The sequence below is a fragment of the Hibiscus syriacus genome, unplaced genomic scaffold, assembly GCF_006381635.1.
Source record: "Hibiscus syriacus cultivar Baekdansim isolate YM2019G1 unplaced genomic scaffold, ASM638163v2 tig00013808_pilon, whole genome shotgun sequence".
NCBI classification, from domain to species: Eukaryota; Viridiplantae; Streptophyta; class Magnoliopsida; order Malvales; family Malvaceae; genus Hibiscus; species Hibiscus syriacus.
This window is the reverse complement of record NW_024062310.1, coordinates 406123-478211: the sequence shown is the minus strand read 5'-3', so window position 1 is coordinate 478211 and position 72089 is coordinate 406123. Positions and strand designations below refer to the sequence as shown.

At 34.5% G+C, this 72089-nt stretch overlaps 4 protein-coding genes and 1 pseudogene across 5 annotated transcripts; 2 read left to right on the top strand and 3 right to left on the bottom strand.

The window, feature by feature from the left end:
• LOC120206468 overlaps window positions 1-8328 on the bottom strand; it is a 13629-nt pseudogene extending 5301 nt beyond the window's left edge.
• An 11548-nt stretch (window positions 8329-19876) lies between these two features.
• Window positions 19877-23078, top strand: LOC120206498 (TORTIFOLIA1-like protein 4). The gene is made up of 5 exons (XM_039206133.1): window positions 19877-20860; window positions 20982-21090; window positions 21386-21834; window positions 22131-22615; window positions 22734-23078. The coding sequence occupies exons 1-5, from the start codon at window positions 20048-20050 to the stop codon at window positions 22747-22749; spliced, it is 1872 nt and encodes a 623-aa protein (XP_039062064.1). The 5' UTR covers window positions 19877-20047; the 3' UTR covers window positions 22750-23078.
• A 15942-nt stretch (window positions 23079-39020) lies between these two features.
• LOC120206496 (transcription factor KUA1-like) lies at window positions 39021-39925 on the top strand. Its single transcript, XM_039206130.1, has 3 exons — window positions 39021-39363; window positions 39437-39645; window positions 39730-39925. The coding sequence occupies exons 1-3, from the start codon at window positions 39108-39110 to the stop codon at window positions 39922-39924; spliced, it is 660 nt and encodes a 219-aa protein (XP_039062061.1). The 5' UTR covers window positions 39021-39107; the 3' UTR covers window position 39925.
• Window positions 39926-41777: 1852 nt separating this feature from the next.
• On the bottom strand, window positions 41778-42994 carry LOC120206497. The gene is made up of 2 exons (XM_039206132.1): window positions 42546-42994; window positions 41778-42000 (listed from the first exon to the last, which is right to left on the bottom strand). The coding sequence occupies exons 1-2, from the start codon at window positions 42818-42820 to the stop codon at window positions 41961-41963; spliced, it is 315 nt and encodes a 104-aa protein (XP_039062063.1). The 5' UTR covers window positions 42821-42994; the 3' UTR covers window positions 41778-41960.
• Window positions 42995-63112: 20118 nt separating this feature from the next.
• On the bottom strand, window positions 63113-65452 carry LOC120206495 (transcription factor BHLH089-like). 2 transcript variants are annotated; one of them, XM_039206129.1, is made up of 7 exons: window positions 65357-65452; window positions 64710-64939; window positions 64425-64625; window positions 64185-64250; window positions 64026-64094; window positions 63865-63936; window positions 63113-63559 (listed from the first exon to the last, which is right to left on the bottom strand). In XM_039206129.1, exons 2-7 carry the CDS (start codon window positions 64932-64934, stop codon window positions 63437-63439), a joined length of 756 nt encoding a protein of 251 aa, XP_039062060.1. In that variant the 5' UTR covers window positions 64935-64939; window positions 65357-65452; the 3' UTR covers window positions 63113-63436. The 2 variants fall into 2 exon arrangements, with proteins under 2 accessions (XP_039062060.1, XP_039062059.1); XM_039206128.1 differs by lacking the exon at window positions 65357-65452 and having other exon boundaries at window positions 64710-65204.
• Between the last annotated feature and the right edge of the window lie 6637 nt (window positions 65453-72089).

The following is a 72089-nucleotide window of genomic DNA, read 5'->3' as shown; positions in this document are numbered from 1 at the left end:
ATACAGTTGAAGAAGTTTATTGTCCATTTCATCACTTGCAATGGCTTGAAGCTGAGTTAAGCACCACAAAGATGGCAAAGATAAGGTCCAGAACACAGAGAAAGAAAGGGAGAAAGTTGGGGGAAATTAGCATTACCTGTTTGACAATTTTAAATATCAGCTTATCAAGCATGAATAGAACGTATGACTGAGTTCCAATGATAGCTCGACAATTATCTTCAAATTTTGTATTATCAAAAGAGCCATCGAGTAAATTGTAAAGTGCGCTCATAAACATGTATCATAAAAGAGTTTAAATGGAACAAGTAATGATCACTGTTTAAATATTTGCCTTCACCAACATAATTTAAACTATTTTACCTGGCATAGAGTTCAGTAGGATTTGGATCTCTAGAGGCCCTCCATTTCTTATAACAAATGATGAATTAACCTTTGCTGATTGTATTCTTTCATACAATGTCTGTTGAAATTGTAAAGGGATTACCGAGTTGATGAACAAACTATACAAATATCCATTAGGATCAGTTAAATTATTAGTATTTCAACAAAATGATACTTACTTGGAAGCCTAAAAAGCACATAAAATGAGTCATTTCCATAAAAAAAACACGTGAATCCTACTTGTTCTCTTGTAATGTTGAAGGGACATACTTTGCAAGGGGCTTTACCGTCAGTAGCAAACATTCAGAAAATGGTAACAATGTTCTATCTCCTTCCACATCATTGGCATCAGCCATCCCTTAAGCCTCACATTCACTCCCTACTTTATTATCATGTTCATCATGGTCCATATCATCCTCATGCTCTCCCCTTGATTCACCTTCGCCAAAATCACTTCTAAAGACCTCACCATTCTCAGAAGCATTTTCACTATCCTCTGACGTCATCTGGGCACTTTCATCACCTTCGTCATCAGCACTATTTTCTCCCCCAGCCTCTCTATGGGACAATTCTTCCTCACGATGTCTCTGGTATTGTATGTTAGTTGCACCATCCTTCACCTTTTGGGCATTCTCCAAACCAGCTTCCGCATAATTAGTGAAATTGTCTTCCTCGAAATCTCCATTAGGGGATAATTCACCTTCTTCCCTTTCAACTTTATATTGTCCAGAAGATTTTTCGTTATACCTGTGACTTTTAGTGCCTTCAGTCATAATCCCATTTCCAGATAAGATTGGCCTAGAACAACTGACACCCTGCAGTATATGTAAATTTCAGCAAAATTTCAGGTAAATTTCAGCAAAATTTGACAGATAATAACTAGCAAAATCCAAAACCTAAAATTTTCTTTTCATTGACTATAACTTAATCCGAACTATGCAGTCACAGAAAACATGTAGGCTAATGCTTTACTTTTATATACATCGTCTACTAACAGTAATATATGATTATAAAATTATACCATCAAAAAGTCACATGTCTGACAATTCATTAAATCCCAAAAAAAGAATGTCAGTAGATGAGTAATTAGGCATACATCTAAAAGGATAAGCCATATAAAAAGATCATCAACCATTGGAGACATTACAAAAGGTAATAGCAAAGCAACATAATTAGTTCCTCATCTCAGGGATAATTTTGAACTGATAGCGAAATGAGCATTGTCCACACCTCTGATGAAGGTAAATTCTCATTACTTGACTTTAATTGAACTCCATCTTCAACAGCAGCATTAACAGGTCTGGACGGAGTATCAATATGACCTTGCAACAAAATACTTCTCAGCTTTCTCGCTAACATTATAGGAAAACCAAAAATTCAATTGCACAACTAGCTTGATATAAAAAATGAACGGCTTTAGAAGAATAGGAAAACATGAAGTATTCTCTAGGCTAGTTCTTCCATTGCTTTGATCCACTCTTGCAATAATAGATACATTTGAAGAAAACACTTGTTCACTGGACCTAGCTTGTTTACTGATCCATGCTACTTCATTGTCGTTAGATGGACTAACCTGCATTTTATCTTGTTGAGGAGCATCACATGAAGAAACATTCTTATGACCAACACAATCCATATCGGCATAACCATCTTGCTTAATGCCATTATCCCTATTCGGTAACCAAGACCTACAAGAACTTGATTGCTCTAGCGGAATACTTTCATCTTTATTTCTAGAAGGATTTGAATGTTTGGAATTCATAGCACCACCACCACCAGGGATCCCTTCACTCTCACCAACACTGGTACTACCACTTTTGACATTGTTGTTCTTAGCCTTCACAACATCTTCAGTGTCCTCTGCTCCCTGATTACGGGAAGGAACACCAAGCATGGATTCCAAGAAGGTAGTCTATATTTTAATTACTTTATCCAATTGCTCAGTTAAACACATTTCTCCACCGGAATACTTGATAAGCTGATAGACATCTTCATGAATTTTAATATCAGTGTACTCAAAGTTCAAATTGGCAATAATAGGCCGTTTATTTCTAGTAGCAATAACAAGAAGCACATCATCCTCTTTGCGTTTCTTCTCATCGTTTTCTTTGATCTCAGCTAATAGAGATGTACCGACTATGAAAAAGGGGCAATGAAAACAGATGATACTCAAGATAAATGTTATACACTTATTCAGTTAAAAGAACAAGTCTTATAATAATTCAAAGAGTCAAAAATATAAACCAATTTACAATTAGTAAATTTCCAGTGTAACAGTATTTTAAAAGTACAATTTTATCCTAAATAATCAAAACACTTTGAAAAAGGAAAATTCAAAAAGAGATGCTAGGCCTCAGTTCCAAAATAAAATCAATCAAACATCGCCGACACTTGAAGAACAATAGGGAACATGATATCCATTTTTCTCATCAAAAGGAAAAAACTGAATATACCTTTAGTGCTCAAGCTCTTCGAGTCTTGTTGCTTAAAATAAAAGCTACGGTGATCAAGCGATTTATGATAATTCTTGGCATAAATTTCAGACCAAACTTTATTAAAGTCAGAACGACATCTAGCCCATTCTTCTTGTTTCTGCTTCAAGAGTGTTAAGATAACGGACAAAGCAAGATGGGCACTCTTCCTTAAAACATCCATCACATCAAGTCCATGGTCACTATATAAGCGTTCAATGCACTTAAGGTTCAGAGCTGCAGTGACGACCATTAGAGAATAGCCATCAGGAATAATAGGAAAGGGTGTGTTATACTATGCACATGCATATATTTTATTCATAGTTTGTAACCTGTTAAGTGCTCCTCAATGCGAATTGGGTTGTCTATTTTGGTTGAATTACTATTAATCTTTTCTAATAGTTCTTCTACTCGCTTGGTTGTTGCATTCACGGACTCTAACAACATATCCAGTTCAAATCTGACAACATAAATAAAGGTATTAGAAATTCACAAATTAACTTCAAGTAAATATAGTATGATTGTATTTCAAGAGATTAATTGATGTAATAGTTCCAATAAAGAATGTAAAACAAGGCTCACGATCACACAAATTAGTTTCAAACGGTTAACGAAGGCATAAAAGGTTGTGAAGTTAAGTGCATGCACTGTGGACTACATGAATGGTAAAGTTACAACAGTTTTGGTGATGCCAAGAAACAATTGCAAAAGGCCCCAATATAGCTGAAGTGAAATAAAAACACGTGAAAAAATGCAATCAAAAGTGGAGGAATGTCCAACTTGTTATCTTTACATCGAAATAGGCTTTCTTTATAATGGTTTTTGCGCATGTGTTTAAAAGAGCAGTCCTCACTCCTAGATGTGACAGAAACCCAGTTATCATTGAGAACTTCAGAACCTAGCTCTGTTCTCTGGCTTGCAGAAGGTGTTGGATACTGCAAGGTATTAGATAACTAAAGTATGTAATAATAGAACCACCACGTCATTACAATCAAAATAACAATATTGAGGGTGAAGCAAAAACATCATACATTCTTTGGAAGAAGCCGATAGCTAGGAGTGCACAGTTCACAATTAGAGAGGTCAAGTTCATTAAATGGTTTTCCAAAGTATTTATCATTGCTGAAAAATATAGAAACCCTGTGACCATCTGCGTCTTTATTGCTGAAGGAACTTTTGTCAAGTCTATCCCTTTCTCGGGTTTCACGGTCTCTTATTTTGACCCCATTGTCCCTTTCACGATCTCGTTTCTATCTATTTCTTCTGTCTTAACTGGTCTAGGTACCTGCCCTTCATTCCGCAAGTACTCTGCAAGCATAACAACTTTCTAATAATATATTGAAACTCAACCAAAGGCAGAGGGCAGTCCAGTTCAACTATGACGCACCAACAGTTTTGCTTAACATGAATACAACAAATGCAATAAAGACTGTAGCAGTGATTGCTCTGCTTCATATAAACTATGAAGAACTATTAAATAAAGCATAAAAGGGGTAACAAATAGTTGTACTTACTTTCACTAACAAAATCCGCAAGCAATCCCTCTGTATAATGGGACTTGATTAGTCAACAATGACACTGATGATTTCATATAAAACCAACTCCTAACTTTTCTGGAGATACTAACTTCTCACATTGCGCCAGAAACATATTGAAACCATCCATCACATCTGGGTATCTGCAAAGCAAATCATTCACCTAACAAGAAATTTTTCGAGAAGTTACTAGTTTTATCTCAGTCATGTCCCTAATCAAGTAGTCAAATATATACGCGTGTGTATGTATATCTACAAATATATCTAACAGAGATGTTAAATTAAGATTTTTCAGGGCACTAAATATTATGATGTTGAAATTCTACAAATTGATTAGGTCAATTCAGTTGAAAAACTTAATAAAACTTGGAACCGTTCAACAAAAATATGTAAGATACTACACAAATCCCTACAACAAACTAGAACAAGAAAAATAAACTACACGCATTCCTCGTGTCATATGAAGAAGGGTTTAGTAAATTACAAACTAATGATGTCTGTTAACCGTACCAAAGGTTACAATTCTGTGCTTGAGATTACTTCATTGCTATAGAGATTACTAATGATGTCAATAATAAGTTGGTGTAGTACGACGAAACATCAAATTCTTCAAGTAATGTTAGAGGTTTAAATTATGTGGAGAATAAAATAATCGAATTGATAGAATCATCTTCAAAATGTTTTGAATTTTGTTGTGAATGAAATAATCGAATTGGTAGAATCGTCTCCGTAATGAATCTTTGTAATATCTAATCTATATTAGCAATAGATTAGATACTAGTTTTATTTCCAAAAAAAAATATATCCTTAATATTTAGATGACCTTTCAAATTCTCCATGTGAAAAGGTCAAGTCCATGAACATGCTTGTTCCATGAGTTTTGCCTCTTGGTCAAACAACATCACTCGGTTCATAAACATGGGAGATATGAATGATATAATTTTACATTTTTTTTTTCTAATTTATTATTTAAAGTTGTTTTTTCTTTCCCTCAAAATTCTCAAACTACACACGACGAGTTGTTAAACTTTTCTGTCCTACGTTTGTCAAATCATTGTCATCTCTTTCCAATAAACTTAAATCCCAAACATTTATTGTCCTTCGCCGACCAGAAGAAGGCATATTAAATGTCAGGCATTGAGATTCTTCATAATATTTCCCCTATACTTTTAGATAAAAGAAATTCAATGTGATTTTGCAGAAATTCGTCACCGCCACAATTTACTTATTTGTATTTATTTTATGAATTCGATGCAGTTAACTTCGATTGCAGTGTATTCACAGTGTATATATTACTCACTTAATAGGTTTGATCAGTTTCTTTTGTCTTCTTCTTTTTAAAAGGGTGTTATGTATTGTATATAAAAGAATACATATATAACAGAATATTAACATGAGTCCCATTAAAATATTTTTCTAATTCTAAATGGAGAAATAAGAGTGCACCATGAAAGAATTAACTAAGGAAAAAAACATACACATACACACTATCCAATCCAATACAATACTCACAATAGAAATTTGTAACCACCCAATCAAACTAAACAATGAAAAAATATGGTCACCCGAATCGCATATTATCCCATGAACAACCAATAAAATGAACCTTAAACTCCACAATAAATCACCGAAAAGCATACTGCCTATATCAATGAAAATTCAGCCAGCTACAATGCTGGGGAACCAACTTCTCAAATCAAATCCAGAGACAGGTCCATAAAACACTAACTAAAAATGGTTCTACCACATGCAAACCGTAGAAGACGGAAGCTTAACTCATTCTATCAAGCCTTCTCAAAGCTATTGTGCTTAAACATATGAAATTATCAAGCAACGAAGGATACGAATCCAGTCACAAACACTTCACCCAGAACCAAATTCTGGACATAGTTGAAATATACAGTTGCTTTTCACAACAAACTTTCTGATTAAACAAAACCTCATTTCTAAACAACCAGATAGACCAACAAATTCCGAAGAACGCTTAAGTGCCAAATTTGCTTACTCAAGTTGCTCAATCCACGAACGAAGTCTTTAAAGTTACCAGGACAAATGAATACAACACCAATTCAACACCCATCTTTGCCATAACCTTCAAGAGACCATACAATGTCAAAATAAATGATTGATCGACTCAGGTTCCTTACGACATAAAACACACAAAGTGGCACCGACTTCGACCACACCCCACCTCTCTAGCTCAACGAGAGTATGGACTCTTTGCAAGACAATTTTCCAAATAAAAGCTTCAACATTAAAAGGGCGCTAAATTAGGCTAAACAAGCTGCCAGAACTTATCTAATGACTCCCCATCGCTAGTAACAACTCTACAGAAACCCATCAGACTCACCCAACCACTTGACTTTGTCGACCTCGCTACCCCTTGAACAACTCTATTAATCGTGGCCATGAATTCATCCCATATACATAATTCCCAATCGAAAAGAATCCTTCTAACTTCTATTTTCCACACCTATACACCATCAATCCTTTCACCAAACTCGGAAATTTTACCAGATTTCTTGATCACCACACTAAAAATCCTTGGAAAAACTACCTTTAGGGATGGAACGTCTGTCAAAAAATCATCTAAAAAATTAATACGTCTACCATCACCACAAGAAAACTGAAAATTCTTTGTAAAAATATCCTCCCTTTTACTAAGAGGGCTTATTATATTCCTCCAAATCCACGAAGAATTTTTTGATGGAACCAGACTTGGACACAAATCTTGATGATCCAACACGTACTTCTCATCCACCACATTCCTTCAAAGACAGCCAGATTCTCGCTCGAAACGTCAAATTCATTTATTTAAAAGTGCCCGATTCTTAACCCGTAAATATGATATTCCAAGTCCCTCTTGAAGCCTGGGTTTACAAATGATTTCCCACTTAACCCAATGGATGAGTCTTCTAGCTCCGAAGCTCCAAAAGAAATTTGCGATGATCTTATTCAGCTTATCTGAAACAGCTACAAGAATACGGAAAAGAGATAAATAATAAAAAGTAAATTAACAAGAACATACTTTACCAGAGATAACCTTCTCCCTAAAGATAATAGCTTTCCTTTCCATCCGACAAACCTAGCGTAAAACTTCTCAATAATAGGGACCCAAATTTCCTTGGAGTTTCGAGAATAACCGAGGGGTGGTCCTAAATACGATGTTGGGAGCTTATCACACCCACACTTCATAATATCCGCCCAAAATTCTAGAATTCGGTGCATTTTTTGTTGTTGTTGTTGAAAATAGTATTGGTATAATTACATTTTAGTTCATGTATATTTTAAGGTATTTATAAGATTAGTCTTTAAACTTTAATTATAAATACCCTAACCCATTTAGTTTTAAAATCATCTCAAATCATTTTTTTCTCTCACTACTAAATAGTTTAGAGAGCTTTCTTATGAGTTGTGAGTGTTCTGTAAATACTTGTAAAATTTTATCTCTTTAGTAAAATATATGCAGCAGTCCGAAGACGTAGGCATAATTGGCTGAACTCCGTTATCAATTTCGGGCATTATTTTTCTGCTTTTATTTCGCATTCTCACTAATCTAGTTATAGCGAAATTACTCGGTTATTTCCTAACAACTAGTATCAGAGCTTTTGGTTGTGAATTTTTTCAATTTTTTTGCGAGGTTACTATTCACGTGAATAATGAATTTCGTGAATAGTTAAGTTTGGTCGGCGATACGAATTTGTCGACGGAGGTGTTTTAATACACGGTGGTTCGCGGGAATTGTCAGAGACGATCCAAAAGAAGCCAGATTCGACTGGGAGCGGTGGCTGCAGACGAAGGGTAAGAGTCGATCAAACGAGGGGGCGCAGACTTAAGATGCTAGAAGTGTTGCAAGATTACCCGAGGAGAGCTGAGTCATCCAAGGTGAAGGACGAACCCAATATCGAGGGAGCGTTGAGAGTTGGCTCAATAAGGTTCATTTCTGCCAAGGGGAGTAGAAGCCAAGTGCAGGAGGAGTTGGCCATGTCTGAGGAGTTTGTCGAGCATGTTTGTATAGAGAACATGGCTTCAGAGACCATCATAAGAGAAGGGTCGAAGCAGGGGCTTGCCGAGGATGTTCAAGTGAGGAACAATCCTTCAAAGACTAGTAGACAAGAGTCGAAGGGGGCCAAGACGTTGAGGGATAAGGCAACCATGAAGAAACTGCCCATTTGAAAGGTGGGAAGTAAGCTCCAACCTTCGTCTTAGAAGGGAGGAGGCAAGAAGGGGCATCGGACTTTGCCGTGAGAAAGTGTCGATGTATGGTGGCGTAACGAACTCCAATGACAAGGGTTCAATACGAGGAGTATCATACTTCATGGAGTAAGAAGGGATGACGCAATTTTGAGTAAATGCTAACGAAATCAGAGGGGAAGGTACATCTCAACACTATTCTAGTGTTCTTTTGAGTTTGATTTGCTGTTTTAAGTGAGTGTAGGTCGAGAAAGATCTAACCTTTAACGCGGAGGAAACAATGTAACGACCTCAATACCAGGTTAGTGACTAAATTGTAAAACTTCAGAATTTGGTGACTAAAACAGAATAATTGAATAGTATTGTAATTTGGTATAGAGTTAATTTGCAAGGAAGAAGAAATAGAAGGACAAAATGGTCATTTATAAGGAAAATAATTAATTTGGTTAGATATATATGGAGGCCACGTGTATGAGAGGAAACAAATATCCAAGCTTCCAGACAACTCTTCTCCTCCTTTTTTCTTTGTGCGTATGAGCCAAGGCAAAGGTAAGAATTCTTATTAGTTGTTTATTAGTTGAGATTTATGTTTGGTTTTGCTCATTAGATGCTAATTAAGCTTAAGGAAAGCTTAATTTGCTTTAAAACAACAAGATGAAGGGAGTAGGAAGAATTAAAGATTTGGAGTTCTTGAATGAAATTTCGAAATAAAGTTCATAATGAGAATTGGAAGTTGAATTTGACTTGTCACCAACTTGATTAAGGGATATGAAGGATTAGAATCAGATTTAGAACATGTGGGAATTTGAGTGAGATTCTTAAATTCTATGTGGAGGAATGGATTTTGAAGTTTAAGAGATATTGAATGGGTATTAACTAGTTTAAATAGGTGTATAAGAGTTAAGAATATAAAAAGGGGTGAAATATGAAGAGTTGAGAGGATTAGGAAGGGATTTTCGTGCTCAAAGTATCATTTATGGGCTATGTGCATCGATGCACATTCAATATGTACCGATGCACTCTCAAATAAGTGAACATCGAATGCCATTAGTGCATCGATGCACCCCCTTAAAATACAAACATCGAATGGGATTTGTGTACCGATGCACAGGTAGTGCATCAATGCACAAGTTAAGGAATACATCGATACACTGTAGAGTGCATCGATGCATACCTTCATTAAAAGATAAAAATAACTTTATTTTTAGCCTAAGGAGTGATAGTTTAGAATATATCAATTAGTATACTGATATGTATTAATGTATTACTATGTAGATATAGAATGTAATCTTGTTCCGGAATAATCGAAGGATTAGAATCGAGTCAAAGCAAGACTAAGGTGAGTGCCTATCTTAGATAGAATTGTATTGAGACAAGACTTGTGATAAGTCTATCTCTTATAATTGAATTTATGATTACATATTCATGCATATGCATACATATATATGTGTATTAATGTTATAGTGATTCCATGTATAATTCATTCATGATTTAACACGATATTATGTGACTGAACGCCCTTATCAGATAATTCTTCCAGGTATGTGAAATAATGGAAATAATCATATGAAGTGATTTATGTATTTACATGGATAGTGATGAAAGAGATATGCAATGAGAATGGATTTATAATTAAGACCATGTTATTTAATATGAGAGTTGTAGGTATAATTGGCATGCCAAGAGTCGAGGGATTACCAGTGGTCCTTCGGGACATAGTGGTCATTCGGGACATAGTGGTCATTCGTACCATAGTGGTTATTCGGGACAAATATTCAGTGCCCCTAGTGGGATTTTATTCGAGCTGTGGTGACAGCATTGTGCACAACCTCAGTGTACTCGCGTACCTTCTGTTCTCAATAATGTACATGGGCAATCCAAAAATAAACTAAAGGAAATTCTTATGAAATATAATTGTTTATTCATGCATATCCTACTCATATGTCATAATGTGGTATTTATATGTGCATCGCAATGTCCTAGTGGATTGATAGAAATGTATGTTCGTGATATTATTGTTATATGTTTATTTATGCCTCATTAAGTTTGTGACTTAGCGTGTAAGTGATTTACACATAGGTACCAAGAATCAGGAAGAGCGGAAATAGGGTGGCAAAAACAGCAGCACTGCTAGAAGATCGGATCAGAAGTAACGAATAAAGTATGCATTTTGTCGTGTATAGTGTTGGCATGTAAGAAAAATGTCAGTTATGAATGCTCTGATCAATTTTGGGTTGTTTTAGTCAATTCATGTAAATAAATCACTTTTATTTTAATGAATGTTTTAAATTTTCCTTGAATTTTGTCAAGAGTCAAAGTTTGAAAAGTCAATGTGACACCTCAGACTCATATTCGGGTCAAATACGGGTTGGGGGTGATACAAACAAAGTTTGGAGGGGATCCAAGACTTTGTCGTAGGGTCGGGAGGGTCCAAACCGAGGCAAATCAAGACTTGTAGGAAAAAGTTCCTACATTAGAGATGCATTTGTGGGCGTATTAGCCTATTTCATTACTTGGCGGCAAGAGCCGAAGCAAGCACAACCATTATGGGGTGCGCTCAAGACCTTCTTGGAAGGACTTAGACCAGAGGTGATGCTCGGGGGAGAGCAAGGTGATGCCCAGAGATTTTCGGAGGCCATAGTTGTAGCCGAAAAGCTGACTGAGCTTGCAAATGACAAGCCAAGTAGCGATGTGTCATCCAGGCCCATGCCCAATGATAGTGGCAATAGTGGGGGAGACTGGGAAAAGGTGCAGCAAAGAGATGGTAGAGAAAGCTCTTCGAGTGGCCAATGTGAGCCATCGACTGTTCGTAGGCAAGGAAAGCCATCGGGAAAGAATGACAAGGCTAAGTCCGGTGTAAAGAAGAAGGGAGCAAGGAAAAATTGAAGTGCAACTTCTGTGATGGTCCTCATTTGATTAGAGGATGTCCCGAGAAGCGTCGCTTTATAAACATAATGAAGAGGATTGGAGAAGGAGAAATATCAGGAAATTGGAGTAGTCATAAGTGTTAAACCTGCCAAGCCAGGGAAAAGACTTGGTCCGATTGAGGGGATCAATTAGACCAAGCAAGGATCAAGACGAGGTAAGGCTATCGATGTGGAGGCAGCCAAACCCATAGGAAAGCTCGATGCGATTGCGAGTGTTCAAGCAATCGACTCAGGAGCAAGACTTGGTGAGGCTACATGTTTCAAAGTAGCCAAAAGTCGAAAGTCGAGAGTAGCAGCAAAAGATTCTGTGATGAATGCAAGTCATAGGATGAGGAATGTTGTTCCTCGAGTGGAAGAGAAAATCCACTCAATGATGAACCAGATGGTGGATCTGGGCGCTGCAAAGCAGATTCTTGGGATGAGGATTAAGAGAGACACAAAGTCGAGGACTTTGATGTTATCACAGGCTGAGTACATCAACAAAGTACTCTCCAGGTTCAACATGCAAGATGTTAAACCAGTAAGTACACCTTTAGGTGTTTATTTTAGACTCTTTAAAGAACAGTCACCAAAGACAGAGGAAGAACGTGCATACATGGTGAATGTGTCGTATGCCTCAGCAATTGGAAGTCTGATGTATGACATGGTTTATACTAGACCAGATATTGCTCATGCAGTGGAAGCTGTTAGCAGGTACATGAATAATCCTGGCAAGGTACACTGGAATGGATCCTTAGATATCTGCGGGGTACCACAAACAAAGCACTTTATTTCAAAAGTGGAGATACGATACTGATAGGCTATGTAGATGCTGACTTAGTCTGAAATGTTGACATCAAAAAAAGCACTACAGGGTATGTATATACTTTAGGAGGTACTGCAGTGAGTTGGGTTTCTCAACTACAGAAGATAGTTGCTCTTTCCACAACTGAAACAGAATATGTCGCTGTTACGGAAGACAACAAGGAGATGGTTTGACTCCAAAGTTTCTTGGAAGAGTTAAGCAAGAAACAAGAAAACAATGTCTTGTATTGCGATAGTTAAAGTGCTATCCATCTAGCAAAGAATCCGTCGTTTCATTCCAAGACAAAGCACATACAATTGTGATATCATTTTATCCGGTCTCTTCTGGAATATGGGATTTTAAAACTTGAAAAGAATAGTGGAGCTCAAAATCCGGCAGACATGTTAACAAAGACGGTGACTACGGACAAAATGAAGTTATGTTCAGCTTCAGTTGGCATGCTAGAGTAACAAGACCAGAAATGTTGATGCATTGATCGATATGTGAAGACAGATTAAAATCAATCTTTAAGTGGGAGATTGTTAGAAAAATCAAAAAGAGGGCTAAGGGGAAGTCAAAAAGAGGGGCTAGGGGGCACTGAATTCGGTGGAATTCGGTGTATTTATTTTTTGTTGAAAATGGTATTGGTATAATTGCATTTTAGTCCTTGCACACTTTATAGTATTTACAATATTAGTCATTAAGCTTTAACTATAAGTACACTAACTCATTTAGCTTTAAAATCATCCTAAATCATTTATTTCTCCCACTACTAAAGAGTTTAGAGAGTTTTTTTGTGAGTTGTGAGTGTTCTATAAACACCTGTAAAATTTTCTTTCTTTAGTAAAAGATCTGCAGCAGTCCAGAGACGTAGGCATAATTGGCTGAACTCCGTTATCAATTTTGGGTATTATTTTTCCGTTTTTATTTCGCATTCTCACTAAACTGGTTACAGGGAAATTACTCGGTTATTTCCCAACATCTTAAGGGTGCGTTTGGTTCACAAAATGTAAGATTATCAGTGGGAATCTGATTACTAGAGGGAATACGATTATTGTGAATGTTATATTTTGTGTTTCGTTCGTTTAGCAGGAATGTAAGATTACAATGTTTGGTTAAAGGAATACAAGATTATTGGAATGTATATTTTACCAAATTGTCCTTATTATATATTTGTTTTTTAACAAGTTGAATTCTACTATGATATTACTATAATTAATTTATATATTTTCTTTAAAAATTTTAAATTAATAAATTTATATAATTTTTTTACAAAATTAAAAAGATAAATAAGTTTAATGAAAGAGTAAAATTTTATTTTAACTCCTGAGCTTCATATAAAATTCTACGTATGGATTTTTTTGTAAATCTAAAATAATATAAGGATAAATTTGTATTTTAACCTTCATAAAAATTTTATTATTCAACGACAGAAGAAATATATTTTTAAAAAAATATTAAGGGCATTTTAGTCCAAAACGCTGGTAATCGAACAATACATAAGGGAAGGGAGTAATCACATTCCCGGTAATATACCCCAAAAATATCACTATTGGAAATAAAAGATTACCGAAGAATATGATTACTGGCCAATCAAACGAGAGAATGACATTCTATTCCCCTAATAATCTCATATTACCTGAACCAAACACTTCTTATTAGTATTTTGACATTTCTCACCGATTCTAAATCACCCTCTGAATATATAATCATATCATTGACAAACTGAATATGGGAAATTGAGAAATCATCCGACCCCGCCCTTACGCCTTTTACTACTCCCAACTCAATTGCTTTCCTCAACAGCCCACTCAAGGCTTCCCTAACGAGAATGAATAAAAAAAGCGAAAGAGGACGGTACCTTGCCTTAACCCTCTATTTATTCTAAAATTGTTTGAAGGCGATCCATTTACCAACACTGAAATTGAAGAAGTTGACAAGCAAAGATTCATCCATTTCTTCCCTCTATTCCCAAAACCCATCTTCTTCATTATAAAGTGAAGAAACTTCCAATCTACACTGTCAGATGCTTTTCTGAAATCCGCTTTCAAATCATTACTTCTCTCCGCCTACGGGTCAGATCGTCAATGACTTCATTAGCTATTAATACACAAACAACAATTTGTTTCCCAGCTAAAAATGCAAACTGCGATTCACCTGCCACCTCCCCTAGACACCTTACTAGCCTCCTAGATAGTAGATAGAACTCTGGCCACTATTTTATACATACTGCTCACTAAAGATATCGGTTTAAAATCATCCACATACTCATCATTTGTAATTAATTAAACCTATCACCATTTTTATCCATTTGTAATTAAATACTAAAGAGACCAGTTCCTTCCTAAAATATATATATATTTCATAACCTGCTCTTAACCTTCAATATTTTTAATTAATTAAAATAAAAATGCAATAATATCGATGTTGAATAATATTTAAACAAACATATAAATATACCGATATATACCAATATAAACTTATAAATAGTTAGGGCTGTTCATTCGGTTAATCCGGTGGCCGAACCGATCGAACTACCATTAACCGAACTTTTTTTCGAAAATATTAATCGAACCGAATAAATTTCGGTTAATTCGATTAATTTTCGAATTAGCCAAAATTTTTTAAAATTTTCTAATTTATATAAAAATTAAATATTTTATAATTCAAAAATACAGTTTATAATTAATTTAAATAATATATAATTATAAAATAAAAATTTTATATAAATTTTTTAATTAATTAATATTGATTTATGTTTAAAAGTTATTGGATTTTAAATTATTAATTGGGTTTTAAATGGTTTGGGCTAAGCCCGTATGTTATATATAATATATTTAATATTTTTTAATTCAGAAAAACAGTTTACAATTAATTTAAATAATATATAATTATAAAATAAAATTTTTTTATAAATTTTTTAATTAATTAATATTGATTTAGGTTTAAAAGTTATTGGATCTTAAATTATTAATTGGGTTTTAAATGGTTTGGGCTAAGCCCGTATGTTATATATAATATATTTAGTATTTTTTAATTTAGAAAACAATTTACAATTAATTTAAATAATATATAATTATAAAATAAAAATTTTATATAATTTTTTTTAATTAATTAATATTGATTTAGGTTTAAAAGTTATTGGATCTTAAATTATTAATTGAGGTTTAAATGGTTTGAACTGAACCCATATGTTATATATAATATATTTAATAATTAAAATTTTATTTCGGTTAATAAACCGATTTCGAACCGAATTAACCGTTAACCGAATATCCAAAAAAACCTTAACTATTTCCCGACCGAAATAATTTGGTGGCCACCGAATTAACCAAATTAATTTGGTTCGGTCGGTTAATTCGGTTAAAACCGAATTTTGAACACCCCTATAAATAGCCATTAACTATGATAAACTAATCTTTTTGGTCATTCAATTTCTAAAAACGTTATAAAATGAGTATTAAATTTTGGATTCCGTTTAAAAAGAAGTGTTAACACTTAACTATTGTTAAAGGCTAATGTGGCGCATGAAATTAATAAAAAAATATCTCATTTGCTCCATAAATTGTGGCTAAAATTTTGTTTTTGATATTTTAAAATTATAAATATATTTTTAAAATTATATTTAAAATTATTAAAAAAAAGTTAAATAATTGAATCACATTGTTTAATAAAAAATTATTTCATTTTTATAACTGAAATTGTTGGATCTAAAAAATTATAAATTATAAATTTTCAAATATAATCACAATTAAATAACATATAATTATAAAAAAAATTGAATTAATGAATTCATATTTTCTAAAAAAAATATAATTTTATTTGTTAAAATATTAATTATAAAGTTATAATTTTTTAAAAAATACTTTTATAACTTTAAAAATGAATCGTGAACTTATATGTATATTTAAAAATTGATTTTTTAGAATTGTTACTTATAAATATTAAAAAAATATCAAAATGAAATTTAGTTTACAATTGAGGATTCAAAGGAGTTTTTTTTATTAATTTAACATGTTATGTATCCTTTAATGATAATTAAAGATGTGATATTCACTTTGTAATACAATTGACAAATTGAATGGGTTATTATGTAACTTTTAAAAGTTCAATATTCAAAAGAATTATTTTAGTTTAGTTTAGTGACCATTTAAAAATTTTACCCTATTAAATTAGTGGTACATTTCAGTGTATGACATGTGTTGTAAAATTTTCTTTTAAATATAACAATATTTGTGCTAGTATTTGATTAATTTGGTTTAAATATTTGAAAAGTTTATTACATGAACGACAACTAGATTTATTTAATTTACATCATTAAAATTCAAAATTTTGATTTTATCTAAAAATTTAACGCCTCGTCATATTAGATTAATCAGTAGTTAATAAAAAATTACTTAATTATATTAATTATCTTTTTTCATGTTCAAAATTATGAAGCTTGGAAATAGAAATTCATAATTCTAGTCTCAGCATTAACGCTGAGAAGGACAAAACTGTTTCTCTATTTATATAAAAAATATATGAATTTTACAGACAAAAAAAAAAAATCACATGGGGTGGATCTAAGCTATATTATTCTTATCTATCCCTTTAAATCAGAGGAACAACCAATGATATAATTACCTGTTATCCAGGTTGTCTCCTTTGTCCTCCACGTGAAATTTTATACTGCGACACTTTTAATATAAGATTAAAAAAAATATTATTAGTTTTGTTATTATTTAAATAATAAAACTGATAAAAAATACCTAAAATATTTTTATTTTTAATTAAAACATCAATATTTTTTAATATTATCTGTAAAATATCCAATAATAATAAAATCAGTAAACAAAATAATAAAATCGGCAGCACTTTATAGATTTTGTTAATAATAATAAAACCAATAGAAATAATAATATTTTCGGTAATTTTTTAACGGTTTTTTTATTTAAATAATAACAAAATTGATAGCTCCTTTTTTTAACTGTATATTAAGATTACCGCACGTGATCATTTCGCTAATAGTTAAGGAGAACAAATCCCCCATTTAACCACTAAAGCTACTTTCAATTTTTTTAGAAACAAAAACTTAAATTCATATGTTATATTAACATTATATTTTACCAACAATTAAATTATAATATATGATACTTGATGATCAGTGCACAATGATAATATCTAGATGTTAAAAATTAAAATAATAAAATTCCAATGTAATACTAATTTTAAAAAAAATTATAAAGTTAGACATTAATATAATAATAAAATTATATTTTAACTCTTCAAATTTTATAAATAAACTTCAAACCTTGAAAATATTAATGAATTCATCACTGGTTAAATGTAGAGAGTAACGCTTAAAGACGAAGCAAGCCCTAGATTTTGGTAGGGTGTCGACAACAACCAAAAATCGGTGGGTCTTTTTTACCTTTGTTTCAAATCCCAAAATTAGTGGGGGTTAAAACTTCCCATAATCCATGGTCATCATAAATCCCATGCGTCTATGTTTTTCACCCATTCTTAACAAACAATTAATCACAAGTGGAGAGAGAGTTGTCATTGTCAATGTAATTAGGGTTCATCAATTAAATTAAAAGAATTGAAACCCTAATTAAAATATAATTAATCATGTTCAGATTTTTCGTTGTTAATATAACAATTTAAACCATCATTAATTACTAACGAATGTTGATTCAAGTGGTAAGCAACTTGATATCGCTTAAGTAAGGTTTCAGGTTCGAGTCATTATGTATGTAGAAAATCACTGCAGAGAGACTCATTCACCAAAATTATGTGTGGGACCTGGGTCAGTCCAGATTAATTAAGATGAAACCTTGAAATTGAATGGCAATCAAAAACCATCATTAATTTTATTGAAATATGTATATATTTAATATTACATTTTGATGTAATAATCGACATTCGTTTTATTGATCGATTAATTTAGATTAAATATTACAAAATTCAAAATGAGGATAATCTTCTAAATCTAGCTTATTCTATTTATAACATCAATTTAATCGTTTGATTTCGAAAACAATCTTTTATTTCATTAGATCAATTGATTCTTGCTTCTTAATTAATAATTTTATTTTATATAAGGTAGATGAAATGTATTTGCCGCCCATCCGCACCGTACTGGGAGTCACGTGATTATCTGTTGAATTCAGAACTTTGAACCCTTCTTGTCCCCATCATTCTTCGCCCCTCACATGCTCTACATTATATATTCTCAGCTAAGCTATCGTGTATATCCTCCTAAGCCTAAGCCTAAGCCTAGATTTACTTTTATTTTTTAACCTAGACCCCAACACATGTTAGTCACGTGGGTCTTATACTCGAATCTCAATCCAGATACCTTAATTAAGTGTTTTTTTATATTAACAACGGGATTTAATTTAATTAGACAAATAATAATGAAATTGGAATGTATAATAAGTCAAAATGGTTACAGTTGGGATATTCATGTTACCACGTGTCCTCTAAGCAAAACCACCCTCGTTTATTTTCCCATCTGTTTTTATTAATTTATCTGTTAAATTATTGAATTAAATAAAACTAAACGAACATGTCTCGTGATTCATAAATGTGTTTTTTAATAACAATAATCATAACCACAATGGCTTTTTTATTCAAATAATAGCAATAATAATAATGTGGTGTTATTCCAATTCCAGGAGTTGTCCACCTTAGAGAATGCATCAATTATGCTGTATTTCCGGTTAGTTTGCTGATATATACTTGTAAAATTATATATATTTTTTACCATTCCAATTTTCAGGATTTATATGTAAGTATATTGTATTATTGGATGTATTTTTAAAAGATATATCACACAGATACATTATGTTATATATATATTTTTGAAAGATATATTACACAAAATATACTTCTACACATACCAAATAACTTTGGTGAATAAAGAGATAATTGTTGTTTATAATCTCAAAAAATTGATATATTTAAGTAAATTAGCTAGAGGATCACTTGTTTTATTTTATTTATTTTGGCAATAATAGTAATATTTGCAGTATCTTTTTTATGCAATAAAGGGATATATTAATTATGGTACTATCCTTTGAAGCAGGTGGCATTTTCTGAACTACCAAAGTTAAAGCTGTTGAAATTTATTTCTCATCTCATTGATGATACTAACAGTCCAATAGTAGTTGATTTTATAAGGCTAAGGACTAGTGTTATTTTTAAAATGTATGGTATAGAAAACTATTTTTCAGAATATTTAAAATAGCTTTTTATCAAGAATTTAAATTACGATCACAATCATGTTTTTAATTATGTTACATGTATCGCGATTGTTGACATAACGTATATTGTTACGGTGCTTACATATATTATGGTCATGCAATAACGATTTTAAACGACATCACAAGCGTATGTTACAAGTGCTATTTTGATAACATCCCTAACTTTTATTTAAAAATTAAAAAGGTAAAATATAAAATTTTAAAATCTAAAATTTATTTTACTCATATAATTATATATTTAATAAAAATTATAATTTTATAAGTATAAAATAAACATACCAAACTAAAAAAAGGTAGTTTGATCGGTCCGGTTCGGATCGATTCAATATGTAGGTACATTTAATATGGGCATCGGCACAATTATTTATAATTGAAACCTTTCTTCCCCTGCCGCAATTTCCTAAAATCCACCATTTTTGACCGCCAATTTCCCACCCACACTATCTATTCCTCGAATGCAATATACAAGGGCGTTGCATAAATCAGTAGTCAGCCATAAACAACAATGTCTTTCAAGAACAGGTCACCGCCGAGTCCTCAAACGCAACTTCACGATCTTAAGCAACGCGTTTTCACTTGTCTCAACAAACTCGCCGACCGCGACACTCTCGCACTCGCTTCAGCTGAGCTCGAGTCAATCGCTCGGAACCTGAACGCCGATTCCATCTCTCCGTTCCTTAACTGCCTTCGCGACATCGACTCTTCGGCCAAGTCTCCGGTTCGGAGGAAATGTGTGATCCTTTTGGCTTCGATGTCTCACTCGCACGGTAACGTCCTATCTCCTCACCTTTCTAAGATGATTTCCACCCTCGTTCATCGCCTCCGCGACCCCGACTCTGCCGTACGATCCGCTTGCGTCGAGGCGACTACCGCAATGTCGTCTCACATCACGAATCCTCCGTTTTCGGTTCTGTTGAAGCCTTTGATCGAAATGCTCGTGGTGGAGCAAGACGTCAACTCGCAGATCGGAGCGGCTATGTGTTTGTCGGCTGCGATCGAGGCGACGCCGGATCCCGAGACGGAGCAGCTTAAGAGGGTGTTGCCGAAGTTGGGGAAATTAGTGAGGAGTGAAAGTTTCAAAGCGAAACCGGCTGTGTTCGGAGTTATTGGAAGCGTTGCCAGCGTTGGTGGCGCCGGAAGTAAAGGAGTCTTGGATTGGCTAGTGCTTTCCGCGGTAGAGTCTTTGAGTAGCGAAGATTGGGGTACGAGAAAGGCGGCGGCTGAGTTGTTAGGGAAAGTGGCCATGGCGGAGAAAGAGCTCGCAGCGGAGTATAAAGTGGCGTGTGTTGCTGCTCTTGAGAACAAGAGGTTTGATAAGGTGCATCCGTGTGTATCTTTACTCCGTGATCATTTAATTATATTTCTCTTCCCGAAAAGGGGGAAAAAAATAAAAAGTAGAAGAAGATTGCTCATCGTTTTGATAAATTTTGTTGCTATAGGTTAAGATTGTCCGAGAAACTATGAATCATAGTCTGGGTTTATGGAAGGATGTCTCTGGAGTTAGTGAAGAGGCCTCAACTCCTCCTCAGTCCGACTCATCTTCAATAGGTACAACAGTGATTTAATTTTGTTTAGCTTGTAATTGTCTGATATTTGGAAATTAATCATGTTGAAACCCTTAAAAGTTAGATATAATATGAACTGCATTTTTTTTTTCTGGGATAAGGTACAAGAATTTGATACTTTCAGTGTGAGCGATCAATTTCAACAAGTTTCACTTTAAAACTTAGAAATTTAAGGGTTGCTATTATTGTGCTGCTGTAGAACATTTATGGTTGGTAACTACTGCTGTAAACTATTAGCTTTCATCATTTATGATTGTGTGCTTTGATAGTGGGAACAGATAATGGTAGCGTTGGATGCTTTCCTTCAGTTGCTAAAAGTATCAATGATGATGGTTTTAAAACCCCACAATCAAATAAAGTAGTCCCAACGAGCAGGTCCCCTCCATCTGATGCTTCCAAGAAGCTGGACCGCTCAAAATCATCTAATTGGAAGACTGGAATACCCGAGCCGAACTCTTTGTTTCCCGAGGCCTCTGGTGATGACAATGTCAAAAAGAATGTACCCTTTGTCAAGGTCCATGATGAAAAAGTAAAGAAGTTTGTTGGTTTGAGATCTGGGTTTCGGGTGCTTCCTCTTCATGATGATGATGAGATCTTGGATGTTGGTGACAAAAATGTTTTTCCAGATGTTGATGAGAATTCCAAAGAAATGGAGGATCTGTCTTTGATCCGTGAACAACTTGCTCAGATTGAAGACCAGCAATCCAATCTATTAAACCTCCTCCAGGTAGTTTACGAAGCTGAATTTCTCTTTCAAAGGGTAATTTCTTTTTTGTTGTTCGTTGGAAGCTACTGGATTTGAACTGTGTTTAAATTTTTCCGGTAAAACCCTTGGTTATGGTATTTGTAGTAATGCTCTACTTTCTGAAGTTCTTTTGAAGCCTGCTTGTGCTTTATATTGTTTCTCCATTCCATGGAGGATAATCCCCAACCCAAAAATCTCCTTTTACATGCAATCTTGTTTCATCCTCTGCTACTTTTAAGTGATTTTAATAACAATGGTGTTTCTCAATTTGATTCTAGAAATTCATTGGAAGCTCTCAAAGTGGGATTAATTCCCTAGAGACACGTGTAAATGGCCTGGAGATGGCTCTGGATGAAATATCACATGATTTGGCTATTTCAAGTGGTAGGATACCAAACACGGATTCTCCAGATAACACATGTTGCAAGCTGCCTGGCACTGAGTTTTTGAATCCCAAGTTCTGGAGGAAAAGCGAAGGTCGATTTTCTAGTTCGGCGCGCAGGCTTTCGCTGAATGCAGTACGTAACACACCTGATAAAGATTATGGCAGTGAAATCTATAATCCATCGTTTAGAGAAAGATATCAGGTTCAAGGTAAGAGTGGGTTTGTTATGAACTCAGAGGCGGATGCTGGCAGTGACACAAGAGAGAATTCAGGGCTCTCAAATAGAGCATCAAAGAACAGCATTCACAATGCTGAGAGTTTCCAGGTTGGCAATGCTAGTGCTCCTGATGGGACTTCACCAACGAACTATAGGAGCAGGTAATGGAATTTCACTTTAGATCGTCTTCTTCTTCCTTAAGGTATAATTATAATTCTCTTCTCAGGTCAACAATCGCTCTTTAAATAGAATTGTTTTTGATATGTTTTGTTTTCTCAGATATTCAGCAGCTTAACTCAAATTGAAGTAGCAGAGAAGCGCCTTGGATAGATGGAGGTTGAAGATGAAATGATACGATGGAATGATTGAAATCGTAGATCTAATAGATGACGAGGTGCACGCGGGATTGTTGGTACTCCTTTTAATTCCATCAGTAAATTTAACTGCAATAACCATTGGCTTTTACCACATATGGTGTTTCAATGGAATCCTTGCCCCCTCACAGTCACCGATTGGTTTTGCAATAGATGGTTCCTATCTATGTATAGAGAGAGAGTATTTATGCATCTGCGTTTATCTTTTCGTTCTTGCCATCAGTTCTTGTGTACTGCACATAGTTTTAAATCTTAGGCCATGAAGTAAAAATTAAATAATATATATATATATTCTGAGACTGCTTGGTTGGTCGAATTATTAGATTTTTGAACTGTTCTTTTTAATTTAGTTTGAATTTTTTTAATAGGCTGGGTAATTTACTTTAGTTTGATTTTTTTATTAGGCTGGGTAAGTACAATTTTGTATCAATTGAAACCTTATGCTCATGATATTCATGAGGTTTAAATCCAAGAACTCAAAAAATAACAACTCCTTTATCAGTTACCACCGAAGTCACTTAGTTCGTTTTAATTTGTTTGGTTGTCGATCTTTCATATTAATTTTTTATTCCGTCTTTTATACTATATATATATATATAAATAATTTAATTTTTCAAATAAATAAAAACAATTAATAGTTTTAAATAATATTTATAATTTCTTAATTGAAATATAGAAATTTTGTTTGTAGTATAAGATAAAAATTAATTACAAATTAAATAAAAATTAAATTCAGCTTCGATTGAGCATAGAGTTTTCATATTTGTATATTATAAATCATCCAAATATTTAAGTTGTTATTGATTTGGTCGATTTTTCTCTCTGATCTTAAATATACTATGACAAATACTCTTAATTATCTTAATCTCTGAATCTCATTAGCACAAAAAATAATTATTGATTAATTTTAAAATAATATATTAATAATATAACGATTTTTTTAAAAAAATTATATCAGTAACAGACTAATAAGCAAACTCAGTAATCGTCAGTGAATCACGAAACGCGTAGAGACTTCTCTTGAGTCAAAGTGACCAAGACTCCCTTAAGTAGTGAACGACCAAAATAAAACATAATAAATAATATCAGTAACAGACTAATAAGCCTTGGCATAACATTCTAGATTAGAGAATGAGTAAGATAATAGCTAGTGAGAGGATAACCTCACTTTAGTGAGTCTAGCTATGCTAGGGTGAAGCTAGGTTACCATAGTTGGCCTAGTAGGGAATTTACAGTGCGTGAGGCACTTCAGGGGCTAACTAGGGCATGAGGCCTAAACACTCGCGAAGAGTGGGTTAACGATGTCAGTGTTGTGTGTGGTCTTCGAACATTAGATATGCATGTTTTATTATGTTAGTTTAGTGCATCATATATGTTAAAGCTTGGCTTGAAGGCTATGTGAGACTGAGCCAATGCTTCAAATAGGCGGGAATTGTACTGATGCTATGTGACACCGGTTACTAGTAAGGGTGCATTCAAATAATGCACATTATGGTCAGGTTTGCATTCAGATAATGAACAGGAGTATCAGTGTCGCATTTAGATAATGTGTAGCAGTTACATTCATTACGGATAGAAACCCTTCAGAGGCGTACTCATGGTTAGGCCTTTAGAAGAAGACTAAGAGAAGTGCGAGACTTCTACTCTAGTCATAGAACAGTAAAGCCTTAAGTAGGTAGCACTTGATCTAGATCATGTATGTACCTATTACTTAGTACAATGTCTTCATCATGCTTGTGTTTATGAAATTCTTATGTTGTTCTATATTAGCAATTATACTGTTAGGCTTTGTAAGCTCAGCCTTCGGATGTTTTCCGTTACCAGGTTAGTAGCTTGGGTAGTTTGTAGGGTACCGTTGCAGCAGATTTCTAGCACCTCTGACAAAGTACTATATTGTAGCTTTATTGGTCGTATGTATTCATAGAATCTTACTCATGTATTCAGTTTATTAAACTCAGAGTTTGTATTATTTTTGTTTTAAATTATGTATCATGGAGCTCTGGTTTTGTAAAATGTTTTTATAATAGTTAATTATGTTTTAATTATGATACCATTTAATATGTTTGAAAGGAAAATGAACATGTTTTGAAAATCAGGGGTTGCCTTGGTAGCCTAGTGTGACACTTTGGGCCCAATCGGGTTCAGGGTGTTACAACACACGTGTGCGAGAGAGTTGTTTCACCACATTTAATAAGGAAGAGAAAGACTATCTTTTTAGATACATTCCCAAGAGTATTTACCTTCTCTATGTGGGTTATATGCACTACAAAATACGAAAAAATTATTTGAAAAGAGAAAAATGTTTTAAATTTTTTAAAAATCGAGAGAAGAACAATTGTGAGATTAGCTGCTTAAGCACTAGTGAACGTATCTAAAACTAGTACATAGTGATAATAAGTAATTCTTCTTTTAGATAAATGATCGAATCTTGAACTTTCTAATATTAGGGTGAACTCATAGCACACAACTAACCTCTTATCCAACAAAGTCCTCAATACGTCTAGAAAGTGTATATATACATATATGTATATAAGTGTAACACTCTTTCCTCAGGATTCTAGTAAGTGTATTAAAAATACAACCCAATGTTTTTCAGAGAATATGATTAATCTTTCTCACTTACGTAGGTTATTTCATCAAATTTATCTCAACATAAAACACCTAAAATTGAGCTATGAAATAATTTAGAGCTTTTACGATAGCTCATCCTCCCGATAAGTAACGTGGATTTCTTCAAGTTCATATTAAATGAACCACCTACACTATGTGTTAAAAATCATTAAGAATAAATATTAAACATTATTAATTGATGAACTCAATATATTCTTCTCACTAGGAACACCCAAACTCTTGTGTTTGAATTCAGTAAAAGTTTTAAGAAAACTCATCCCCTCTAGCGGTAAGTTCACATAGTCCGTCGCGATTAGGACTACCTACTCAACAATGGGTTGTGAACTTATTAAGAATAGATATTCAGCCAAGATCGATAAATTCATCAAGTCTTATTCACTAAGACCATCAAAAGGTTGGGCTATGAATTTATTAAGAGTAATTAAGTCCATCACGTGTATGTACATTATTCTTCATAAGGATATGTAAGAAAATGTACGCTATGAGTCTTTTCATGGCTTCGTTTGACTACATTGAACTTATATAACTAAGTTGGGTATCCACCATGAATTTTTCAACCAATGAGTTTTAGACCCATCCCCCTCGACGAATCCAGAACCAATTTTTGGCTTAACCCTTTGGTAAGCGGATCAACTAGGTTCATCTCCAACTTCACATACTCTAAAAAAGTACTTCATTTTTGTATTAAATGTCTTACTGATTCATGTCTAAAGAGAATGTGTTTCTTCTTACAATTGTAAGCTTGGTTTTGAGCCACACATATCATAGTTTGTGAATCACACAACAAGAACACCAGAGGAGTCGGTTTTCCCCACAAAGGTATTTATGCTAACAAGTTTCTAAGCCACTCAGCTTTTTGCCCAACTAAGTCAAGATCAATGGACTTTGACTCCATGGTAGAACGAGCGATACAAGTTTGCTTAGTAGACTTCCATAAGATCGCTATGCCACCTAAGGTGAAAATATACCCACTCATATAGTTTACTTCATCATTATCAGTAACCCCTTTAACATTACAATATCTTTCTAAAACTGAAAGATAACCAACAAAATCGAGTTTCTAATACATAGTACCTTTAAGATACTTAAGTTAGCATCTTAGTGCAATCTAGTGTTCACCAATAGGATTATGAGTATATCCACTCAACCTACTCACAATATAGGCAACATCTGGCTGAGTATAGTTCATTAAGAACATAAGGCTTATGATGATTTTAGCATGCTATTATTGGGAAACACAATTTCCTTTATTTTTAAGGAGTCGTATACAAGAGCCATAAGGAGTTCTAACATGTGTTACATTAAAATTGTCAAAAAATTTTAACACATTCTTAGTATAGTAAGTTTGATTTAAAGAAAATCACTTATCGGTTTGGTAACCTTAACTCTTAAGAACATATCAATCTTTCCTAAGTCCATCATCTCAAATTTATTGGACAAGAAATTTTTGGTTTTGTTAATGAAATCGATGTTAGTAATGAATAACAACATGTCATCAACATACAAACATGATGACACAATCAGTCCCAAACATTTTCAAATACACACATGCATTCGCTCCATTTACAATGAAACCAATGCATAAAATAGTTTTGTGAAATTTCTTGTACCACTGCTTTGGAGCTTGTTTAAGGTCATAAAGTGATTTTTTAAGTCTACACACTTTACCTTCTGAACTTCAAAACCTAGTGGTTGCTCCATATAAATCTCATCGTCTAGATCTTCATTCAAAAATGCAGTCTTTACATCCATATGATGTACGTGCAATGATACAAGCACCACACACCTTGCCATTAGGACCAATCACAAGAGGACGGGTCAAGCTACTCAAAGATCAACGGTCATCGTCGACCATCGTATCGGTCGCCGTATTCGATGGCCGTTGGGGTCCAAACTATATCTATCGACTCGTGTGAATCGATTAATATTTCCTAACAAAAGGCTGAGAATGTTCCAACTTTCACTTCATTGATCTCCTCCGTTCGTCGTTAGATATTGTTGGTTTTGAAATATGTTGTTCTCGGGGACATACCATGCCTTCTCACCGTTCAGATTAGCCGACAGAGGTCCAATTATCACAAATGTCATTAGCCGAGAGGTAAGGTTCTCTATTTCTCTATTTTTGATTTTTTACTTTATTTGTTTCGAATATGTTTAGGCTCTTTCTTTTCTATTTTTGTTTCGAAAAGAAGAAAAATGAATAAAAAAGAATGAAAGCAAAAGAATTGCTTCTGAATTTTCTGGGTTGCTATTGCTTTTCCCTTCAATCGAGAGAGTTATTTTTTGAACGAGGGAAGCCAACCTCGATTACATATTGTTGTGGGGTCTTTATAAACCCCATATTACAAAAAAATCAATACAAAATTACATCCTCAATTTTTAACTGTTTCCATCAGTCATCTTTTGCTTGCATGGATTTGATGATGGCCATTGAGTTTGTTTGATGGAGCATCTTCGGAGAAATTAGTTACTGGTGGGACCAGCGGGAAGGAGACCAGCGGGAAGGAGACCAGCTGTGGTTGCTTCGTGTTCATAGAAGCTGGTGAAACTTCTGGGAATGGTGAGTTATAGGCGGCTGCTGCTGCACCCTTGATGAGCTAGGTTTCGGTTGGGTTATATTGGTAGTGTTTTGGTGTCATTTGGGCTTTGTTATTTGGTAGAAGCTTGATGAGCTAGCTCCAAACAATCCATTTTCGAAAATGATATCATTTCCTAATCATTCCCATCATCAAACAATATTTACACATCAATCTCTTATTTTTTAAAAAATTGTCGAATTGCCCGTAGTATATCCTTAGATTTTTACCTCAATCAACACTTCAAAACTTTCTAAACACTTAATCTTCATGACAAAGCTCAAAATAAATTTTTATCTCAAACCCTAAACTTTTCCATAATAGCCAAATAAGTTCCTATAGCTCTAACAACTGATTTTCAACTTCAATCAAATATGGAAATGATAAAACAACATCTAAGCTTTCATAACCCATCGTCAATTCAATTGAATCCTTACACCCAGGTGGCATAAGGGCCTCATCTTCGTACTCGCACGAAATCAATGAGCATGAAAATGAAAGAGCAATGGAAGGATTACAAGATAGAGTGAATCTGCTAAAGAGAGTAAGTCTTGTCCATCTTATGCCCTTGCTGATTCAATTGTGATTCCATATATTGCCGATTAATGAATTAAGAGTGTTTTAGCATTTTATATTTAGGAAATTCCATAATATATACTAATCAAAAACCATGAATAAATGGTACCAAATTGCAGAGAATTTAATAGAAAATAAAATTAGATTTCATAACTAAACCTTAAATCCACCTTAAAAATCTTAAAAATGAAATTTGAAAATGTACCTGTTATGTATGGCTCATAAAAAGTCTCGTTGTGGGGTTACGAATTATGTGGGTTGTGGGTGTGGGGGCGCAGCCCCCGCGGTACGGTACAGGGTTGATTTTGTAATTATGTACCAGGGTTTTCTATTATAAATAGAGATGTAACCTAGACCTAAAAGATCATTGAATAAAACTTCTAGCGCCGCCTAGGCACCGAGGACGTAAGCACATTGCCGAACCTCGTAAAATTCTCGTGTTCTTTCGTTTTCTTTACCCGTTTTCGTCAACAATTGGTATCAGATGTCAGGAGCAAAATTCGAAGTCACGAAATTCGATGGTCAGGGTAACTTCGGATTATGGCAAACGAGGGTGAAGGATCTATTGGCGCAGCAAGGGATCTTGAAGGCTTTGCGACCTACAAAGCCGGCGTCGATGGATGAGGAAGATTGGGAAGAATTGCAGCAGCGAGCGGCAGGAACCATACGATTATGCTTGGCGGACGAGGTCATGTATCACGTCATGCATCTATCGTCTCCAGACGAAATTTGGAGGAAGTTGGAAAGTCAGTTTATGTCCAAATCCTTAACGACAAAACTGTATCTGAAGCAGCGGCTGTATGGGCTGAAGATGCAGGACGATCACGATTTGGCGCAACACGTGAATGTCTTCAATCAAATCGTTTCTGATCTGGCTCGGCTTGATGTGAAAATTGAGGATGAAGACAGAGCGATGATTCTGTTGTGTTCGTTGCCTTCCTCTTACGAACACATGGTGACTACTCTTACATATGGGAAAGTGACTATCAACGTTGAGGAGATTACTGCAGCCTTGTTGGCTCACAACCAGCGGAAACAGAATGCAGGGGAAAGCTCTCAAGCCGATAGCTTATATGTCAAGGGTAATCGAGATCGTGGACGGAAGCCAGAGAAGGCAGGGTCCGGGAAGCGGAATTCCAGATCCAAATCCAGGGATAAGAAGACGATTCACTGTTACAAGTGCAAGGAGGCGGGACATATGAAGCGAGACTGTCCGAAGTTAAAAAGCAGACCGATGAGAAGCGTGATGGCTCATCCAAGTCTGTGAACGTGGTCGAGGATGATACTTCTGATTGCAGTGAGGGTGATATGCTTTCTATTTCAACGACACAATTGACGGATGCTTGGATTCTTGATTCTGGATGTTCTTATCACATCACGCCAAATAGGGAATGGTTTTCGACATACAGGCCGGTTAATTCTGGTTCGGTTTATTTGGGTGATGATCGATGTTGCAATATTGTTGGTATTGGTGATGTCAGAATTAAGATGCACGATGGCTCCGTTCGGACGTTGAGTGGTGTTCGACATATCCCAGACTTGAAGAAGAATTTGATTTCCTTGGGCACTTTGCACAAGAATGGTTTTATCCCTAAGGCTGACGAGGATAGGGAAACCATTCGGATTGTTAAAGGAGCATTGACTGTGATGAAAGGCAAGATGACTGCAGGGAATATCTACAGATTGTTAGGGAGTACCGTTGCAGGTGGAGTTCACTCTGTTGAGTCCTGTGATGATACGACAAAATTGTGGCATATGCGCCTTGCTCATCTTAGTGAACGTGGTATGGCAGAATTACACAAGAGAAACTTGTTGCATGGTGTCAAAAGCTGTAAGCTCGATTTTTGCAAGTATTGTGTTCTTGGTAAACAGACTAAAGTCCGTTTCAAGACTGCGAAGCACACAACTCAAGGGATTCTTGATTATGTGCATTCTGATGTATGGGGCCTTCCACGACATCGTCTTTGGGTGGATCTAGGTACTATGTTACTTTTATTGATGATTTTTCACGGAAAGTTTGGGTGTATTTTTTGAAACAGAAATCTGAAGTTTTTGAGAAGTTCAAGCTGTGGAAAGCTGAGGTAGAAAACCAAACAGGACGAAAAATCAAGTGTTTGCGGTCTGATAATGGTACGGAGTACACAGATTCACGGTTCCTACAATTCTGTAAGGAGCATGGGATTCAGAGGCATTTTACAGTGCGCAAGACACCACAACAGAATGGTGTTGCGGAACGAATGAACAGGTCGTTGAATGAAAGAGCCAGATGTTTGCGGTTGAATGCGGGGCTTCCCAAACACTTCTGGGCTGAGGCTGTTAACATGGCGTGTTACCTTATCAACAGATCGCCAAGGGCATCGCTGGCTGGGAAAGTTACAGAAGAGGTATGGACTGGTCATGATGTTAGTTTTGATAACTTACAGATTTTTGGTTGTCCTGCTTATGTGCATGTACCTGCTGATGAGAGATCCAAACTTGATGCAAAATCGAAGGAGTGCATTTTTCTGGGTTACAAGAAAGGTGTCAAAGGATTCAAGTTCTGGGATCCAGTTGCGAAGAAAGTTGTGATTAGTAGAGATGTCGTTTTTGATGAACAGTCTATGTTGCAGCAGAAGCAAGACACGACAGTGGTAGATTTCGAGCAGTTTCCAGTTGAGAAACCAGAAACTTCTCAACCGACTTCTGGTGGTTCCACTACGGATGATTTGCAGGATTATAGTCTCGCCAGAGACAGGGTGAGACGGACGAATATAAAGCCTCCGAACAGATTGGGTTTTGAAGACTTGGTATCTTTTGCACTTACTGTTAGCAGTGATGATCCAGTTACTTTTCATGATACCGTTACTAGTCAGGAAAACGACAAGTGGATGACAGCCATGGTTGAGGAGATGGAGTCTTTGAATCACAATCGCACATGGGAGTTAGTTCCCCTTCCTGAGGGTAAGAAGCCGATTGGTTGCAAATGGGTGTATAAGAAGAAACCAGCAGTAACAGAAAAAGAGGGGGAGAAGTTCAAGGCTCGTTTGGTAGCGAAGGGTTTTTCACAACAGAAAGGAGTTGATTATGATGAAATCTTTTCTCCTGTGGTCAGGCACACTTCAATCCGAGCAGTACTTGCATTGGTGGCTAGTTGGGATTTGCATTTAGAGCAGATGGATGTTAAAACTGCTTTTTTGCATGGTGATTTAGAGGAGCAGATCTACATGCGGCAACCTGAAGGTTTCACTCAACCTGGAAACGAGCATTTAGTTTGCAGATTGAAGAAATCTTTATACGGGTTAAAACAGTCTCCGAGACAGTGGTATAAACGGTTTGACTCCTATATGATCAAGATTGGCTACAACCGATGTGAGTATGATTGTTGTGTCTATGTTAAGAGCCTTGATGATGGTTCTTTTATTTTTCTATTACTGTATGTTGATGATATGTTGATTGCTGCGAAGAACATGGATGATGTTATCGGTTTGAAAACTTTATTGAGTCAGGAATTTGATATGAAAGATTTAGGTGCTGCAAAGAAAATTCTTGGAATGGAAATTTGCAGGGACAGAGACTCAAGGAAACTGCGGCTATCTCAACGGGGTTATGTTGAGAAAATGCTAGAAAGGTTTGCGATGAGCAGCGCGAAACCAGTTAGCACTCCATTGGCGAATCACTTTAAGCTCTCATCAGAACAGTGCCCTAAGACAGATAAGGAAGCTGAAAATATGGCAAAGGTTCCGTATTCTAATGCTGTTGGCTGCTTGATGTATGCGATGGTATGTACTCGTCCTGATTTAGCTCATGCTGTTAGTCAAGTTTGTAAGTACATGTCTAAACCTGGTAAGCAACATTGGGATGCAGTCAAGTGGATCTTTCGGTACTTAAAGGGTACTGTGGGACATGGAATTGTTTTTGGGAGTCAGCGGGATAATCCTTTGGTTGTAGGATATGTGGATTCAGATTATGCAGGTGACTTGGATAATAGAAGATCTACGACAGGGTATGTGTTTACTCTTGGTGGAGGGCCTATTTGCTGGAAGTCTACTGTTCAATCTGTCGTGGCACTATCTACAACTGAAGCTGAATACATGGCAGCGGCTGAAGCTGCAAAAGAAGCTTTATGGCTTACTGGTTTAGTGAAGGAGTTGGGTGTTCAACAAGGTGGAGTTCAGTTGCTTTGTGATAATCAAAGTGCTATTCACTTGGCTAAGAATCAGGTGTATCGTGCTAGAACTAAACATATTGATGTAAGGTTCCACAAGATCAGAGAGTTGGTTGCATCTGGAGAGGTTTTGTTTCAGAAGGTACATACTGATGAGAATGCCGCTGATATGTTCACCAAGCCAGTTACGACAGACAAGTTCAAGCATTGCTTGGACTTGTTGAATGTTTCGAGTTGTTAAAGAAGCAAGGTAACCCAACCCACATTGAAGTTTCCAAGGGGCAGGATATTCGCCAAGGTGGAGATTTGTTATGTATGGCTCATAAAAAGTCTCGTTGTGGGGTTACGAATTATGTGGGTTGGGGGTGTGGGGGCGCAGCCCCCGCGGTACGGTACAGGGTTGATTTTGTAATTATGTACCAGGGTTTTCTATTATAAATAGAGATGTAACCTAGACCTAAAAGATCATTGAATAAAACTTCTAGCGCCGCCTAGGCACCGAGGACGTAAGCACATTGCCGAACCTCGCAAAATTCTCGTGTTCTTTCGTTTTCTTTACCCGTTTTCGTCAACAGTACCTATTTGTTCTTGGGAGTTCACAACAGCAGCAGCAATTTGAAGAACTCTTGAATTTTCTTTCTAGCCATTTGTCATATATAATAACCAAATGAATTTAAAATTTATTTTAATGTCAAATGACCATTTTATCCTTGAAATTCAATGCTCCTAAATGTGCCATATGTCAAATTCTTTACCCAAGGCCTAAGATTAAAACCATGGAGTTAGTAATTACCAACTTTGTCCTTATAAGTTACCAAAATATTAATCTTACCTTTTTAATCTAATGGTAAGATTTAACATGGAAATCATCTTAAATCCAATGGTCTATATTAAATCTTATCCTTTTAAACATTGGAATGACTTCTTTTCCCTTGCTATATTATTTAGCAAAATTTCCTAAATTTTTGATTGGATACGATTATCCGAATTTCTTTTGAACTTTAACATTTTATAGTTTTAACATCAATTTCATACCAAAAATCCGAGTAACACGAAAACATTATTCTTGAGGGATAAACTATTCATTTACGGGAATAAAATACTTATTTTTGAAAATTAACATTTACTCTCTAAATTTTTCTTAAGTTTATACTTTAGCCATCAAACTTTTATTTTATTCATTTTGGTCACTAATCAAAAATTTGGGTATTACACGCTGTCTCAGAGAGAGTGTGGTGCTTTCTCTGACTTGCAATGCACAATAAAATTCTTTCTAATGCGAATCAGTGCAGAAGAGGCATTGATCACAACCCATCTTGCATAACTTTTAGTGCGGTTGAGGAGTCAACGATACACATTTTCCGCGTACCTGAAGTATGTTGTCCCTTGGAATAGCTTGTTTTCACCCCTTACTTGGAATACTTGAAAGAGGCGAAATGAGCGTATATTCAAGATTTAGTGTGTTAATTCGTTCACCCTTCTTCATCAAAGTCTGCTTGTCGCCAAACAAGCCACCACTGTGTCAAAAGCTCCGAGTGCTCATGTTAACTCTGAAAAGCTGGAAATTCAATAGAGACCGACGCCATGTGATTGGATCTGTCATAATACGGATGTGACAGTGAATAGTTTGAGGAAAGCCTCAGCGGGTGGTATCTTTAAAAATCATGACTGTAATTTTCTGTTGGGATTCTACAAGCAACTTGGTTCGACATCAGTCCTCATCGCTGAGGTATAGGGAATTCTTGAAGGATTAAAGATCTGCTGGAGCAATGGGTTTCAGAAACTACAACTTCATATGGATAGCTCGGATGCTTTTAAATTGGTTACAAATGTCTCCCTCAAAAGCCCTCACTCCTTGGTGCGTGAAATTTGTAGACTATTGGATCAAGTTTAGATTGTTAGTTTCATTCCTATTCGGCGTGAAGCAAACCTGGAAACAGATCTCATCTCCAAGATTAACAACAATAGGCCTGGTCAACTATCCTTGTTCACCTCAACACACGACTCTTTCACTAATATACTCAGCACGGGCATTCTAGGTTCGTCCGTTCTGGACATGCCTGATGTATTTCATTAGGTTCCCTTTAATTTGAAAAACAATTAAGAAGATGGATAAAAATTTAAGTAAAAAAACAATAATTATTTAAAAAAAAACATAATATATTTTATATTTTTGTTCAAACTAAGTGATTTGCATAGTTATACATTATTAACTAAAGTTAAGTTATTGTTAATCCCTATAATATATGATGAACAAAAATTATTAATACATTAAGAGTAAATATAAATGACAAATCTAATTAAGGCTCACTATAATAAGCATTTTTAATGCGGATTAAGAAATTGTAATTGATAAATTAAAGAATTATCAAAGAAAAGAATCTAGAGTGGGTTGCACATATATTGGGCATATCAGGAATCTCAGGATTCCTCATGACATCATAGTTTATCTCATGCATTGCAACTGCATGACGATATTGAGGCATCTGAGGGTGCGAACTTTCTGCTTGCATGGATGTTGGTGGATGTGCCCAAACTGGCGGAGAATTCTGCATTACTTGGCCACGACAAACGGTTGCCTCCTATACATCACCCTCTATGTCAGAGGCTTGTCCTTCTTAAGCAGCCTCGACAATATTAGATTCATCGATTATTGGTGTGTCATTGTCCATCGTAAGCGGAACAAAAGTTTCAATGTCCTCGCTAGAATCAGCAAGGATTTCATCGAATCCCCCGACGAGGTTATTTACATCTTCTGATGGTCCTGCTTCTGTAATCACTAGTGCAACAGTTGAGGAAGTAGGAACATCTGCAGTTTCGGCAATAATCTTAATCATCTAATTACCAGAAGATTGATAAAGATCAACCATAACAACTACATCGTCATCGTCATCGAGTACGATTGCTCCATATTTCAACAGAGTCTCTGAAATGATGTTTCGATATCTCAAACTTCAAACAAAAGCTCTGATTTTGTTTTCGATTTTCATCTTCATTTGCCCATGAGTTACATTTTCCGGAAACATCATGTTCACGAGACTCTGTGACATGAACTGAACACCATCTTCAACTTCAACAATTTGGCCGATGGACGACTGCGAAAAACTTGTTTGCCATAGCTTCAGAGAGAGATTGGTTTTTCGCTTGTTCAAAACAATTGCAACAAAATAACAAGGATTGTGAAGATTCATCAGAAGTGAGCCAATTTAAAATAAATAAGACACCTCATTAATTACAATACAATACCTCTCTAGTGAAATGTCATCTCAATTTTCAATCTTTCAGCTACTTTTCAGAGGTCATTTATTACAACAATAATGCACCATTTCAACTACTTTTCAGAGGCCATTTAATGCAGAATTCCAACAACTATTCAGAAAATGGGTGAAAATAGTGTTGCATTATCATCTTCAACTTCTCAATGATATATCACTCAAATCAGAAAACTTTTTAGTGTTGAATTATCACTTCAAGTCATAAAAAACGTGTATTTTAACCAGGCCAAATTATGCACCGTTTTAGCTACATTTCAGAGGTCATTTATTGTAGCAATAATGCACCGTTTCAGCTACTTTTCAGAGGTCATTATTACAACAATAATGCATTGTTTCATCTATTTTTCAGATGTCATTTATTACAGCAATAATGCACTGTTTCATTTACTTTTCAGAGGTCATTTAATGCAAAATTCAAGCAACTGTTCAGAAAACGGGTGAAATAGTGGTGCATTAACATCTTCAACAATTATTAATATATGTGAGTTGAAAGCCATTTAATTCTGATATTGAAGTAAAAAAAAACTATAACACCTTCAATCTTTCACTTCCAAAGCTTTAGTTTTTTTTCAAACATGTCAATTCTTTGTTCAACTATTTTTACGATTGCAAATCTAGAACCATGTGTTTCCCAAAAACTATCCAACCACACAAGTTGAAGTCCAGTATATAAACAATAGTTCTACTCGGAAGTTGTAGAAGAGTATCTTCCACATATTATAAATTTCCAGTATCATATACGATGTTTCATCTAAGCGGTGATGTAGACCTTGTTGGCATGATTGAGACATATTTTCTATCACTATTGATTTGTTTGTAGAGTTCGATGATCTCGACCTTGCTCGTACCATTGAGGATATTGATTCCAGCTCGAATATCCCACCAACTCAGACAAATGACCAAGAAAAAAAAAAACATAGATGATGGAGACCCAGAAGCATGGTTCCAATTTGTATGTGAACGACAACAGTAAAAGAATGGGAAATTGAAGAACTTAATCTTACTTCTGACGAGTCTACTGATTACGAAGATTAAAACTTCTTAATCAATACTACTATGTTAATGATTTTATTTAATATTTATGGTGTTCATAAGATTAGTCCTATTTACGTCCTCATGTTAATGTACTAAGTTTGTAGTTTTTTTCTTTTCAACATAATCTACCATATTTTAGAGAGCAAAAAAAATATTTTTTTTAAAAAAAATTCACTTCATAATCTTGAATTTTTTTTAATGGAATTCGTCACCTCGAGGTGACGAGTTCCAAAAAGGAAATATTAAAATATTAGGCCGGAAATAAAAAAATTATATCCCATGGAACTCGTCACTTATACTATAGAAAATGTCGTATATCCCAAAATAATTTTTGGGGTGCCTTATTGGGCCAAATAATCCGCCCACATACCGTATTGGGCAAAAAAAACATAAGAGTAACAGGTTTTGAGTTGAAGATCCAAAAACCATTCACCAAATGAGCAAAGTAATTTAAAAAATAAAATTTTCCAACGTGTCTTCCTCCTATTCGTCTTGTATATAAGACTTAGAATAGATGAGGCCATGCATCGTTAATGGAATCGGAATCAGCCAACCTGTTATGTTTTTTTAACTCTTAAATATATAATTAGTATTTGAATACTATTTTTCTAAAATAGTATTTAAAATTTTTTTGTTCTTAAATTAATTTATGAATTAGACAATTTCTTGAAGTTGGTATCTAAAGAATTTTCACTCTCAAGTTAATATTCAAACTTTAATTTCATTGATTATTCTCATACTTCTAATAACTTTTATAAATTTAATCAAGGAAGGCTATTTGAATTTAAATCCAACTAGCTTACTTATTTATACACCCTGAGTACGAATATAATGTTTGTTTCAATAAAAAATATTCAAACACCCGTAAATCTTAGTTCTATATTACTCGACTTTCTATTTTTTTTCGATCCATCTAAATATGTTTTTATATCGATGTAGTTTTCGGACATGTTTTCCTCTCCAAATTCCCATAAATCTATTAACTTTTTTCTCATTTCTTTCTCCCTTTTTTTTACGACCGTTAACGATGGTCTTATTTTGCAATGCATGTAACCCCGTTTCTATTTCGCCATTTTCTACTTTTCTTTAGGTGCTTCTCATGTGAGATTATTATATGATTGTTGGGAATAAATCAATGTCATCGAACGTTGGTAATTTATTTATTTTTATTTTGAACAGAGAATTGTAATGAGAGAGAAAAATTTGTTAATAGATGGTTTTATACGAGAGAAATTGATCATAATGAAGGAGATTTAATGTAAATTATAGAATGTTCTGACTCCTTTATTAATCTAGATCAAGAATATTTATAATAACTTTAATTAATGGTGTGAAACAGAATAATTATGACTATTTACGGGTTAGTATACCAGATAGATATGATCATCAAATCTTGAATTTACTATGATAAGTCACTTAAACTTACCATAAGTCTTATTTATGTATCTAGGTTCACTTAAAAATCTATGCTTAGAGAATATGAACTCGTTGAAGACTCTAGCAAGTAAAGAGATCTATTTGGGAATTTATCTTAACAGAAAATCGACCATTTTTTAAGGTTATTTTTTTAAAGATATGACCTTAATTATATTTTATTAAAAACTAATAAGATTAATAACCTCACCAACTAGCTAAAGTGTACGGTCTTTTTATTTGACTTACTTGAGTTCTATTTTTACAAGACATATGATTTAATTTTAAATTATTCATCATTTGTACACATGATAGCTAGATAAATCTAGTTTATCTAAAAAGGCGTCGTAGCTTGATTAGTAATCAATGTAAATGCTTTCAACACTCGATAATCCGCTGTCTTAAAGATTTGATATGAAACTACAAAATAACACTTGGCCATGTGATAGAGGGATTACGCAGGCACATTTGACGGTCCAGATTAATCTAGGAAACGTTTAACATCAACGACAATCCCCACCATGTCTTTGAAACACTCTCTTTTTCCTCTATATTTATTCTCCATTCCCCGTTTCACTTGAAACCGAAAGAAAGGGCGAGTCAGGTTCACGAACACAGGAAAAAAGAAGATGTTTTATAGCTGTTCTCATAGTGGAAACAACGGCCACCACCCCGAAACAAGCGGAAAGGTCGCCGTCGACGGAAACAGCATCATGTTGTTCGGTGTCCGACTGACGGAAGGATCGTTCAGAAAAAGTGTTAGCATGAACAATCTTTCTCAGTTCGACGACGAGGAGCAGCAGCCTCCGGATTGTTCCAACGCCACCGGCTATACTTCCGACGACGTAGTTCACGCCTCCGGAAGAAGTCGTCAACGCAAGAGAGGTACAGTTTCATCACAAACCATGTCATTTGAACTGATTTTGTTTTGCCGGTTGAATCCGATTAATATATGTAGGTGTTCCATGGACTGAGGAGGAGCATGGATTATTCTTAGTGGGGTTGAAGAAAGTAGGTAAAGGAGATTGGAGAGGCATTTCCAGACACTTCGTGAAGACACGTACGCCGACACAGGTCGCAAGTCATGCTCAGAAGTATTTTATCCGGCAAAATAACAAGAATCACAGGCGCCGCCGATCCAGTCTCTTTGATATAACAAATCATTTGGTACGAACAAATATAATCTTCATGTTCTACTTCCCTCAATTATTACCGTCTGTAATAATCACTTCCCTTTCCTCAAATCCCCAGTTCACAAACACAACCATATCGGAAGAAGAAGTAGCAATAATCCGCCAAGAAAACGTTTCGTCGCCACCGCTGCCACTGAGTCACACGCTGAAACTCTCTATACCGTCGTCGACTTCGGAAGCAGAAGCTCGGTTGTCTACTTTTCAGGCCATGTCCAGCGGAGACAGCAACGGCGGCATAATCAGCGTTGCTTGAAAGGAAAAAAGAAAAGAAAAGAATATATTATAGTATTATACAATATAATTGTAGATTAAGTAAACATGATTGCTTTATTAATTGTAGATTAAGAGGATGGGATTAGGTGATTTGATGGAACGTATTTGTGCACGTGTTCTAATTTAGAGGAGATATGGTGGTGGGAGTGTAATCTAAAGCAAGTGGGGTGTCATTGTATTCGAATTTGTGGGTGCTGGTCACCAGCCACTGCCTACACTTTTTAACATCTCTCTTTTATATTTTCGCTTTTGTGGTTTATAATAAGTGATTGCTATGAAATTTAATGCTTTTTCACCCTTTGCATTCTAAATAAAATCTTGTTTGGGTTTGTGCGATGGAACATGAAAACGATATTAAAAATATGTAATTTTTTTAGTTTTTATACTATGTAATTGAATTTTAGTTATATACACACTAATTATGATCTATTGAAATTATACAAATTTTTTAAATTTTATATGTTTTTAAATCATTGAATGAATGAAAATAAATAACCGAGATTAATATTAAAAAAATATGATAATTTTACGAAAAAAATCACATTTATAACTCAATTATTTGGTAACTATACTGATTAAAACAAATCAATCCAAAGCCAAATGCCAATTCCAAACAATATATGTCTCCACTATCAAATTCCACCAAATATTGTTCCTTGATCTTACCTGTTACTTTTTCTATATTTATTTATTTATTATTTGTAAGGGTTTGTATTTTATCAACTAATTAATAAAATAATTAGTCTTTTAACATACAAAAGGGTAGCTTGATGCTTGATATCTTTCTCTGCTAGATGCTTTTGATGAGTATATTTTAGGCATGGTTTTCAGAATCGGATCGGTTAGCGAACCGGTCATGCTATCGGTTCATTGGTTCAACCTGTTGAACCGGTCCGACCGGTCGGAAGAACCGGACGGCGTCATAATTATTTAAAAAATTAAATAAAAATACAAAAAATATTTAATAAAAAATAATTTTTTATATCACAAGTCATATTTAAAGCAAGTCATAACATATATAAGTTAAAAACCATAAAATCAAGTGAAACAAAATGATTCAAATTAACTACAACATAATATTTAAGGTAAAAAATATTAAATAATAAATATAATTATATAACTATAATTAAAAAAATAAATTTTGGGTTAAAAAAAGCATAACAAAATGATATTGTTTGGTTTAATTTTTTTTTTAAAAATAATCCCACATGGCTAAGAAACATAGAAGAGCATCCCAAAAGTCTAAAGAGTAAAAATACGAGAACAAAACAATCTCACATTGCTAAGAAACATAGAAGCGCATCACAACTAACTTCTATAAATAATAGAGGTAATTTGGCATTCAAAATCATGGAGCCTTTTGGTGAGCATTGAGTGAACTATTCTTTCACTTCAATCAAGCTCGAATTTTAGGCTTCAATCGAGCTTCTAATTTTTTTTTGAGTTCAAGGCTTTTTGAGTTCAAGTTTCAATATTATATTTCGAGTTTGAGTTGAACTTGATAATTTTTAGCTTGTGAGTTTGAGTTGAGTTGAGCTTACTTTTAAAGTTTTCAAGTTCGAGTCGAGCTCAGCAATACTCGAGTTCGACTTGGCTCGTTTAACAAACGACGTTGTTTGGTTTAATTTTTTAAAAAAAAACAAAAATCCCGGTTTTTCCCGGTTTTTTTTCGGTTTTCAGCCGGTCTAGTTCGAACGGTTCAACGGTTCTGGCCGGTTCACTAATAGCGGTTCAACCGGTTTAGATTGAACCGGACTAAGCAACGGTTCTCGGTTAAACCGATTGAACCGACCGGTCCGGTTTTCAAAACAGAGATTTTAGGTTAACTCCTCTCTCCCAATAAAGAACTACATGCATGCATGAAGGCTTAATTGGATGGTCAAAACATTTCAAATATTTATTGTCCCACCTCCAAAATATTACAAGCAAGATATATGCCACATATGCTGGCTTTTCTCATCGTCGTCTTCTACCACTTCGGCTGATTCGGAGCTTCCGGCGGCCATACTTTGATGCCTATGCTTGTCTTGGCGGTTGTCTCGAGTTTCTGGCTCTCCTGTTTAAAAGGGAAAAATTGAAAAGAAAAGAAAACAAGTAACTGCAATTTGCTTGATCGGAACATGGTCAGCTTTTAGTTCTATATATAGATTTGCTTTGCTTTGTAACTGCACAATTTCGAAAAAGAAAAAGAGAAGGCGTTTGCAGATTTGTATTACAAACTAATGAAAAGAAGAGAAAGAAAGGTGCCAAGAAAAGGGTTTTTTAGTAATTACACAAGGCTTTGTGAATGCAATACGCTAATGGCAATTCGCTTTGGATAAGCAAAGATTGAGAGATGGAATAAAGGGAAGAGGCAGGCTTTATTGTTTTTCTTCTTCTGTTGCAAGTGGGTAATGTAAGAGACTAAAACACAATGGACCACATGTACAGTAGGGCTCAATGTAAAAGTTAAATGAAAAGGAAGAAGGAACTAACAGCAAAAGGCATGCAATTACTATTTGATTTATCAACCTTATGGGATTATACACCATCAATACATCAAATATTAGACGTAATCTAAAAAAAACACTCTCAATCTGAAAAAGAACATAAGAAGCAGACCTGTTATGAATAGGATCATGTCCTTTAGGAACTCTTCTTTTGCTCATGTAGTTGAGATCCATCCGTTGATGCACCACACTCGACTTCCCTTTGCCTACTTCCTCTTCCCGCTGTAGCTGCAGCTTTCCCTTCCACGACCATGACTCGTCAACATTTCTTAAAGTTGTCTTGTTTCCTTGATCACTTTGCAGCGTCCCAACAAAGATGACCCCCAAGATCATCAGTGTCCCGAATAAGGCTTTAAACGACAAAGAACAATTATTACAGCCGCCCATGGTTCTATTTCTAGAACATCGAGGAGGGAAGAAAGAACAAACGGTGATTGCTGAGTATGTAAGTATGGTTTATTAGAGAGGGAAAAAAAGAGGAGGTAAAGGCAAGGAGGCTGTTTTTCATTCCCCCTTCCCTTTTACTTTGTGGTTAAGTATTGTTCCCCCCCCCCCCCTATAGAGGGGAGATTCTGTGTTACTTTTGTGAAAGAGAGAGTTTGAGACGCTTGCTTTGAGTTTCATGCATGCCTTACGTACGAGAAGAACAAAGTATAATACTTTTGATGATCCATGGGAGTTACCAAGCTTGAAAGGTATATATATACGGTGCTAAAGATTTAAGTAGCGTACTATTAAAAAATAATAAATTTCTAATAATATTTAGATTATTAAAATTTATCCTTAATCACATTAATTATCTTTAAGTTTACTTATATGACAACATTTAATGGACTAAAACCTACAAAATAATTTACAATCTATCACCCGGTTCAGGACTTCAGGTTCTATCACTCTCAATGACAGAAAATCATTCGCTAAAATTAAAGAGACCATTCAAGTCCATAAGATATCAGTCTGCGAGACTTGCACTAAGAAAATCATTCATGTTTAAAATCACATTTACAACAATTTTAAGTGTACCCTTTGACCGAATTTGATTATATTCCAAATTTAGAAAAGCCTTTTTGCATTTAGGAAAACTTATTATTCAAAGTCTGACAAATAGAATTTCCCATCTGTCTCCAAAATTTTCCTTTATAAAATTCGATTCAAAATTGTTTTTTATTGGAAAATTTGATTTATTTATACCCGTATGTTATGTTCTTACCTTTTCCAGCGTCGTATGAGAATTTGGGGTGAGTAAACCTCGACTTGATTAAAAAAATTGATTTTTTTTCAATTTTGAGTTATTTAAGTTGATTTATTCGAGTCAATTCGAATTATAAAATATGTTTTTGAGTTCGAGTCAAATTGAAATTTTGAATTTTCGAGTTACTCGAAAAACCAAAATTTTGACCCAATACTTTGACAGCTTTATGATTTAGTCCCTGATTTCATTATTTATTCAATTCCTCATTCATTTTTAAGTCCATTTTTACTAAATTTGAACCGCATACTCCTAAACCATAGTAGAGTACATGTGTACTTTCAATTCCTCTTTTTGATAACAAATTTTATATTTTTCAATTTATTCCTTCATTTTTTCATAATCTCCTTATTTCTTCAATTTGTCATTTATTTTAAGTCATTTTTTAGCAAATTTGAGTCACATGCTCCTAAACCATAGTAGAATACATGTGTACTTTCAATTCCTCTTTTTGATAACAATTTTTTTATTTTCATTTTAGTCCTTCAATTTTTCGTAATCTCCTTATTTATTCAATTCGTCATTTATTTTAAGTCTTTTTTTTACCAAATTTAAGCCACATGCTCCTAAATCATAGTAAAATACATGTGTACTTTCAATTCCTCTTTTTGATAACACATTTTTTATTTTTCTATTCAGTCATTCATTTTTTTCATAATATCCTTATTCCTTTAATTTGTGATTTATTTTAAGCCACTTTTTTTTTTTACCAAATTTGAACCACAAGCTCATATACCACAATAGAATACCTATGTATTTTTTTAACTAAAGATATACTATCTTTTTTATTTAGTCCCTAAACTTTGCATTTTACTCAATTTGGTCTTTTGACTACAATTGTTTGCAAATTCTTTCTTCTCATCAATTCCTTGACTCATTTGTACTCTCATCAATATTTTACCCTCCAAATACTTTCTTTAAAATATAATATTATGGATATATTTCGTAATTTTAGATTGTATTTGATATATTAAATAACATTATAATATGAAAGAATAATATATATATATATATATATATATATATATATATATATATTATAGTTAGTGTCGTAACCGTCTTTCGGTTGGGCCCCGAAATTGGGCTTCGACTTGAAAAATGTGGATTGGAGTCGCCACCGACCATTTTAAAACGAATTTAGGTGGGTCGGACACCATCTTACATGATATGCGTTTTTACCAGAAATGTGTCGGGTTCGGGAGTCGGTTACGGTCAAGGAAGGATTAGCACCCTTGAACCGCCCTTTCGGTACCAATTAATTTGCCGGTTGTCTTAGTTGCGAAAATTCGAAATTAAAATTAAAATTTAACAGACCCGATTTAAATTACTTACAATTGATTGATTTGAATACCCTTAAAAGATAAAAACGTTTGACTCGTAGCGGAGTATAAAATCGAATTAGGATAGCAAGTGTGCAAACGTGAGAATAATAAATAAAACAAGAAAAAATAGAAAATAACAAAACACGTAAAAAAAATAAACAAAATGAATAAAATGTTAAAAAGCAAAGACACAGATAAAGGGAAAATATTAATGGAGTAAAAAAAATAAAAAAGGTAAAAGAAATTAAAAATGAATAAAAATAATGTGTACATATAAAGTAGTATTTACTAAAACAAATAAAAATAATAAATATATAATATTAAATAAAATAAATAAAAAATAAAGATATACATGATATTAAAAAAATAATAGAAAAAATAAATAAAGTAAAATATATATATAAATAAATAAAAATAAAAATAGAATATTAAGAAAAAATATATATAAAAACGTATAAAATAGAATATTAAAAAATATATATATACACATAGTAAATGGAGAAAAATTAATACATCTATACATATATATATATAATGATATAAGATATATATAATGAAAATAATACAATATAAATAAAAAAGGGAATATAATAAATAAATAAAAAATATAATTAAAAATATATATATAGGGGACGTAATTAATATAAAAGTAAAATTAAAGGGTAAATTTCAAGGTAAATTAAAGATTAAGATTGACTTAGGGGGAATATTAAATACTTTAAAAAATGAACATGCCTCGGGAGTAGATCTAGGTTCGAAACTTCAAAACCCCACCCCTTTTTGGTCATCGGCTCAACCCACGCTTTGGGTTATTCAAACCAAATCTCAAGAAAAATAACATGCACATGCGAGAAATGAACGAATCAATGTAAAAAAGATGCTACCTTTTATTTCCTTTTTGAATAGTTTTCAATAGCTTTGCCTTTGTATTTTTTCGTGCTTTCCTCTGTATCTTCTATGTAAATCCCTGTCTTACAAATGGGGAGGATTACATGTATTTATAGTGAAAAAAACTAACCATTTTTAGAATCATATTAACAATAGAATCCTAATGCAACTAGACTCCTTGCTCGGTTGTTGCACGTTTGTTGGTGTGGTTGTTGCTTTAAAAGATATGGCGGTGGAAGAGTCCTCTTAGGAGATGAACTCTTGCTAGTTCTATCTTTTAAGAAAATGGGTGTCTATAGCTGCCCCTCTTTGTCCTTTTTCGTGGAACGAAAAATAGGACAAAGATGAAAAGACACAAATTTTCGTTTAGTGGAGTTGAAGAATAACTCCCTGTCGAATTGAGTTACGGATGGCTCCTCTGTCGTGAAGTCGAGTCCATCTTGAAATGATTTGAATCAGAATGTGGCTTCTCGTTGTAGTCCACTTTGGTATTCTTCTCGGTTTAAAGACCTTGGCTAAAAATTCGACTGGAAAGTAATCTCTTGACTCCACAATGTGGTTGATATGCTCTCGAGATGAATGAAACCGAACTCGAAAAGTCTTCGTTGACAGATAGCTTTTCTCGACTTAAGCTATGCTGACGAAAAAAAAGGCTTCTTGCTACTAAGGCACGGCTAACCCATATTTTCTTTTTGGCTTGAAAACCTCGATTACAATTATACAATAGTGTGATTGAGGTGTCATTGAGCTGAATGGAATCGAACTCGATAATTTTCGTTGACAGATAATCCTTCTTGCCTTGAGTTATACTGTAAATTTAATTTACCTCTGAGTTGAATGTAATCAAACTCGAAGGTCTTTGATGATAGATAACCCTTCTTGCCTTGAGATATGCTGCAAATTATGTGTCTTGGAGCTAAGCATAGTCGAACTCGAAGGTCTTTGTTGACAGATAACCCTTCTTTGAGTTAGATATCCTTCGTTATGAAGTTGAAATCCAATATAGAGATGGATGTTGCTTGTGTGCACGATTCCCTTCGTCGTGAAGTTGAAACTGTGAGTGGCACCTTCGTCGTGAAGTTGATCTTGGTAATTGGATATCCTTCATCGTGAAGTTGAAATCCAAGTAGGTAGTATTGTTCCAAGTCCAATGTCCTCCGTCGTGAAGTTAAGATTGGCTCTGGAAATTGTTTGTTGACAGCCATTCGCCCCTTCACTGTGAAGTTGAGCTTGTGTTGTCTCGAGTCTAATATCCTTCGTTGTGAAGTTGAAATTGACTCTGAATGAAATTTTGTTGACAATCAGCCTCCCCTTCATCATGAAGTTGAGCTTGTGTTGTCTTGGGTCCAATATCCTTCGCTGGGAAGTTGAAATTGGCCCTGAAATTGGGAAGTTATTTGTTGACAATCAGCCGCCCCTTCACTGTGAAGTTGAGCTTGTGCTGTCTTGAGTCCAATATCCTTCGTTGTGAAGTTGAAATTGGCTCTGAAATTGGGAAGTTGTTTGTTAACAACCAACCGTCCCTTCGTTGTGAAGTTGAACTTGTGTTGTCTCGAATCCAATATCCTTCACTGTGAAGTTGAAATTGGTTCTGGAACTGGGTTGACAACCAGCCGTCCCTTCGTTGTGAAGTTGAACTTGTGTTGTCTCGAGTGGCACGATATCTTTCATCGTGGAATTGAAATTGTGGATGTGCGGGTACGATATCCTCCGTCGTGGAGTTGAAACCGCGGATGGCCCCTTCGTTGTGAAGTTGAGCCTTGACTTGAATATCCTTCGTCATGAAGTTGAAATCCAAGTATTGTATGTTGCGGGTGGACACGATTCCCTTCACCGTGAAGTTGAAACCGTGGATGACCCCTTTATTGTGAAGTTTGGCTTCGAGTTAGATATTCTCCGTCGTGAAGTTGAAATCTATTCTCGAGCAAATTGTGTCACTTTGAGTTCAATATCCTTCACCGCGAAGTTGAAATTGACTCTAGCTAAAACCTGAAAAAGTTATGCATATATGTGATGCTATGAATACAATGCTCTTAGGTGTGCCTAAAATGCATATGCAACATATGTTATCTTGGGGCTCTGGAGAGAAATCTCAATCTCCAGTTGCCTGTCTGGAATCTTGATTCTTGAATCTTCAAGTTCTGATCCCTGATCTTGAATTCTTCAAATGTTCAAATCTGATGTGCACATTCTATTTTTGATTTGAGAAATGCTTCTCGACCATCTCAAGTATGTGTCTGAGCTGAGTGTAACGGTTCAGATGATGCTTCAAGAGAAGTTGTCTCGAAAGAGATAGAATTCATTTCAAGGGAAACGATCTCAAAGATATCTATTGTGTTTCAAGGGAAACTTGGAAACTGTCTCAAGAGAGACAATGGTGAGCACGATTCCCTTCGTCGTGAAGTTGAAACCGTGGATGACCCCTTCGTTGTGAAGTTGAGCCTTGGAATTGGATATCATTCATTGTGAAGTTGAAATCCAAGTAAGTTGTATTGTTCCGAGTCCAATATCCTCCGCCGTGAAGTTAAAATTGGCTCTGGAACTAAGAAATTGTTTGTTGACAGCCAGCCGTTCCTTCACTGTGAAGTTGAGCTTGTGCTGTCTCGAGTCCAATATCCTTCGTTGTGAAGTTGAAATTGGCTCTGAAATTGGGAAATTGTTTGTTGACAACCAGCCGTCCCTTCGTTGTGGAGTTGAACTTGTGTTGCCTCGAGTGGCACGATATCCTCCGTCGTGGAGTTAAAATCGCAGGTGGCCCTTTCGTCGTGAAGTTGAGCCTTGACTTGGATATCATTCGTTGTGAAGTTGAAATCCAAGTATTGTATGTTGTGGGTGGACATGATTCCCTCCGCCGTGAAGTCGAAACCATGGATGACCCCTTTATTGTGAAGTTTGGCTTCGAGCTAGATATCTTTTGTCATGAAGTTGAAATCTACTCTCGAGCTAATTGTGTCGCTTTGAGTTCAATATCCTTCGCTGTGAAGTTGAAATTGACTCTGATTGAAACTGGAAAGTTGTTTTATTGTTAGACAGTCGCCCCTTCGCTGTGAGGTAGAGCAACCACCACGTGCTTTTGAATCGAGCATCCTTCATCTTGAAGTTGAAACTTGACTCTAAAAGCTGCACAAACTTATGTATACAAAAATGATAAATGTGATGCTCTTAAGTATGTCTAAGATGCATGTAACATGAATTATTCTGTTTTATCCCCTGGATGGAGTCTCGTGCTTTGTTTGTTTGTTCCTGCATATGGAGGAAACGCATTCAAAATGTCTGATAATTTGAATCAGGATGTTGAATTCCCAAAGATGCCTCAATATTTGATGTTGGATCTCAAAAAATGCCCCAACATTTGATGTTAAATCTAAAAAATGCCCCAACATTTGATGTTGAATCTTCAAAGATACCCTCATTGTTTCTGATTTCTTGCTTCAGCATTGATTCTAAGCATGAGTTTTGTGTTTGAGAGCCACATGTCATTTACCAAGATCCACTCTAGAGAGATTGTTTTGTTTTGAAAAAAAATGTTTTTCTTTCTTTTTTATTTTAAAAGTTCTGAATATATCAAAAAAGAGTTTCAAAAAATGTTTAACCAAAAGTTTTGAAAATATTGCCCCTTTCATGATTTTACAATTGAGACAAATCATAAAACTAGAGTTCATTGGATATCAAAGAATTAATTACATTGTTAATCCTTCAATAAATTATAGTCGTTTGACACGTGCCAAGATCAAATCTATTTTTGGGAAATGGTTAAGTAAGGAAAGGATAAAAATATCTCAGGTTATTGTGTTTGGTCAAAGGTTTGGCATTTTTTTTTATTTGATGCTCAAAGGTTTGATAGGGTATCTTGCATGCTCCTCTATTGGAAGTGTTCTCTGATTCCCAACTTTCATGGTCAAGCTCGGATTGTGTGATGCCTTATTAAGGAATTCGTGCGATCGCCTCAGCTACCCAATTTTTGTATTCGAGCCACCTTTTCAGGTTTTCAACTCGAATCTTCCTTTGGTTTCAAGACGTCATTCAGAATTTACGTCTTGAACCCTCCTTTGTTATTTTTCTTTATCATGCATTAATTACACTATTTTTTGCAAATAAAGATTAATCCTGATGGGCGGGATGAAATCTGAAGATAGTCTCTTCTGTTCAGAAATCCATGTATGATTAGAAGGGACTTTTAAGGCACGTAACGTAGGTCATGGTTCATGGTTATGAAAGAAATGGATAAAAGGCCCAAACAAGTGTTTAAGGGTGATTGAACCAAGGATTAATTCATTCTGATGTCTTCAATCATATCTTGCTCAATTTGAATCTGCTCGTATGTATCTTTCTCTTAATGCTCTATAATCTTCGAGTGAAGTGATTCAGTGATTCGAAAATGATTGTGCTTGATCAATCTCATTTGATTCTCTATGATCTTCGAGTGAAGTGATTCGGAAATGATTGTGTTTGATCAATCTCATAGTTTGAATCTCGATGCGTCGTTTGAATCAAGAGAATCTTTGCATATGCGTCTTGTCTTCTTTTTTTTCATTTTTCATTTGTTTTTTTTCTTTTTATTTTCTCTTTTTATATTTTCTCTTTTTTTTCTCTTTTTGTTCTGATTGAATCTTCGCACTTGGCATTTGGTTCACCTTTCGGTATCTCATCTGAATCAATGTATTCACTCATGCGAGCATATTTTCTCCACCTTTCCCCCCAGTGTGGAGGGTGATCCTTGGTTAGGGTTGAGTCAGAAGAAAAAAATACTATAGGCTCAAAATGGGACACAAGGGATATATATTTTCTCCTGTTGTGAAGGGATGAAGAAAGAAAACCGTTCATCATTTCATACATGGAAGTCCTCACAGAAAAGGTATCCCCAGGGGAATAGATTTTTCAGGATTATTTTTATTCACATGAAAACAGTGTAATTAATGCATGGTAGAATTATTTCGAGTGAATTCTTTTTTCTACTTCTTGCTCCCAACATGTATCAATGTTCAGGCTCTCTACGAGATGCCCCAAGTTGTGTCTTAGAAGAATGCTCATGTTCAAATGAACAACTCAATGCCTTGAGTTTTAATGGTATTAAAATGTCAATTCTGAGTCTAAAAAGACAATGGTGTGACTTTATTTGACTCAAAGAAAGGTATGGGCGTATCAAAAAGATAAAGACAATGTTCAAAAATTTCAAAGGGAGGTAATGTCAAAAATTGGTCTTTTTGGTAATGACCATGAGTTATTTTGGGTAAAGAATCAAGGTATTTTATTTTAGGGTTTGAGACAGGATAAAAAAGGTCTAATCTTGCCATATGTCAAAAATCCATAATTCTTGAAGAATTAAAAGAATCCTTAATTCATTTAATATTCGAAGAACTAAAGATTAAAATTTGTTCAATTGCTCCACCTTAGAAAGTAGCATAAATTCAATCGTTTAAAAGATTAAGCGAACATGAAAGATCAAAGACGTGTTCAAACAAAACAATCCTCTAAGTGCAAATGATATATGCAATGCCCTTTCTTCGGCTGTCTGTGCCCCTGAACCCATCAGGTTTTGGATCTCGCGCTTCATCGCCTTATAGTTCTCAAAGAAATGTTTGGAGCATCCTATGTGGCAACTGTAAACAACTTCAACATTGTAGCCCTTAGGATATATGGACTATTTTCTCATATCATCTTGGCAGACTTAGTCGTACAACCAGCTGATCGAGCTTATTCGTTATGATTTCAGTTTTTTCTTTTGATGTTACAATCTTGCTTCCATGTGGTATCATGTGGTTAAAACCACTTCATCGAATTCTCCATGAAGAAATTTCATGTTTATGAAAATGCTTAAAAATGAAATGTAGATGTAAAATGCAAAATGCAAAAATGCATGAAATGTTTGAGGCATTGATCCAAAAACATGTCTGTTATTATAAATAACCTTTATTGGGACAAAAGTGTTTTATCTTTTAAGAGACAATAAACATATTTAAAGGTACATCTGAACTAAATCCTCTAGACCCCGAACAGTTTCTAGTAGGTTGACAAGTCTTCTGCCTTCATCTGTCATTAGTTGAATGCCTTGTCGAACCACTCCAGCTTCCCTTGCTAGGCCGTGAAGATGACGAGCTGCTTTTTACACTTGATCCAGGAAATCTCGGATGACTGCGTCTCTAGCTTTCACCCTTTGTTGTGCTTGCTCCCAACGGAAACGCCACAGCAGACCTCTGTTGAAGGGTACTATCTGAAGCTCGGTTGCTTGCTTCTTGAATCCATCCACAATAACTTCTAACTCGGATATTGTTTTTTCATCTCTCTCATGTTGTTTTTCTAGGTCAGCCATCTGGATTCTCAAGCATTGATTTTGATGCTAATTGTCTGCTAAGCGCCTCTGAGCAGTTTTCAACTGTTCTTTCCAATCTCTTTCATCAGACCCCTCGAACTTTCTTTTTAAGCTATGAACTTCATCTTTCCAGTATTCAGAGGTTACTTTCAACTTAGAATTATCCTTGACTTTATCTTGATACCCTTTTCTCAAATCCTCGAGCTCAAAACGAACTCTTTTCTGTTCTCTTTCCAGCTTGTCTGCTCCATCTTTCTGAGATTCGGCATCTAGCTTCCATTGATAATGTTCAGCTTCCAGTTCTTTAACCTTCTGTTTCAGCTCGTTATTCACAGCTTCAAACTCCGCCTTAGCTATCTCAAGTTCAGAAGGGACATGCCTGAGATATTCTTCCATGGTCCGGGTGTCTTCACATTCTGGCACCGGGATGTTATCATTCTTTCTCAGTCTTCGCCACTCCACATAATCCGGAGTAAGCATGTCTCTGGCAGCCATAACATACATTCGGTATACTTTCTTCCACGAATTAGCTGCTTCCTTGATCCTCTTCTTATAACTGTTACCATTATACACAAACTCTGATCTAGCTAGCCCGCATGTTACCGGGACAAAGTGACGTGCCCCATACTGTCTAAGTGCTAACAACGGAGCATTTCCAACTGCACCCCAAAGTCCGAGTAAGGTCATAGTATCAGAATCCCCACACTGGAAAAGAACGTCACCGAAGAACAACCAGGGGGCTTTTCAGGTAATATCCCAATCCTAAAGATGTGTAAAAACTTTCATCCACTTTTCCTTTGAAGCATCTTCATGCCATTTCCTAGTGATGAATTCTCCTGAAGGTGAATAGGTAGTGCTGAATCGGCAATAGGCTACCCCATTAGTCTTCCAAAAGTGGCCGTTAATCTAGACTTGAAGGAGCTGAATACACCCAACGAACTTTTCTCCGCCAGTTCTTCTGCAATGGTTGAGAGATCGAAAGGTTTCGGCTAAGATGGCCAGTGCTGGGTTGACTCGCCTTGGAAGTTATTCGAATAGCTCTACCACGGCTACGTCGATGTAGCCCAAAGTTTTCGGAAAGATAACCAGATCATACAGACCTAGTGCAAAAAAGTCTATAGTCTTCCATTCATCATGGTGGTTCTTCATTAGCTGCCTTATGTGAATTCACTCGATTCCTTCCCCGTTACCTTTGTGTCGAAGTCGATCAATCACCAATTTTTCATCAACCCCTGCAATCTCAGCTAGTCCGTTCTTGAAAGACTGACTCTTGATGTGTTTGATATATGCCCTTTCTAGTATGATGTTTTCGTAGTGCAGTATGGTAGTATACTCTTCAATTGTGGGCACCATGTCCTCCCGGTTAAAGGTGAAACAACTATATCCCGGGTTCCAGAATTGAATTAATGCTCGGAGCAGGGGCTCATCAGCCTTGACATGGAGTAAGAGGGCAATATCACCATATCGTTGGCTGAACTTCTGCTTTCTGTCATTCCCCCAACTGTCCCAAATATTTCGCAGTTCTTGGACATCATTTTATTTCAGGCTGACAGATGCGTAACTAACAAGCTTTGACACATAATTTCCCTGAAGACTGTCTCCCTTCTCTTTCTGAGTCTTCTCGGACCATAGTTGTGCCTCAGCGTTTTTAATCTCTTGTATTACAACACCTTTGTTCATTAATTCAGATTTATTTTGTGTTTAACAAACGCTTTTTAAGGATCAATAGCCTCTTGTTATGATGCAAATGCTAGAAAATAAACACAAAGGCAAAAGGATTAGTAAAATAAAAATAAAAATAATGACGAAAGAAAAAAACACAAAAAAAAAATGGTTAGGGTAAAAATATCCTAGGTTTTGGAATATGATTTCGGGGCAGGCTCTAATTCTCCATGGTTTCCCGATTTAGGTTCTAAAAACGGTACCCGAGTTCTCCGTGCTGGTGCCCCCTTGGGCTTGCCAGACCCTTAGTCCTAAATCCATCACAGGCTTGTGTGGACTAAGTTAAACTCGAGAGGACACATTCCCTTATGCCCGCACGGTGAATAAATTCACACGAAGACATAAGGTATATGAATCACGAAGGCTACTTGCTAGGCCCGCACGGTGAATAAATTCACACGAAGGCGTCGCTTTTACTCCCACTTAAGATAGGGTTTAGAGCTAAGGTGTAGAGCCTTAAATGAAAAAGATTTGAAGGCTAAAATCACGAGAAAACGATTAGTACAACTATTTACCCAAAAATATAATCAAAAGTAAATAAAAAAGGATCGAAATGTTACCTTAAAATTTAAACTTACCCTTTTCGTTAAAAAGACAATTGAAATTACCTTAGCCTGACTCACTTACCTGTCCCCAGCGGAGTCGCCAAGTTGTCATAACCGTCTTTCGGTTGGGCCCCGGAATTGGGTTTCGACTTGAAAAATGTGGATTGAAGTCGCCACCGGCCATTTTAAAATGAATTTAGGTGGGTCGGACACCATCTTACCTGATCTGTGTTTTTACCAGAAATGTGTTGGGTTCGGGAGTCGGTTACGGTCAAGGAAAGATTAGCACCCTTGAACCGCCCTTTCGGTACCAATTAATTTGTCGGTTGTCTTAGTTGCGAAAATTCGAAATTTAAATTAAAATTTAACAGACCCGATTCAAATTACTTACAATTGATTGATTTGAATACCCTTAAAAGATAAAAACGTTTGACTAGTAGCAGAGTATAAAATCGAATTACGATAGCAAGTGTGCAAACGTGAGAATAATAAATAAAACAAGAAAAAATGGAAAATAACAAAACACGTAAAAAAAATTAAAAAAAAAATAAACAAAATGAATAAAATGTTAAAAACAAAGACACAGATAAAGGGAAAATATTAATAGAGTAAAAAAATAAAAAATGTAAAAGAAATTAAAAAGGAATAAAAATAATGTGTACATATAAAGTAGTATTTACTAAAACAAATAAAAAAAATATATAATACTAAATAAAATAAATATAAAATAAAGATATACATGATATTTAAAAAATAATAGAAAAAAAAATAAAGTAAAAATATAATATATATAAATAAATAAAAATAGAATATTAAGAAAATATATATATATATAAACGTATAAAATATAATATTAAAAAAATATATATATAGTAAATGGAGAAAAATTAATACATCTATACATATATATATATATATATATATATATATATAATGATATAAGATATATATAATGAAAATAATATAATATAAATAAAAAAGAGAATATAATAAATAAATTAAAAATATAATTAAAAATATATATATAGGGGACGAAATTAATATAAACGTAAAATTAAAGGGTAAATTTCAAGGAAAATTAAAGATTAAGATTGACTTAGGGGGAATATTAAATACTTTAAAAAATGAAAATGTCTCGGGAGTAGATCTAGGTTAAAAACTTCGAAACCCCACCCTTTTTTTGGTCATCGGCGCAACCCACGCTTTGGGTTATTCAAACCAAATCTCAAGAAAAATAACATGCACATGCGAGAAATGAACGAATCAATGTAAAAAAGATGTTACCTTTTATTTCCTTTTCGAATCGTTTACAATAGCTTTGCCTTTGTATTTTTTCGTGCTTTCCTCTGTATCTTCTATGTAAATCATTGTCTTACAAATGGGGAGGATTACATGTATTTATAGTGAAAAAAACTAACTATTTTTAGAATCCTATTAACAATAGAATCCTAATGCAACTAGACTCCTTGCTCGGTTGTTGCACGTTTGTTGGTGTAGTTGTTGCTTTAAAAGATATGGTGGTGGAAGAGTCCTCTTAGGATATGAACTCTTGCTAGTTCTATCTTTTAAGAAAATGGATGTCTACAGTTAGATAAATTCAAAAAAAAAATGGAACAAATCATTGCCATAATACTATAAATAATTATAATAAAATTATTACATAAACTCAAATAACTAGACTCGAATTTCTTAAACTCAACCCGACTCGAAAAAATTTCAAGTTAAGTTTGAGTTGTAAAATACGACTCTTTAACTCGAATAACTCAAAAAATTTTGACTCAACTCGATCGAATGCTCACCCCTACTAGTACCAACTGATATCGACATCTACTGTAATATTTTCAAGTTGCGACCAATGACGGATTCAAAAATTTAATAATTAATCCAAAATTTTAATAATATTATTTTCTTAAAAATAATGAGTATATAATTTTTTTTTATTTTTTCTTAACATATTAAACTAAATTTAACATTTTCTTAAATAATGGGATGAACTTGATCCCTTAGGGAACATGGCACATCTGCCTGGCTGCAGCCATGGTCCACAAGCTTATGCTCTCACCATTTTGAACCACTCTTTGTTGGAGCTGCTAAATTTAATCGTATTTGTTCCTGTTTTTTGTTTATCTATATGAATACATGTCTTAAAGGTATATAGCCAATCTGTCTGCAAAATGAATGTATAATTGTTGATGGACATGAATTAATCCAGAATAATCCCAGATAGGAATACCAGGAACTTCTTTTTAATATAAAAAAACAAGCATTAAGTAGCTTAGGTAGGGTAGAATATATAACATAAAGATTAGAATACGGCACATTTTGTCTCATCTGTTCCATTTGAATCTTAGTTTTGGAACATAAATGTGTTGTGTTTGGAGAATCCTATGCTCCCCCACTGTAATGGCTTCTCATTGAAGGTACCATCAGCTAAGTACTACAAGAATTTCAGCCAATTATGTATTTTTGACATATCGTGGCACGGTTCTGCACGTTGTCGAGGGATGCGCCGCCTTTGTCTGATTGCTATTTATTTGGAAGTGGTCACAAATTCTCGCATCAAATTACGTAGAACAAAATGGCAGATTTCTGCGAACAAAGTTGATGCGAATGCCGCAAAAATCCAAAAGAATGTTAATGAAAAACGGGTTCTGATTATCCTGGATGATGATGACGACGGAAACTGACTGAATGCACTAGGTGCAAGAGTCAAATGGCGAAACCAATTTCTGAAATTGTCCAAGAAAATGGTGAGGACGACACGATTTGGATGCATGATCAAGCTTAGGGGCATGGGATGACATTGTGCAAAACGAGAGCTTCTCAGAGTCCGGAATGCATTGCAGACCGTCGGATCTCGATAAAATCATCGCTGTCTTTGAAAATCATTGGCATATAACTGTATATACGCACGCATATAGAATACTAGATATGATTTATTGGACTTAAAACTTGAAAAGCTTATTTGTATTAGGTAGGCAGATGAGCAAGTTGTCAGATTCATGTTACGATTAGGAGGGAATAAGGGAGGCTCGAAGCAAATGAATTGGGGAAGTCAGAGAAAGGGTTAGGAATTTAGAACGAAGAATTGGGGAAAATTAGAGCATGTGATGATCACATGGGTCATGCATGTGAGAAGCATTAAAAATGGAGAAGTAATACCTGGTGATGGACTTGGCAGCAAGTCCGATGCAAACTGCATCCCAGCAAGGATGAAAGTTTCTACAACACCTGCACAGATTGCTTACAGAAAGGACAACTAGCTGCATTACCTGGTGATTGGTACATGGTAAACAAATAAAACATTGTACTGGGCAAGCAGAATAGTCGAATTATTGAATGAAGTCTTCTGTTTCCTGAACTCATTTCTTCTTCGCTTCTCTATTTTACCTCGATAATTCTCATTCTCTTGAAAGTTCATAACAATTCGACATCAGAGCCTAAATTCCTTACATTTTGCAGACTGAGTATGCCAAATAAGAACCAAAACATTACAGATTCCACTGATCATTCTGCAATACAAAAGCAGATTGAGGATTTAACGAAGCTGGTGAAGCAAACAACGGATAAACCAACTCTCTCAAGTGGTGCGAGACACAAGATAATCGTATAAGCAACTTGAAGTCAAGGATGACAACGAACCAAACTTATGTGGAAGATATCCTGAAGATTATGACTGGGAGGAATGCGGTGCAGGAACAAACGAGCTCAAGAAGTGACAAGGTTAAGACCACTAACCCTTCTAAAACTGATGGAAAAAAGCCTATGTTGGTGACTGTGATAGATGATAAGTCACAATTCTCATACCAACCAGATGAGCCTGGTATTCTTCAGTCAAAATCACAAGAGTTCAAAAAAATCCAGCATACTTAGATATTCAGATGAGGGGTAATAGTGGAACAAAAATGCCTCAAGGGGTATATGCTGATGCAAGGTGTAGACACACATTTTTCTTTGTCCATAATATTTTATTATAGTATATAATATATGTACTATGTCATACGTTCATACTATATTATATAGAGAAAATAATCTCAGTGACTGAAAATGCCTTATAATATACGATTTTAACCAACTTTTTTTGGATTTACGAAAATGACCAACAAAATCGCAACGCGAATTCCAATTTCACAACTCAGTTTCCAAATTCGCGTTGCGATAGTCGGAATTCGCGTTGCGATAGTCCAAAATCATTGCGCTTTTCTAAATTCGCGTTGCGGTAGTCCGAATTAAGCTTATCTTATTTAATTGTTGTAGGATTATAATTCGCATTTGTTTCTTAAGAATTTTCCCTAAAAAGATAGTATCCGCGCGGACGTGTCGAAGACACGTATTACCACGACCACGACTCTACGACCACAACCACGACCCGACCCGACCCGACCCGAGACGGACGGCGGCGGCAGTGCGCGAGAGTCCCCCTTGTTCTCTTTCACTCAACAAGAAAGTGGGAAATCTAAGCCTTAAATACCCATTCCCAATAGTGTTTCCAATACTATGTGGGATTGAGCATTACCAACACTTGTTTCCAATGCTAAGTTGAAAGATTTAACATTTAACATTTGGAAGTTGAAATACATTTAACCAAGTGAACATCATACTCGGTGGCCAAGATGTAGATGCATCCTTTTGGAACACATTCGTATTGTGTTGATTATATTTCCACCCCACAATTTCAACAAATCTTATGTGATTCTCATGCACTAGTGGTATTACCTACAATGACAAACGTAATTATTGTTTTATATTTTAAGTAGCTAAGCATATGATCTATGTTAATGATTAAATGAGAAGGTTTAATCAATGCTTGAGAAGGCAATGTACTTAGCGAAAGTTGGGGTAAGAGAAGTGTTAAATGTGTTAAATGTGTTCCAACTTCCAAATGTTAAATGTTTCAACTTAGCATTGGAAACAAGTGTTGGTAATGCTCAATCCCACATAGTATTGGAAACACTATTGGGAATGGGTATTTAAGGCTTGGATTTCCCACTTCCTTGTTGAGTGAAAGAGAACAAGGGGGACTCTCGCGCACCGCTGCCGCCGTCCGTCTCGTCTCGTCTCGGGTCGGGTCGGGGTCGTGGTCGTGGTCGTGGTAATGGTCGTGGTAATGGTAATGGTAATGGTAATGGTAATACGTGTCTTCGACACGTCCGCGCGGATATTATCTTTTTAGGGAAAATTCTTAAGAAGCAAATGCGAATTATAATCCTACAACAATTAAATAAGATAAGCTTAATTCGGACTATCGCAACGCGAATTTGGAAAATCGCAACGCGAATTTAGAAAATCGCAATGATTTTGGACTATCGCAACGCGAATTCCGACTATCGCAACGCGAATTTGGAAACTGAGTTGTGAAATTGGAATTCGCGTTGCGAATTTAATATCGCGTTGCGATTTTGTTGGTCATTTTCGCAAATCCAAAAAAAGTTGGTTAAAATCATATATTATAAGGCATTTTCGGTCACTGAGGTTATTTTCTCTATTATATAAGCATATATTAATCTTTTATTTATATTTCAGGACCCATGTTACCAGCTGGCCCAAGGAACTACAAGCCCAGCAGCAGCCCACGTGGAACCCTAACCCCATCTCCCCCACAACGCCATTTCTTCTGTGGATTCTTCTCACCCGTGTCCGAATTTCAAGCAACAATCCCACATTTTCGGCCTCCAATCGGCGTGCATGTATGGGACACCAATAACCAACACAGTAGAGTTCGATTAGGACTCAAATTAGTCTAAAATAGCAATTCTTTTTGTGTATAAAAAAGCTCGTAAATCAAACAAGGCACACACACTATACACACGAGAAAAGCAAAGGAAATAAGAGAAAATCAAAGAGTGTGTACGGTTCAAAGAGAAATAAAAGAGGTATTTTTACCTATATTGCTTCGGTTCTTGCTTGACGTGGCTTGTTTCTCTCCCTTTTTCCGTTTTTGCTTCGAAAAACCGATGAACGGAGGGGCGTTTTCAAGATCTTCATTTGTAGATCTAGCCCCCGAGGTTTATATTTTTAAAAAATACGTTTTGATTTTTAAAAAAGTGGTTTTGAAAAGCTTTCGAAAATTGTTTAAAAAAATTCCGCCAATGAACGACGGCGGTGAGGCGGCACGGTGACCATTTCTGGGTTTATACGGTGGGTGTTCTTCAAAACGAAGAACACCCCATGAACATTACAGAGGAAATATGATCAAAGGGGGGGGGGAGCATTCATTTGGAAGGAAAGGAAATGAGGGATTTTGGCATATAAGTGGTACTTATAGTACCCATTTAACTGACCCACGACCCGATCCAATACCATGTGACCCGCGTGTTTCTGTTTAAAAAGGGAAAATCTCATTTTTAGTCCTTTTGAGTTTAAATCCTTTTACTTTGCCCCCTAAATCGAATTTGCACATTAAATTTCTTTTTATATATACCCCCAATTTTGTTTTCCTTTTAATTTAGTCCTTTTATTATTTTTATTATTTTTATTTGTTCACTTTTTTTCTTATTTCTTATTACTATTATTTTTTTATACGTTATTTTATATATATATATATATATATTCTATTTTATTTTAATCTTTTTATTTTTTTATTTTTTATATCTTATCATATATATTTTATTTATTTATTTATTTTGTTTTCCTAACGTTCATGTATGTATATATTTTTATTATTTTTTAATTATCTTATTAAATATTATATTATATATATTACTATTTTATAGGGCTCGCTTTTTCAATTTCTTCCCGTTAGGTGGTATTAGTGGTGTTAGGTGATTTTTTGTTTTGTTATTATTATTATTATTATTATTATTTGGTATATTATTTGTTTTTATATAACGTCATCTTTATATGTTTTGATCTTTTTTTTCATATCTTTTATTATATATATATATATATATATATTATTTTTATTATTTTATTTTCCTTATATTTTATTTATATGTTTATTTATTTACTTATTTTTACTTTCTTCTTGCTGTTATTATGTATATTTATCATTATTATTACTTTCTTTTGTTTTATTTATTTTATCTATTTTATTTATTTATTTTTCTCTCTTTATTTTTATTTTTATTTTTTACATTTTTCCGTTAATTCGTTTCTCGATTTTTTTGGATATACTTTCAAATCGATTAGAGGTAAGTGGTTGGAATCGTTATTTTACCTTTTAATTTAAACTTATAATTTTTTAAGACAACTAGAAATTATATAGTATCGAAATGGCAGTTCAAGGGGGCTAACCCTTCCTTGACTGTAACCGACTCCCGAATCCGACATATCTTTGGTAAGACGCAGATCAGGTAATAAATAAGGTATCCGATCAACCCATTTGCTTTAAAATAAATAATCGGTGGCGACTCCAATCCATATTTTCCAAGTCGAAGCTTAATTCCGAGTCCAACCGAAAGATGGTTCCGACACAAGGAAAGGACAAGGGGGTCATTTGGGAGCTCGGGGTCCATGATACCGAGGCCTAGGGTGAAACTACCTGTATTTGAGGGACAAACTCAAGAGGATGAGTACAAAAATGCCTCAAATTTTTCACTTTTATGGAATCCCTTACGAAGAAAGAGTGGAGTTAGTAGTATATAAAGTAAGCTGTAAGGAATTACCGGAAACCTTCGATCACAAGCTTGCAGGTACTGAAAACGGGAGAGAAACAGAGTACACAAGTGCAACCGAATTCACCATTAGTAGTATTGCCAACATTTTTCACAAATCTGTAGTCATTACAATAATTCGATGTTTGGGTCTGGAGAATGTGGTGAAATCCCAGATGGTTTCGGAGAAGTTCTCAGAGATCTCCGACTGCCCAACTGTGAAAAGCTCGAGTCCCTCTCTCCACTTCCCTCAAGTTTAGAGAACTTGAATGTTGCAAACTGTATTTCATTGGAGAATCTATCTGATCATTTCAATTTAGAGGGCTTAAAAGATTTAAACCTCACAAATTGCGAGAAGTTAGCGGATATTCCAGGCCTTGAGTTAATAGAGTCCTCGAGGACGTTGTACATGAGCTACTGCAGCAAAGAAAAGGCTCTCTAAGGTTAACAGTATCATTGGTTAATGTATAGGATAACGATCTTTAAAACAAATTTTCACTTCAAGTCTTCAATATCCAACAAAACGAACTATGGTTTTGCAGGTTTATCTCAATAACCTGAGAAATCAAACTGGGGTGATAATGGTGACAGATGTTTCCATTAACCATCATATATGCCAGATGAACTGAGAGATCAAATACCTTCGGTGGTGGAAGTTCAAGCGCAGATCTTCGATGGTGACAAGGCAATATTCACCACTGTCTTGCACTTAATTGGGGTACCGAAGACAAACCAAGACGATGTTCGCTTGTGTCGATATCCGGCATATCTTCGCATGGTTTCATTGTTGGAGGATGGTTTAAAGATCAAAGTGACAAGGCGAAACCTGGGCGTAGAGCTGAAGAAAACCGGGATTTATTTAGTTCATGAGAATGAAGATGATTTTGATGGTGATGAAGAATCACTGGACAAGAGCCAGCAGACTAAAAGATTATCCAAGTTTTTCCAGCTCTCTTGGAGAAAACGTTGGAATAGAAAAGGCCACAGATGTTTTGGTGTATTTATTTATTACAATTTTATTTTTTTTAACAAACACAACGTTAAAACAAAGTTGACACAACATGTAAGCATCTGTAATTCTGAACAAAGCAGCTTTCTTGTACAACAACAATTACGATTCTACGAGATTCTGTTCAGGTATTAGTACAGAGAAGGCTGTAAAGCCTGATAAAACAATAGATGATGTAAAAGGACACATTCTCTGAAACACAACAACGAAGATGTTCAGGTACTAACTTTAGCCTTCTTTAAGACAGCAATGCCGGCTGGAAGCCTCATGTCCTGGGAAAGAAAGTATACTCTCTTCGGTATACCGAGATGCAATATACATTGGAAATGAATGTTATTATTGCTGCTTGACAAGGAATTTTCGAGATTACGTTGTTCTTTCAAAACCACCGCGAATATGCAACCACTCTGGTGATGTACCGCGACTGAATTCCCTTGTTCCTTGCGAACCAAATGCCATCCCAGTCGTATCAAGCGTTTGTTGTCCATACTGAAATGCCAAATCAATTGTTATAACATATACAAATCTAGGAGACACTGCAAGTAAGACAATGAATTCAATGATAGAAAACCAGATCTACGACAAAGATTCTATAGAAACTAAATGTTTAACACGGTACCGATGTGCTCTTCAACCAGACATGGATTCTAGGCCAAACATAGTTCAATTTCTATATGACTTGTGAGCCTCTAACTTTAGGTTTGCAGAACTTCAAAGTAGAAAGCATGTGCCGATGCTAACAACTAGAAAAGAATGTGATAAACTACACAGTCAACAGCAGAATAAGTACTAACATCTTTAAGAGGGAATACTTCAATGGCAGGGTTCATTCTTGAATTGACTGCTTCAAGCTTCATTGACAAGAACTGCAACCCCGGTAATAATGTTTCAGAATGTTCGTTCGAGACGGGAAAATGTAAAATAAAAAGCGATCAATAAGTGAAAGGATACACACCTCGACCTGAAGTTGTAGTGATTGGATGTAATTAATTATCTCATCAAGGACAAGAGCCTTGCCAATAACCTGGGTACACTAAACACCTTAGCAAGAAACTGAAGAGAAGTTTCAATATGGTAGCAACAAGAAACAGTTTAAGAACTTTCATCAGTATACCTTATTACAACCAGGGACCAGATCCTGAAGAATTTTCATTCTTTCACTAATCTTTTCTCTCCTAGCCTGCCCATCGAACGATTCGGATCAGTGAAACATATGCAAAACCCTCCATCTATGTCAAATGCTATGAATTTTGTTCGACCTTAACCAAAGGCATCTTCATTGTATCGAAATATCGATTTTCATGCATTACAAGAATTTCAAAATGGTTTCCAGGACAATGATGAAGGAAATTACCCTTTCTGCTAAACTGTGACTATCAGTAGCTTGACCCCTTCTAGCACGGACATGGATGTAATCTTTCTTAGGTGGCTCTGGTGGTTGAGCATTCTGTTCCACTTCCACTAGCTTGCCTGAACTGGGTTCTACTTTGAGTTTAGAATCATCGTGCTCGTCTCTACAGCCTGATGCTTTAAGTTTTTTCCCATCATCAATTTTCTGCCCGAATTAGCAACAAATGCCATGAATCCAACAAGAAACAGCAAAAAATTCAGTTGAATTAAACAGAGTGAAAATGAATACCACGCCGTTGCCACTACCGGTGGAGACAATCTTAGCCGACCCATCTTCCCCATCACGCCTCCGCCTCACACCAACTCCTCTCTGCCGCCGCTGCTCCAGGTCCACCGGATCATTACCCGATAACTCTCGATTCGGGTCTACGAAATGACCCGACACGTTCCCAAATTGACCTGAACTTACGTGATACTGCCAGATCTCCGATATATTGTACCCGTCATCACTCATTATTGCTGGTGGATCCATTTAAGAAAAAAACTTCCAAACGTCACATAAAAAAAACCCAAAAAAAGGAGCAAAGAGGCAAACTTTGTTTGAAATTATTAACTAGAGACGTTGGGTTTTTAAATGCAACTGCTTTTCCTTCGTTTTCGATTCTTCGAAAGAGACCTTGGGAGTTGCGAACTAAGTCACTTCCAGTGAGGTTTACTCGGTTTTCTTTTAATGCTTTGGAGAACAAAGACCTTATCTCTCTCACCATCCGACTTACAAAAATCAGGGTATAAGTAAGCCGGTGTTCCTGATTAGTGGTAAATTAAGGTGATGTGATTAAATGATTAAAAGCAAAGAAATGATTGGGCTTTTTTAAGTGTAAAAATTATTTTAGCGAGACATGTAAGAATTTGGGAAAATTAAGATTAACGAACTACCTGTCTAGCCTAGTATCCGTCTTCTTGCAGTGTTTACGTATTAAGCACCGGCTAATCTTGTTTGTCATGTCAATCTAATCATAATAATAATAATTTCAGAACATAAAATTTTGAAGTTATCGTACAAATTTCTGGATAGCAATTGACCTGGAGGTACCGAATGTGTATGGCTCATGGAATCCCAAAATTAGTAATTTCTCGTGCCTAAAAGCATGAGCTGTAACACAAATAATGAAATTGATGTAGATTGTGGAGGGCCCCCCCCTTCATAGCTGTATTCAATGACTTCCCAAGCCAATTCTCGTCTTCCAACTAAATTTGTTGGGTTTAGACTATTCATTAATTCTAAATTTAAATTTAAATATAAATCGAATCGAATAATAAAAATTTTAAAATTTTTTCATCTTTAAAAGTCTTATTTACATGCATTATTAAATTTGCAAATTCGACATTTGCTTAGCGAAGTTGAGATTTTTTTCAACGAACGCAATGAACAAAAACACGTGGGTGAATGGTTGAAACTTGACAAATATGACATTATTATTTAAATTTGTGATTTGCAGCTAAGATGTGAATGAAGAGCATTGTGGCCCTTTTCATTTGTCAAAGAACATAGGAAGGCGAGACGGATGCACATTGGTGTTTTGTTTATCTTGAAATTTTTTAGAATTCGATTTTTTTCTTAAATTTAAATTTTTTTTAATATATACGTGTGCTCACCCTGAAATTTTATCATATATATTTTGATATAAAAATTTTATATTATTAATATATGTATGTCTATCTTAAAAAAATTCTAGATCCACCCGCTGAAGCAAGATATATGTAATAACTAATAAGGTTGGATAAAAGCATTTGCCAAACTTGTTCCATTTCCATGCATCAAATGGTTGGCCATACGTAATCGCTGGGAAAGATAGATCACCTCCTTTGCATAAAATAGAAACTGCGGGCCAAATTTATTTCACCACGTTTGAGATTGGCAACACCTCTATCCTAAATTCAGATTTGTTTTCATATGAATATATAATATCGTATTTAGAGATAAATTGAGAGAGATGTTCAAGCCTATATTCTCTTAGGATTATTATATCTTACATAATTTTTTTATAATTTAATTTTATATATCTTAAAATTTTATAATTCTATATCTTTAAAATATTTATTTTAAAACCAACTAAGCTCCCGTTTGGAGGGAGCTCTCTTTCTAAAGCCATGTGGAGAGAATATCCCCATTGGCATAATCGGCACGTGAAGAATACGTATGTCAATTTCCATTCCCTCTCGACTAGTACAAATTCATCAAGCATTAAACGTTTAATGTAGTTAATATATATATATATATATATATATATATATATATATATATATATATATATATATAATTTGTTGTGCCACGTGCTCAATTACTTCAATTGGTAATATGCCCACTCGCAGTAAGTTCGGTTTGCTAGCCTCTACTAGTCTATTATGATGCTACTGTTCTATTAGGAAGTGGAAGGTGAACTTGTCGGTTATTTTTCCCCTCCAATTTCAATGTTAAGTTATGATTAATTTGGATCGATCCGGGTTACACACCTAATTTTAATGGATGAGTCTCTCAACGGAAATTTTTTACATATACAAAGACTCGAACCTGAGACCAAACTTTTAGTATCTGAGCTTAAGTCGACAGGCCTCTGCACTTTTTTCTAATTCCCACAGTTCTAATGTTTAGAGCCCAAAGACATGAGATGGGTCACAACAAAGGCTTCATAATTTGTAGGTGTAAATGTTAAGCCCCTGTTTGCATGTTCATGGCCTATGAGATTGGACCATAATCGGCGCAGAAAGGAATTCACATCGAACCAATCGGAGGGGATCATCGGAGTTGTCACAAAAGAAGACAAACAAAAAAGGAATTTTATATTAAAAATTTCCAAGATCTCATGAGGTTTAATAAAAATTAACAATCCTAAAAGGATTTAATTTAAAATATTTAAAAAAAACTCAAAAAATTTATAAGAATTCTTAAAGTTTTTGAAGAGTTCAATTAAAAAATTTAACATATTGTAGAGATGATGTAAATTTACCAAAACTCTAGGAGTGTCAAAACTCGGCTAAATGAATGCAATAATCTAGGCGGATAATTTATTTAACTCAATAAGGCAGTTCAAAATTTATTTTAGGATATATGAAATTTACTACAATGAAGGACGAATTCGTCATGTGGAGGAGACGAGTTTCAAAAAAAGTTTATTCAAACTCGTCATAAAATTTTTATTATAATCTGTCACATTGGAGTAACAAGTTCTAATAAAAAATATATTTTATTGGAACTCGTTACGCCTATATGTGACGAATTCCCAATCTAAAAAATGTCGTAGATTGCTAATTAATTTTTGAATTGTCTAGAAACCTAAATAATTATTGCACCAGGATTATTGGGCTAATTTTTCCATGTGAGACCATCGTACTTTTTTACACTTAATGTGATCCTAAAACTTAGAAAACATACCTACCATTTGACCAATAGTTTTCATTTTTAATCATTATAGTGTTAATGTAATATTTTTACGGTATTGATGTGACAATCTATGATGGTTGGTAACGTGACTGATGACGTGACAAATGAGTTAAATTGGTTTTTAGTCGATTTAGAGGGTAAAATTAATTTTTTAAATTTAAGGGCTTATTTGATTTTTTAGAAAAAACATTTTAAATTTAAACTATACAAATATATATATATATATATATATATATATATATATATATATATTAAAAAAGGTTAAATTACTAAAAAAAATTAAATATATATAATATATTAATCAGAGTGATTGAAAATGTTATTGTTAAATGATTAATTCAATTTAGAGACGAATTATATTGTGAATTTTATTTTATTTACTAGTATAATTATATATATATTTTTATATTGTTATGTTCATACATGTCAGTTTTAATGTGAGTTTTGTTTTATTTTTATTTTATAGAGACAAATTTTGTATTCCTTGGAAAATTAAAAAAATAAATATTAGGGTAATAAAAAAAATCTCAAAAACATAGATTTCATATTTAATGAATTTTATTTTCCTCTATCATGTTATTTTCACTAATATGTTCTTTTTAATTGTATAACTATTTTTCTAATATTTTTAATTATATATTTTATGATAATCTATACCTAATTTTAATTTTATAACTTTAAAATTTTATTTTTATTACACTTTAAAATATCTGTTTAATTCAATTTTATAAAATTTAAGTGAAATCGAATTAGAAAGATATTTAGAGTTTTAGATAATTAGAGATAAATGTATAAAATAAAATTTGTATAGGATGGACAAATCATGTTTATATAAATAAAAATCAAATTAAATTCGAGGTAAAATATAATAATATATTTTTAATTTTTAGTAATTAAATTTTATTTTTGATATTTTTGATATTTAATTTTTTAATAATTTTTATTTTAAATTAGAAATTTTTTTATTTAAAAAAAAAGTCAAATAAACCCTTTAATTAAAGGGTTAATGCCCAAATAAGTGCTAAAACTATAACTTTTGTGTCAAATAAGTGCCTATATTTTTTAGCCCATCCGGGTGCCTAACGTTACAAACGTTACGTATTTAGGTGCCCAGACTGTTAACAGTGTTAGTTCTCCCTGTTAAGTGACACGTGTCACAACCTGATAATTTTTAAAATTTTATATAAAAATTTAATATATATATATATATATATATATATATATATATATATATATAAATGAAAACACATAAATTTTGAAATAACCCCTAAACTTTAAAAACCTTTATTTCAACCCCTAAACCCAAGTTGACCCTACCCTTTACCATCGAAGAAGATCTACACAACCTCCTGTAATATCCCGAAATCCGGGTTATTGACTAAAATGAGAATTTTTGAAACTTAGTGATAAAAGTAGAATAGTTAAATAGTTTAATGACTTATTGGAAATATAGTTGAAGGTTGTTTAGTAATTATTGAATGAATTAAAGGGTAAAATGGTCAATTAACAAGTAAGATTTTTATTTTCCTTTATAAGATAAGAGAACCACGTGGAAAGGGAGAGATTTCTCTAGAGTTCTCTACTTCTTTTTTTTCTTCACGTGGAAGCCAAGAGCAAAGGTGAGTTCTGGTTAATTGATTTCTTATTGAATTTTAAGTTTGGTTTCGATTATCAAGTGACTCTTAAGTTTAAGGAAAGCTTAATTTGTCATAAAACAATAAGAGGAAAGGTATAGAAAGGATTAAAGGAAGGAAGTGAATAAATGAAATCTTGGTAGAAAGACATTTATGGGATTTCCAGACCAAATTTGACTTGTTAAGGGTCTAATTAAGAAGTTAGAAATAATAGAATTGAATTTGGAACATGTTGAAAATTTAGTATAATTCTTGAATTACATATGGAGAATAGGATTTTGATGTTAAAGAGGTGATGAATGAATAGAAATGAGTTTGAATATGTGTATGTGAGTTAAGAATATAAAAGGGGATGAAATATGAAGAGTTGAGCTAAAAAAAAGTGAATTTCGTGCTCTAACTGGAATTTTTGGGTTGTGTGCATCGATGCACATTCATTGTGTATCGATGCACTCTCAATTAAATGAACATCGAATGTAGTGAGTGCATCGATGCATAGGGAGTGCATCAATATACCCCTTAAAATGGAAACATCGAATGTAAATTGTATATCGATGCATGGGGTAGTGCATCGATGCACATGTTAAAGGATATATCGATACACTGTAGAATGTATCGATGCACTTCAATGGGAAATGAAATAAATCTTGCTTTCATTCTAAGAAATGATAGATTAAAGTATATCAATTGGATAATGATAAGTATCAGTACATGATTATGTAGATATCGACCACGAACAAGTTCCATGACGACTATCAAGTTAAGATTCGATCGAAAGAAAGGAAATCATACAAGGGGATTGGAACTTAGTGATACCAAGGTGAGTGCGTATTATTAGAATATACGTATTATATATGGAAATTAGACTTGCGACAAGTCTGTTTCCAATATGTTGAATATATGATTATGTTTGATATTACGTGAATATGCTTAGTTCGTATTACATGTTTTGTGGTATGAATTTATATGATATGTGTTATATGGCAATGATTTATGTATTATAGGAAAATGTTAAATGAGTTATATGAACTTGAGATATAAATTATAGGATCACGAACTATGTAAAATACCAATGACTCATGTGATAACAAAAAGAAAGTTACTATATAAACATATAAGATAAATTATATGGGAAAGATTTATAGGCTTAAATGAATTTATAATAAATAAGATATATAGTAAAAATCTATGAAGCCATAGAGAGATATTATAGGAGCTTTTGATGATAATTTATTAGAAGACTTGTATATGTGATAATCTATGTGAAACTGAACTAGGTAAATATATGAAATTAGTAAATAAATGATGGCATATAAGTAATTATGTAAAACATGGAGTTATGATATATATATAGACTATATGAAAATATGTACATGAATACATTCATAAGTAAGATATATTTATAGGTTATAATATGTTACAGAATTTATGTGAATATAAAAGTATAAACCATAAGTTATATGATATGAGATAAGTTATTATATGTACATGTGAATTATATGGAAATAAACTATGTGACTAAGTGTGATCTTATGAAATGTGATAATGAGCTATGTGATATATGACATGAGATATATGAAAGAGAAAGTATATGTGATAAGTGAAAGTGAATCATATGATTACATGGAGATGTGAAACGATATAAAGATAATGCCCATGTTATGTGTTATGAGATCTACAGATATAGTTGGCATGCCAAGAGTCGAGGGTCTACGCGGTCTTTCGGGATATAGTGGTCCTCCGGGACATTTCATAGTGGTCATTCGAGACAAATTTAATAGCCCCTAGTGGGACCCCATATGAGCTGTGGTGACAGCATAATGCACAACCTCAATAGACTCACATATCTACAGTTCTCACAGAGGTACATGGGCTAACAAAAAGATAACAATAAATATATATATTACATGTAAAGTATATGCTTTTGTGATATGAATTGTATTATATGATATATGAGATGTTGTGTATATTGCTTGATGAATTGAATCATATGTGGCTTAAAAGAATGAATATATGAGTATATGATTATGAGACATAAATGATAAGAATATGGATAGTGGAATAAGGTTAGTAATGGAAATAGTGTGAGATGTATATGTGTATATTACATTGTATGTAATGTTAAATTGTTTTGGTATGACATCATGAGATGATGTGTTCTTGTATGTTTAAATAATTACAGTTCTTTTATAAATGTAATGCCTCACTAAGTCATAGACTTAGCGTGTGATTGTTTCACACGTAGGTTATAAAAGTGAGAAGAGTAAAGAGCAATGTGGAGCAAGACAGGTTAGCTCTCCTTACCGAATGTCAGATCAGAAGAAAGGTGAATAATATAGATGTTAATATATAAAGTTCTAGTTGGCATGTATTCAAAATAATATATTGTATAAGCTCTAAATAATTCTGCAAATGTTTTGAATAAGTTATATGTTATAAAATTTTTAAATTACTCACTATTTTATACAAGTAAATGTTTTGAAAAGTCAATGCGACACCTCGAATTCAGATCCGGGTCGGATACGAGTTGGGGATGTTACACCTCCCCTCTCCTCAGTGACCAAAACCCCTACAAAATCGTGACTGGTTGACG

What these genes read in the sequence shown, in the direction of transcription:
- LOC120206495 (XM_039206128.1), bottom strand. Translation starts at nt 64,952, where the DNA reads ATGGATCCACCAGCAATAATGAGTGATGACGGGTACAATATATCGGAG. An exon ending in GTCACAGTTTAGCAGAAAGG is followed by an intron (nt 64,251 to 64,424) that starts GTAATTTCCTTC and finishes TTCGATGGGCAG; the next exon opens with GCTAGGAGAGAAAAGATTAG. An exon ending in TGGTCCCTGGTTGTAATAAG is followed by an intron (nt 64,095 to 64,184) that starts GTATACTGATGA and finishes TAGTGTACCCAG; the next exon opens with GTTATTGGCAAGGCTCTTGT.
- LOC120206497 (XM_039206132.1), bottom strand. Translation starts at nt 42,820, where the DNA reads ATGGGCGGCTGTAATAATTGTTCTTTGTCGTTTAAAGCCTTATTCGGG. An exon ending in CATGATCCTATTCATAACAG is followed by an intron (nt 42,001 to 42,545) that starts GTCTGCTTCTTA and finishes CCTTTTAAACAG; the next exon opens with GAGAGCCAGAAACTCGAGAC.
- LOC120206498 (XM_039206133.1), top strand. Translation starts at nt 20,048, where the DNA reads ATGTCTTTCAAGAACAGGTCACCGCCGAGTCCTCAAACGCAACTTCAC. An exon ending in GTCCGACTCATCTTCAATAG is followed by an intron (nt 21,091 to 21,385) that starts GTACAACAGTGA and finishes TAGTGGGAACAG; the next exon opens with ATAATGGTAGCGTTGGATGC. An exon ending in ATCTATTAAACCTCCTCCAG is followed by an intron (nt 21,835 to 22,130) that starts GTAGTTTACGAA and finishes ATTTGATTCTAG; the next exon opens with AAATTCATTGGAAGCTCTCA.
- LOC120206496 (XM_039206130.1), top strand. Translation starts at nt 39,108, where the DNA reads ATGTTTTATAGCTGTTCTCATAGTGGAAACAACGGCCACCACCCCGAA. An exon ending in AAGTCGTCAACGCAAGAGAG is followed by an intron (nt 39,364 to 39,436) that starts GTACAGTTTCAT and finishes TAATATATGTAG; the next exon opens with GTGTTCCATGGACTGAGGAG. An exon ending in TTGATATAACAAATCATTTG is followed by an intron (nt 39,646 to 39,729) that starts GTACGAACAAAT and finishes TCAAATCCCCAG; the next exon opens with TTCACAAACACAACCATATC.